This window comes from Amblyomma mixtum, chromosome 9 (assembly GCF_055824585.1).
Source record: "Amblyomma mixtum isolate Tamu chromosome 9, ASM5582458v1, whole genome shotgun sequence".
NCBI classification, from domain to species: Eukaryota; Metazoa; Arthropoda; class Arachnida; order Ixodida; family Ixodidae; genus Amblyomma; species Amblyomma mixtum.
Window position 1 is genome coordinate 110,913,614 of NC_143020.1, and position 71,449 is coordinate 110,985,062.

Here is a 71,449-nt window from a genome sequence, read left to right on the forward strand (position 1 = left end):
GCAACGAGCAGTTAAGATTGCCATTGAAAACCAATGTGGATTGTTTTTTTACCACAGCAAAAACATTAATAACAAAAATGAAATAATGCCGACGCCAGATCTGCGGATGTATCGGTTGCTATAGGGAAATCTCGCAGTATAATGAAAAAAAAATGCGTTCATTAATCCTTTTTTGTTGAAAAATCCTTTTGTCCAGAACTGCTGGCTATGAGTCAGAGGCATGATTTCATTGTATATCTGGCGTAACGTGGCGATCGTCATCCAGAGGAGTAAAACGCGATGACGACGCTGCAGAATTGAAGAGCGAACTTGTAGAAACGAAGTAAACTGGGCACAAAAGAAATCAAACTGGAAGAATATAACTAAACTCGCTCGTAAGAATTAAACTCGCTCTAACAGTCGACAGTTGTAAGCAACGATGTGGATTGGGTTTCCTACTACTTCCATTCACGCTTTCGAGCTAGATGTAAAAAAAAAAGTGGTATTTTTCTTCCAAGTCGGCTTTATCGTGTCTCTCATTGTACATCGCAGCCTGAGAATTGAAACGCGCGATGCGCACCCGTTCGGTGGAGGCGAAACTGAAAATGCGCCCGTACGCTATACCTGGTCAGTGTACGGCAAAGATATCCAGATGGTCGAATTTATTCTGGAGCCCTCCAGTGCGGCTTCTCTTTCTCTCTCTCACTCCCATCTTCCTCCCTTCCCACACGGCGCGTTTGAGGTGTCCACCCAAAAGTGATCCGCTGCCGCTCTTTCCCTACGCTAAAAAAAAAAAAAACATTTTTTCCCTTCAATATCCGTGGTAGAACAATGCATTGTTATTGTATTGGGGCTAGAGCACCATCTCGTGTATCAGTCAAGAGGTCTGGAAGCCGTGCACTTTAATGCACGTGGTAGAACAATGCATTGTAATTGTATTGGGGCTAGAGCACCATCTCGTGTATCAGTCAAGAGGTCTGGAAGCCGTGCACTTTAATGCGACCCGAAATGTCATACGTTACGATGGGGTCGGTCACTATGACGGCGCCGATCTGATCCAGGCTCTCGTAAATTGTGAACGAATTTTAAGCCAACTCGATCAGGAGCACTGAGAAAGCGTGAGTAGGCACGGCGCCTAGCACTGGCGCCTCGTACACTTTGCTCGTCTCGAGCGACTCCTTGACTTCGCGTTCTCTTCTTCCTTTTGCAGGTGTTCTGTTGGTGTGGTAAACAGAAACAAACCACGCGGCAAAGCTTCGCTGCCTTCGTCAGTCGTGAATATTCCATCCGGTAGCCGGACACAGCTAATTTTTTAACTGGTGGGACTGCCGAAATCTTTGGTATGCTACCGACTGGCTTTTTCTTCCCTTAAAAAAATTTCTTTAGGCAGTCTATAGACTGTCCATAGACCTCTGTTTATAAAGTCTATACACTCTCTATAGACAAACCCCAGAGAATAGTCTATAGGCAATACAAATCCTATAGACAGTTTATAGAAAATCTATAGATTTATGGCCATGCAATTTTAGTAGACCTTTGTCTATAGACAGTTTATAGACTATGAATAGACAAAAAGAAATGTCTATAGGAAGGCAATAGATCCAAAAAGCAGTCTATAGACTGTCTATATGTTTATAAGGGTTCGAACTGTCGACTTGCACGCAGATGCCTGTATCTATTTTTTCTCTCTCTCCCGCTGCCTCTTATATATATATAAAGTACAGCACAGGGGAACTCCTTTCTAACTCTTATGCTGATTTTAATTTGTTTTTTTTTTTTTCGGGGCAGCCTCGCGGGTGGTTTCGCTATGTTCTGACGCCGCTGGTGACGGTGGGGGTGGGTCGTTTGTGATCGAACTGCGAGGACAGAGAAAAAAATAAAACGACAGAATTATGCCCTAAATACAACAAGGTGTTTTGCAGTTTAGTCCTAACGACAAATTTTCCTGTAGTTTCTAGTATTTTTTGCGTTACTCTAGTATTTTTCTCTAGAAAGGACGGCAGGTTTTAACAGAAACTTCTGTCGTGGCGACGCAAATTTTTTCGGTTACTCCAAGTAGATGGCCAACAACACCACAAGAAATCTATTGCGATGACAGAAAGACTCCTGTTCTTTACCGATTGGTATGGGACCGCTATGTTCTGACGCCGCGGTTGGCGGTGAGGATGGGTCTTTATCGTATTTTGTACGCTCCAAGGGCTCAGTAGTTAATTTTACGTTTTCTTTTCCATGGCTTCGTCGCACACAGATCTCGCTGCACCGCCCTATAAAAAAAAATAGAGCTTGGAAGCCCTATAGCAACCTCAAGAGCGCCTGCAGACGTCCACGCTGCGAGTCAAGGTTTCAGCACCAAGCGGAAGAAGCGGAAGCTTCACACGGAGGGAAGTCGGCGCAGCGAAGTCTCGACGCGTAGCAGTGTCGGTGTCCCAGTAACATTAAGAAACCTCTTTCCAGTTGACTGCTCCAACGATCTGTTCTTCATGGACTCCCTATGTCCGGAATGTTACTGTGCGGTGTTGATCCCCAATTATGGCGTTTTGGTCGTCTTACTAATGTTCGCCATCACTGGATTTCTCATTTGCTTATACCATGTTGTTCGCCTTGTTGTCCTCATCTTTGTCTTGCTAAAGAAGAGCATTGAGCTTCGCATCGCTCGTTGTGACACTAAAGCGCGAAGCCCACTTGCTTGATTGCGGTCCTTGACGAGTACTAAGCTACTTAACTCCCGAGTTACTGTGCCCGATAGGAAAAAATATTACTTGCATATGTTGGGAACATTGGGAACAGCAGAGCGCATAGGATGTGTATGTATACAATTCATAATGTACAGAAAATATGTAGCTGATATTGTATACATACGTTGACAAGAATGGACCACAACTTTTCACTAACGTCGTGACATACAATGTTGCATAAACAGCCCTGCTCAACACGGCATGAAACACTCAACATACAGAACAATGGTGATGAAGGTATAAACGTACAATGAATGACTTTAAGAAAAAAAATCGTATTAGAAAAAGGTGTTTCATAAAAGGTGATCAACACATATTACACTGTAGCTATTAGAACAATTGCTTATGCGAACTTCCACTTGATGACTTGTGGATGAATACTAAAGAAATAAATCTCTGTACTCCCAATACGCACCAGGTCAGTGCCATTTTGAAAAAAGTAATTTAAGATTCTCGGTAATGTCTGTCGTAATAGGACTATTTTTGGGAAAAAATTTCATACAGTCACTCTTTGTCTTATATTTGAGATCCTGGCTTCTGCTTCATCGCCCTTGATTGAACATTCCAACCATTGTACGCAATATTTTTTCCATGTCAGTGTGTTTCTTCTGCAGCGCCAATCATGTATGCATTTCTTTGTGTGCTTCATCATTAAAAAACCGATATTCCAGTCAAACCTTAACTGCCTGCGTATTGCGTAACAGAAGTATGTGCAATTCGACCATGAAAAAAATAATGGACACGCCTCACTCGTAATGTAGTGGGTACTGACTAAATGTGAGAATCTGTATATGCTAAGAAAAGTCCCTCCATCTAATCTGGTACTTCCACGGCTTGGACAATCAACGAATTTCTCTAGAGGCAGCACTTCCCCCCTTGTACTAAGGTCTTGCAACGAGGCCTAAGAATCTGGTACCGTGACCTGAACCTACGCTATAGCCAGGAACGCTACCGAGGCGCTCTTAAAACGTTCATTAACCGCAGGCTTCAGTGCCGTACTGTAGCAAGGCGATGGAGGTTCTTCGTTTCGATAGAACAAAGGATGTAACAGTAAGAAGCCCCGAACAATAAACTGGACTGAGTTTTCCCTCTTTTCTCTATCGCCCCATTTCAACTCCACGGGAGTAGGGTAATGCCGGGTTACCCTCTCCACCTTTCCTTGTTTCTGTCTCACTTCCCCTCTAATCAGCATGGATCTTTATCCTGTCCGTAGAGATCGCAGTCCTGGTTACCACGGCTGTAAGGAAGAAGGCCGCGTTGTCCGCATCCTCGGTGTCGATCGAGAGTGTAAACGTAATCGCAGTGCGACTAATGGACGCTGAGGTAACATCAGGCGGCCATTGCTGTCCTCGGTTCATTCGAGACGACCAACGGGCACCGTATAAGATCAACATCTGGCAAGGCCAGTAGAAAATTGGAAATTCTTGTTTAGGTAGGCTAGGTTGAACGATTAGATATTAATAGGTAGAGCAATGTGCCCGGTTCTCCTCTCTACGCCCTGTTGTCTCGTCGTTCGATATTGCCCACCCAAGTTGGAATCGTACCAGCTAGCTCGGAACCATGTCATTCTCCTGTGAAAATTCTGAGGAGGGCGAAGTTTGCCCGGACCATGGATTCTAGCGAGTGACAAACACCCGGCAAACGTAAAGAACTTACAACCGATCTCTTTCGAACTTTTCTTAGTAGAGACAGTTGTCAAGTAGCCGTGTCACGTGACATGGCCGAGCGCTGATTCGTCAACGGAGTGCGTAGCGTCATAAGACCATGTGGCACAGACGAGCTCGCCGGTTCTCTGGTAGTTGAAGTGTGCGCTTGTCACGTAACCTATGCGTGAGTGGCGTAACCCGTGATACGTCATGTACTCTTCTCTCTACATGACGGATCTCAGCCAAGCTCACAAGTACAATTCATTGTACAAGACGGGCGTACAAAGCAGTCAAAGTATACGAAATATTGAAAAAGTCATACTTGGTATCCAACGTGCAACAATCGTAAGCGGCAGGATCAGTGTGAATCAGACATCAGTGAAGGCGTCACTAACTGCCACTACTTCGACCCTGCAAAGGGTGAAGAACGTAGCAGCTTTCATCGAGCCATGCCACACACAACTCTTAACACGTCCAGATGTCCCCCTTTAGCCGGGTACAACCCAAGAACAAAGCTTCTTGTGCACTTTAGAGGGAGCCCTCCGATTAATTGTTTCTGCGCATTGACAGTACTTCGCAACCAATCTCCTTGCATTGAGATCTACCTCCACGTCATGACAGCAAGCCGACGGCATTGGCTTAAGGCCTCCTTTCAGGAGCATTTGCGATCACATCTCTCGCACCTATCGACTCTGTGAGATGGCATGTTAGCAGGTACAATGCGGTTCTTCAGGACGTAATGAAAATCGGTAGATGCCATGGATGGAGAGCTTCCCTTGAGGACAATATATCCCTTCTTTATTGAGTTGCATCCGGTTATGGTTACATTTCCTACTGCTTACGCAAGGCTTCTCTTCCCTTTGAGCTGGCGGTGATGGAAACACTTGTGGGCGACCAACTCGAGGAGTAGCACGCAAAGTGCGGCTGCCAGCGAGCACAGCAAGACGAGGAAAGCAGCTCGCAGGTCTTCGAGGTGGAGCACTTCGTACTGGCCTGCCGCTGAGCGTCCGCCGCTTCCTCCGCTGTGATCTAGAAAGCAGGTGGCTGGCTTGCGGAATATTTCGTGCGGGAGCATGAAAGGCACGGCGGCTTCCTGAAGCCAGCGAATCCTACATGGCAAAGGAAGAGAAAAATACTTATTAATGCGATCGCATTTAGGTAGTCGCCATGCATTTTCCGGTTTCTCCGCAACTAAATTCCATGATTTGTCGAGAAAGGCCATGTGACATTGAACGTCATCACAACCTGCCCTGATGGGCCATCCTTATTGGTCGAGAGAGGGAGGTCAAGAGACGTGAAAGGTGGCAGGTGGCTTGAAAACGCAAAAAGGAAAAATAGGATACAAAGCAACAGAGATACCAAGAAACAGAGTGACAGATTATAGTTTGCATCTCTCCTGGAATGATAAAGAACGTTTTGTTAACAATCGTCGCTTCCCACCTGCGGTCCATGGCGATGACGAGGCGAGGGTCGAGACGCTTGTTCATGTACCAGCGGAAGTCGGCCGTCTCCAGACGCTGGCGCGACACGTGGAAGAAGGCCGGCTGCAGGGCATCGCAGAAGGGGGCCACGAACACCCGGTTGCCCATGGCGTCCATGATGATGATTGCTTCGCCGGCCACCACCTGACGCAGGGTGCGCTCCGAGTAGATCACGCTGTGCGGTAGCTCGCTGCGCATGCTCACGATGCGGTCGTGCAAGGCACGGTACGAGTCCAGACCCGACAGCTGCGCAATTGAAGAAGCGGCCAGGAGAGAAGTAATTACAGCATGGCTCTGAAGTCAGCTGAACAGCGTAAATGCGAAAGCCTTTTCCTTTCCTCTCTTTCTCCCTTCCTTTTTCATTTCTCATGACCTCCATGGGACTGGAACCCACGGCCTTTTGCGGTACTCGAACCCACTACCTCTGTGGGACCGAAACCCACGGCCTTTTTGATCTGGCTATCATTATCATCGCTATCAGTATTATCATCATCGCGATCACTATCGTTACCTATATCCATGACTATCATCATCATCGCTATCACCAACTATCACTATCACTATCAAATCTGGTGAACGAGGACCCCAGTGAAGTCACAGGGTACCAACTTCCGGTGATCCATTTTGCAGGCACTTCCGGCGTCCACATGCCTAGCCATCTAATGCTTTCGCATTAATAATGGCATCATCGAGGATGGCCAGTAGTGGGAATGAGAACATGACAAACTGTTGCATGGGTTTGTGGGTGTGTGTAGTAAAGCCTTTGTCGAAAGTTTAGAGCCCAGGGGGTTTGCTTCTAAGCACTATTGTGGCGCTCCTGTAGCACTAATGGAAGTCCTACGCATTGGAGAGAGCAGGACCAAAAAAAATTCGCTGTGGCTTAGCTTGGTTAAGCCCGGTAATTGCGAAAGCAATATCCGTACCTAAGCCATGGTACAGCTGGTAATGTAGCTGGTGGTGGTGCTTGTGGTTAGACTTATGGTGATGCATCGGTTATACAATCCAATCCCATCCAGTCCAATCCAATACATTCCATTCCAATCCAATCCAATTCAATCCACTCCTATTCAATTCAATCCAATGCAATCGAATCCAATCCAATGTAATCTAATCTAATGTAATCTAATCTAATCCAATCCAATTCAATCCAATCCAATCCAGTCCAATCCAATCCAATCCAATCCAGTCCAGTCCAGTCCAGCCCAATCCAATCTAATGTAATCCAATGTAATCCAATCTAATCCAAATAATGCAATCAAGGTCAAATGAAGGTCAATAGTGGTCACCGCCGCGGCGCGATGGTGGTCACCCTGGAAAGTGCAAGTAGTATTGCTGTCGCAATAAAATCTTACCTTCAGGAGACTTGGGACGCTGAGGTCGCATTACGAGCAAAGCAAAGCATCAAGGAGCAAACCCCCTGGGCTCTAAACTTTTGACAAAGACTGTACATCCGAGGCGCTATGCGCCAATTTAAGGGTGCACCAGAGGTAGATTGACTTGCACTGACCTACTTTGCGTCTAAATGTATGGAATAAGGCGAGCAGGCACTGAAGACAAGACACGTCAGATTCAAAATATAAAAGTGCGATGCATTTCATATATTACAAGTAATATCAAATTCACAAGGGCGGGACAACTGCTTCTCGAACGTTCTTCTGTTGGAGCGCTCTTGACAGATACGTGAACACCTGAGCATGCTTAGGAACAAGATTATGGCGCGAATAGGGACACAGCCCGAATACGAAGTACCAAAGCCACATGGAGCAGTTCTGTAGTTGCTGAAAAATAAGACATTTTCACTTTGTATTTGTCGTGGAGAGCACATGTAAGCATGCCATGCACTGCAAAAGTGGCCGTAGGACATTCCATAGCCCGGCTCTTAAAGGGTAGTAGCCGCGCAGCCTTGTCTTGTGCCCCCTTAGTTAGTGTGTGTGCACCTCTTTGGGCAAAATTTCTCTTCCTGAGATAACCTTATGGTTTGTGGAATGTAACCTCCAGAAGCTGCGTATGGGCCATGAGAGGCACCTTAACGGAAGGCTCCGGACTATTAGAACACCTGTGGTTGTTCAACGTGGACTGGCATCACACAACCAGCCGCGATGGCTTAGTGATTAGGGCGCTCGGCTACTCAGCCGGAGGAGCCGGGTACAATCCCGGCCGGGGAAGCCGCGTTTCTGTTCAGGCGAAATGCAAAAGGCGCCCGTGTGCAGTGCGATTTAAGGCCATGCTAATCAGGAACCCCAGGGGGTATGAATTCATCCTGAGCTGTTCACTACGGTGTCCTTCATAGCAGACGGGACGTCGACCCCCACAATTTACAAATTTTTGATGTCGTACAGCACCTAGTGTTGTTCGGAAACCTACAACTTACAATTTATTGACATCTCGCAGCACCCGAACATGTTTGACATTTCGCACCCAGTGAAAGGAGAGCACCGCGGTCCAAATTTTATCTAGCTTCCTTGGGCAGAACAGCTGAACGCAGTAATCACTTAGCCAAGCCATCGCAGCGTGTACGCTTATCCTGTGTCTGGCTGCACCTGTGCTCACGCAAAACGCCGAGAAAAAGGCCACCGTTCCTTATGCAGCTCGCGACGTGGTCTAAGGAATTACTTCATATCAAAAGAGATATTAGCCTCATACATAATGTAGCCCAAGAACCACGCTCACATTATGAAGGCACAAACACACACGGACAAATGCTGTGGGTGCGTGTGTATGTCTTTCTGATGTGAACATGGTTTTTGCGCTGCAGTTGTTCTTTAAGTATAGAGCCAACTCTCTCTAAATCCTCAAGAAGAACTCTAGTTTGGGCTAGTTGGTTCATGATTCAACAGGAAAATGGCGCAAAAGACGTGGACAAAAGAGACAAACACGACAGGACTAGCGCCAACTTACAACTGAATTTTATTTCGCACCAAACCCGCCTTTATGTAGGCCAACACGCCCTAACATCCGTGTAATCACGCACAGGCAGTAGAAAAGATCACAGTAAGATATCTAGCACATGAAGCGCAATAGCGACCAGTGGTCGCTATCTTTTCTTTTCTACTGCCTGTGCGTGATTACACGGATGTTAGGGCGTGTTGGCCTACATAAAGGCGGGTTTGGTGCGAAATAAAATTCAGTTGTAAGTTGGCGCTGGTCCTGTCGTGTTTGTCTCTTTTGTCCACGTCTTTTGCGCCATTTTCCTGTTGACTCTAAATCCTCCTTTCCTGATTGAATAGGATAGGAAAACTTTTAACATCCAACAGAAAGAGGGTAGCTAAAGGGCTACCCGCCTTGACAACGGCTGAAATGTTTTGACTCTCCGCGGCGGCTTCGGCCAGCCGGTCGGGTTGTAGTTGAGTCTCCAGGTTGGAGCTCAGTAGTAAGGCCTCCCATTAATCTTTCGACTTTATGTGCCGTCCCTCCCGAGGAGCATGAGGACGCTCCCATAGTATGTGATCCAGGGTGGCCCTAAGTTCGCAGTTTGCGCATTTTTCTGAAAAGTGCCCTAGGTACAGTCTTTGTCAAAAGTAACCAGGCTGCATGGTTTTGCTTCTCAGTCGTATATTTAAACTATTATGCTAGCCCTCGAGCTCTAAATCTCTTTATGGTAAGGAAAACACCTGTCCTCACCTTCAAAGAACTTTTCGACCTTAGGGAAAGCCGTAAAGACTATACCACACCAATGAGAAGCAAACCATGCAGCCTGGTTACTTTTGACAAAGGCTGTACATACGGTCTTAGCCCACCAGGACAGCGGAGAAGCACCCGTATATTAGCACATGTCTGCCCTGAAGAACACATGGGCCTCAACAGGAGCACTCTCATGGGAAGCGCAACAAAAATATACCTGCAATCTTTTGATCCCATGAGGAGACCCCCACTATTGTTACAAAGGTTGTTTCACGATAAAATATTGTTTCTTGGCTTAGGTCATTTGTATACGACAACCGCATAACCTTTGGTGCGCTCTACGCGCGCTTTAGAGAAGTGCATCGAGTACTGTACCAACAAGCTCTACAACAAGCCCTACCTTCAGCATGTTCATCAGGGGCGTGGCCGTCAACGTCACTGGGCGAATGGGGGGCCGCTTTTCCAGCATCTGCTCCAAGGTGTCGATGCGGGGCGCAGGAGATCGGATCAGCAGGGCAGCCTTAACCTGCGGCGGGAAAAAATAAGTGTGAAAACAGATATATACGGAGTCCTGGCTGCACGCGATTAGAAGGTACACGACGCCCCAAGCGGCACAGGTAATCGGCCCAGTGTTGTAAAAAGATGGCCTCTCCCTGGTCTTTTGTAAGCGCAGCCTTTGCAAATACGTTTCCAGTATTGGGTCGAGCCGATTAGCAGTGCCACTTGGGGCCGCTCGTTACCAGACTCCAGATTATTGCTCAGCGCATAGGGTCCAAGAACTGAGGACCATCACTGAGTATCATTGCAGTCTTCGGTGCATTCGTTTTACTTTTGCTCGCAATGTATTTCGTGAATTACCATATGATTAAAGGTTTTAAAGTAGCTATGTAACCGTTTTAAGGAGCACTTCAGGTAAGGAATGGAAAGGGCAGGCATCTGAAAAAAGGCCTCGTTGGTCTGACCTGCGGCAAGTTTTTCCGGAAATGAAAAGAGATATAAGAGATTCATTACTGGAGTGTAGATTTGTTAGGCATTCATTCCAGTTATGCGTAACGGCCCACCGTTATGCAGCAGTACTTAATTCTGTTGGCCCCGCCAAACGGAAACGGGCGCTTTATATGGAAAGGTCACAGCATATAGTGCGGCTGGGAGCGGTTGCCATTTTGATCCAAATTATTACCCAATATGCGTGCCGCTCTTTCCACCGCCCAATATCTTTCACCCTTTAAAGCCTTTTCTACACAGTTGTCTCCATTGCAAATTTAGAGTTCTTTTAGGGGCATGCAACAGGTGGCAGTGATGCTTTTTGTCTTGACTAATCTAACACACTTTATATTTTATTGGTTTATGGCGGCTTAATGGCCACCAGTGGCGACTAGTGGCGAAGCAAGGTTTTCTTGTGTATACTATAAGATTTATGCTGCGGGATTTGCTATAGAATGCTACCCACATCACTCCATTCACACGGGTACCTTCTTGGACACGTCTCCAAGAAGGCTCCAGAAATTTCGTCCACCTGGGGTTATTAACCTGCACTGACATCGCACAGTACATAGGTCTCTTAAAATAATATTCCTCACAGTGTTTATATTCTATCAGGAATATTGTCTTAACATTAAACAACAATACGCATAACAGTGATCTTCGTAGCATGTCCGCTGCCATTTTCATCCAGACGTTTTTTGGGAGCGTTTATAATACGCTTTATTCTGTGGTTTTAGCACGATGTGCTCCTTCTAAATAAACAGTATGGATCCTATTATCTGCTGCTTCGATGTTACGATTTACACTGATTCTGACACCTTGTACCCAATTTCCTGCATGTCCTTAGATTAACTATGGTCGATGTTTTCTCCTGGAAATGAGACAAATTACCTTACTTGTGGCTTGCATAGAATATCTGGACGGAAAAATTAAAATTCCTTAGAATAATCGCTCGCGGCGCCAGAAAGGGTTTAGGTTCTTAGAAAATAATCGGGAATAACCACAACGAAAGTAAAAAGAAAGAAACGAAGTAAATTTAAAGGTCATCTTAATTTATTAGGCAAGGGGGCATTTTCCACCGCCCAGATTCAAAGATCATGTTAATAAGCTCTATGTATCTATGAAAGAAATGAAATTCATTTAAATAAACAATTTATGCTTTTTGACATTTATAAATGCTTTAAGGCGTTGTATCTTCGCGTGTCACTCACCTGACCCGTGATGTACTGGCCGATGACGAATGTGGCGATCATCCAAGCAAGGAATAGAATCCGTGATGCCGTGGTCTTCAAGGGACTAGTGCTTGTGGCTGGGCACAGGAGCACAGCAATAAGGGGGTCCTTCATGGCAACATGCAGGTGCTGATCCCGATCACACAAACTAGGTACAGGATTACAAAGTTCCCAATGAGAAAAAGAACTGCCTATGTGCCACATGTGGAGGCTCGAAAATAGACGCAAACCAGAGATGAAAATATGATTGTCCGCTAAGAAACCTCATACATGGCAATGGCCACCAGTGGCGACTAGTGGCGAAGCAAGGTTTTCTTGTGTATACTATAAGATTTATGCTGCGGGATTTGCTATAGAATGCTACCCACATCACTCCATTCACACGGGTACCTTCTTGGACACGTCTCTTAACTGCTAGCGATGTGAAACCGCTTATGTTAAGCGGAGACTTGTGTCTCATTGTGAGGTGCTGCCGCGGCTGCCAAATGCTTCTTTTAAGACATTGTGTCACGAAGAAGAGAAGCAAACTTCATTTTCCCATTTTTCATGGTACGAAGCTAGTAATGGGGCGCTCTAGCTACTCTCATACCATATGTGCAGCCGGCCCGAACTCTAGTGGATGGACGAGCGGAGCAAAGAGTAATAAAAGAGGGCTTGATTCACAAAAACTGATTGATCTGGCTTTCATCGAAACCATTAGGTACCGATTTTGAAAAGCCAGCGACAGTCCAGAAAATATACTTGTTTGCCAGGAAAGCAAGGAATCTACCATTGCATGTCCGTCGTGCGCATTCTCTTATACACTTGGTGCTCAACATTACCAGCAGTCCGAACAAACGCTTCTGGTTCCTTTGTCTGCCGCCATGTGGCGCATGGCTTTGAAAATTAAAGAAAAGCGTCTTGACGTCATCCATGCCATCAGAAAGAGGATGAATGAGAGATGGGTGCAGAACGGAACGTGATAGACCGCAAGTCATAGCGGCATAGAACCGCGCCGTGACCTGCCACTTGATGGCTGACCGGAAACCGGATTCCATATTGTGGCTCTTCCGAAAAATCGTAGGGGGCTGTAACATGGGTGGCTGCCTCTACTGCAACCTTTCTGCGGTAATTTTCGACCTCAAAAGTCCATGACGGACTGAGTGTAGACCGAAACAGCATGCACAAAAGTAATTACTTTTCTCTTCGAATAAGTGACGTTGATTCGGGGCATTTACACTACGAACAGTGAAATGCACATTAGCCGCCCAAGGTTGATAGATATCGGTCCCCGGGTGCTGGCCTAAAAATATCGGCCCATATCCGGTATTGTCACTATAAGGTATTGCGAAGAGTGCATCAACTAGCACAATTACGTGCCCTAATTAGGTACTTACATTTCATGAGGAGAGACTCGGCGTAAATCCAGAACACCACTTTCACAGTAGACATCCATGATTGGTTTGCGCGAACGAGTGACCAGGCGGAGAGGAACACTAACACCGCCATGAACACAAAGAGCAGCGACATCGTCTATTTTTGCGGAAAGAAAAAAAGGAACAAAAGAATTACGAGGCATCAATGAAGCACCACAGTTCGCCTTAGCTAGCTCTGTTTCGTGAGTAATTTAGGTCCCTCTTCTTTTATTTCATTGTTGATAAAATAGAGAAAACAGGAGAGGTTAAGGTGATTGGTCAAGGCATTCTCCCAGGAAATTACAAAGCGAGAATGAGATCCCCAGCTGTTATGCCGAAAGCATAGGATCTGGCCTTAGTATGAGCACACTTTCATTTGATGCTCATCGTGTTCCTAGCCGTTAAGTTAACATTGCCTGCAGGAGTAGATGAGTTATAACTGAAAAAACCGAGCCGCTCGCTTTCGTAGACATGCTATATTCAGCTAACAGTTCTAACAGAAAATTTGCTGCAGTCATTTGCAAAACAAAGATGCTTTTTACCCCAGTCACTGACCATGTTTAGCATGCAACTGCACAGAAATACAGTGTACTGTGTGTGGTGGCTCTAGAGATCAGCTTATTGTTATTATACTTGAAAGCCTAACGTAATTAAGGTGATAGGTAAAAAATACATTTACTGAAGGAGGTCAAGGTGGAATTTCCTCCGAACTTAAAGGGCAACTCCAGGGGATTCTAGATGGTCACCGATGTCAATAAAATTTGTACTGTACATTATCCTCGAAATTAAAATTGTCTATGCGAATTTACATGGCTGAGAGCAGCTTAGTTTTTTTTCATTCATTTTATTTGTTTTTCACAAAATGACGTACACATTGTCAAAGGGGCCAAGAAGAAAAGCCGTTCCTTTACGGCCTGAAAAAAAAAAAAAAGATGACCTCCCCGCAAAAGAGTTTTAAATGTAGCCCCCCCCCTTCCCCCCGCTTTCCCATTTTATCGATTCATGCGGTCAAACAAGATATTTTACGACCAACTGTATAATATATGATGGCGTAAAACTTGGCACAGTTTAGGACGGTACAGAAGAAACGGCTACTCGTTGGCTGACAAGTTTCGTGGGTTCACAATTTGTCAGTTGTGGTTCCTGAAGTGAATGGTTTCCCTGGTGTTTTGTGGGGGAATTTACGCGAATTGAAAGGTAAAAACGTAGCGCAAAGAGACAAGGACACAGAAGGACAGACAACAAATATGAACCAACAAGCCCAAGCATATACCCTTACGCGAATCATTCAGAAAAGGCGAATGGAGTGCCTTCGCGGACAAACAAAGCGCTTCACAAAATGGGTTTATGCTCTTCGGCGTCTCAATTGATCCCCGACGAGTGCTATAAATGCAGCCTATTCCTCAAGGAGGACTTCTGTTTAGCGGAACTGTACTACAGGAGGTTGCGGAGGTCGGACGCTGTGCGCCGTAACTCATAAAGTCAACACACAATGTCTTTAAGCCGCTCATTTCTCTAGGAGGCAAATGCAAAGAACAATTAACTGGTTGTGAGTTTGGCAGATATTTGCAAGGTGTCCTATTTTAGGGAATTAACACTGCGTAAACTCCTTCAAGAAGTGAACAGGTACAAACATACTTGAGGATAAACTAGAGATTGCTCAATCGCGTTGAGGTTTATCATTGGACACTACATATGCCCGGGACACAACCGTCTTCAATGGAAATCAATTATGAAATATTATTAAATCGAATGCGGATTCTTGAGAAGTTCAGTCACCGTCATACTAAGGATAGCGTTGTTTAATTAAATATACCGCTTACACCTAAATGGTGGTGTGTGTAAACAGCGCAAGGAAACCTAGCGAAGAATTTCAAGAACTCAGTGCACTAGTGTTTGAGCCGTACTTAGATTGCTCACTCGACCGCCCATTGTTAAGATAGGCATGCAGGTTACCGATGTAACCTTTCTTAAACGGCAACATCAGGTCATTACGTGTCATGCAATTTCTTGTGCCCGGCCCTGGTATTTCTACAAGCCTTGAAGTTTTCTGTACAGGCTTATGGACCAGCTTCCCGCTGTTGCCCCTTCCTGATCTCCTCTTGCTCACTACAGTTGCATGGCATTTCACTCCTAAACCGCAAAGGCTTAGACAACACGGTTTAGACGGGAAAAACCACTACCTGCAGCTATCGCCGAGCATGCCTCCGATAAGGTCTTTCTCGTGGCGGCCGGTAAAAGATCCAAGCTGAATCGTTTATATTCAGGTTGTGTACACAGTCGTCTCTTGCACTGTCGGGGGCACGAAGAAAGAACTGTGGATATCAGCTCGCGGCCTTCCCTCTTGGTGTTCTCACTCCTATTCACATTCCTATTCCTATTCTTTCCTATTCATCTCCTATTAGCGCGGCCATTAGCGACGTCATAACTGGCGCAAAGGAGCCCACGGGGCCACGAGCGGAAGGTATGTTTTGGTTGAAAGTTTCTCCCCTATTTAAAATTATTATTTTCGTATTTTTAAAAATGAAGCGCGTATTCTTAGAAGAAAGCCTTCAAGGGTTTGCTTCATGATCGAATTGTTACAAGTAGCGGTGAATGGACATTAACTGTCTATGGTAAAAAACATAAATTGGAGGACGCTTATGCTTTGCCTTTAAGAGTAAAACGCTACAGCGTGTTGCAGTGCTGCCAGGGAGTCCACGGAATGCCACCGTCCGTTCGGCGCGACATCTTGCCCCTTGAACAAATAGAAAATTGCTTTTTTTAGGAAAGTAAATGACGCAGTAACAGCCTCAGTTATCTTGGTGGACATCCGAACCGCGCATGATACGATTTTTTTTTTACAAAGCCTCCGATTATAGGTCACCGAGTCCCCCGATTGTAGGTCACCGGTTCGAATCCCTCCCTCGAACTAGGCTCTAACTTAACTGGTAAATTTATGCTGCACAAAACGCCAAATTGTATGACAATATCCGGAACACTCTGCGGCGACTTCTACGCAACCCTGATTACTTCCGACTCGCGGTGCCGACTACTACTACGCCGACGTCTTTTCGACCGAACGACCTATATACGCTGTAGCGTGAAATCGTCGGAGTTGCACTTCAAGGCTCATCATGGTATCCTACAGGCAATGCGGCTTATATATTACTGTCCTCATATCAACTGTACTAGTAATATTTTGCGGCTTCAGAGGCTACGCTACAGAGTTAAGCCCCAAATCTTCAGGGGCTCTCATGTGTTCTACGGCAACAGTGCTCACCATCGGTGGGAAGGAGTCTGTGGAGGAAAAGCCGCCGGTGAGGTAGGGTCTGCGCATTGCGCTCAGGATGGGCACATCTACGTAGATGTGAGCCTCGGCAGCGTACAGGTAGCGCAGGTAGTCCACTTTCAAGGAGAACGGACCCACGGCCACATCCGCCTCCTGCGTGCAGGGTGTCGCTGTACAAAGCCTGGCGATAATACTGGTTGAATACCTATCGTCAGTGTGGTCACTGTCCACCGCACAAAGTCTACTGCAGGTGAAAGCCTTAATTCTGCTACTAGTCTATATTTAGTCATGTCCTTAGTAAGCCACGGCCACACCTTCACAGCTAATTTCCCAATCTCCCTTCCCCAGCCGACTCTTTCATTTTCAGCTACTCCTCCCTGTTTAGCTATCATGTCCTATTACCTTGTAGTACTTGTGCTAGACTCTACAAGTATTGGTTTGGTTTGGTTTATGTGGTTTAACATCCCAAAGCGACTCAGGTTATGAGGGAGGCCGTAGTGAAGGGCTCCGAAAATTTTGACGACCTGGCGTTCTTTGCCGTTCGCTGACACCGCACAGTACACGGGCCTCTAGAATTTCGCCTCCATCGAAATTCGACCTCCTCGGACGAGATCGAACCCGCGTCTTTTGGGTCAGTAGCCGAGCACCATTACCACTGAGCCCCCGCGGAGGCTTTCTACTGGTATCAGTTCAGTTATATTTACATGCGCCGCCATGGTGGCTAGACAGTGACAAGGGTAACGTTATAGCAAACAGTATGTTATAAGATTCAATAGTATATGAAATCCTAGCTGAAATTGAAACGAAAAAATGATCATGGGAGGAGCATTGGGGAGAGCAGGTAATCGACGGTTCCTCAAGAAACGTTGTCAACTGCAAGAGAAGAAAACCCAGCAGAAGGGCGGCAAAATGTTATGTGAGTTGATGAGATTTGAAAGTTTGCGATGATAGGGAGCCGCAGAGTGCAAAAGGAGAGGTTTGATTAAAGTTCGTTTGGAGAGTCCTTTGTCGTAAAGTGGGAGCAGATAGGCTGATGATGATAATGATAATTATGTGCTCTCTATGCTTAGTGATTGACGAGTTAAATCAATGTACAGCCAAGCAGGTGACGGAGCACAGTGAGGCACAATTAGCGCACAAACATAGTCCGGACAAATAGGAATTCACACCAAACGCCTGTGTGTAAAACGGGAAATTGACCTAAAGGTACAGGCTGAGCATGTTTCGACCTATGACTTATGAAGACCGATGAAGAAGGACGGCACTCGCGCGGCAGTCCTTCATCAACGGCAACATGCGTTTGTGTGTGTCGCTTCCTGGTTACCCTGTATCCATTCGTGCTCTGGTAATCTGTCAAGAATTAGGCTCCACGGCATAGAGAGAAAGAAACAGAATGCGGCACGAACATTTCTCTGCAGCATTCCCAGGGCACCGGTGAAGTTGCCATCGTCCATGAGGTTCCCCCAGTACGCGTCAACGGTGTCGAGCACATCGTAGCTGCATCATTCGAAGCATCGATTGGTACAAAGCAGCAAACATTTTCTATTCCTCCACGCAAATCATGTGCACTTGCGCGGATGGACATTCAACAGAGCTTGATCGTTGGGGCTCATATATGAGTGCGTTAGCGTAGAGAGACGATTATCCTCGGAGCCCGATGAACCGACTCGAATTTAGAGTGTTACAATTAACAAAGATGCAACTTTTTTTAAGTATTTCAATAATGATTGCGTTTTGCGCTGTCATGGTGTCAAGTGCTAAAATATTTTAAGGCAAGAAAAAATCTATTTTTTCGGATTTATACTGCTAAATCTACACATACCAAACGCTGTACGCTACAACAGTTTAAGCACCCAATGCAAATTCTAGTGCGTGTGCAGGCTTTTTAAGCATGAAATGCTTTTAGCTCCCGTTGTCGGCATTGTGGTGACGTCACGCCGAGACCGAGAGCCATCATCCGGGCACTGAAATCCACTCATCCGGGCACTGAATTCCACTCATCCGGGCTCTGAAACGAGAACATCCGGGCACCGTACGAGACTTAACGAGATTCAACGAGACTCTCTAAGCCCTCCTACGGGACCGACATACAAGCGCCGGTTGCTCTCCAAACGAGTCACAAAAAATAACTGCTGCCAGTGTATTCTCAATGTTTATCCAGATATCAGTCGAGCTGTGCATTTGATAATGCACGTAATTATAATTTCCGATTTCTAATAACGCGTGGAAAAAGCACATCCATGCCACAATACACTTCGTTGTCATACGTGATCTTTTAGGGGCTTTGAGAGAAGGCCGTTTAGAGAAAGAGGGGAGCTCCAGGACGAGAAAAGCTTTCGGCGGAAAACTTTCGCTCCCTCCCCAAGGATGGCGCTGAGGTCCCACACTCACGCATGTAAAAGACCGGCCGCTTGGCCTTCAAGCCCTTTCCCCCTCTGGCAGGCAAATGTATACACGCTCGCGGAGTATTCGAACGCGCTGCATATACTTTCTTGTCAGGCCTGCGTCTCGTCGTGTCCGCGTACGCTTCTGCATCGTCCTGGATTTCAATGCCGCCACCGTCACAGCTGCTTAAGCCGAGCAATGGAGCCTGTGTTAGGCCCGTAAACATTTCATGCTTACTCTACTCTCGGTTACGGGAGAGGCGCAATTTTTTCTATGAGACGCATAAAAATCATGAGGAAATTTCATGCAATCGACATCAATCTTTTATTACGGCTCCAAAAGGTGATTTTGTTTCGTTCATGCTAACTCTGCAGAAGTTCCGCCGTTTCCAAGTGGCAGAGCTCCGTTTGCTATCGAAGCAGTTGTCAAGTTACTGCGTCCACCCACATTGTTTTTATCGTGTGCACGTGAAACCATTTTCATACAACACAAAGCAATGTACTGTTGACGAAAACATAGCCTAATGCGTCTCAGATAATTCTATGAAAAACATCCAAACGCAAGAAAAATACGTTTTCTAATTGTTATGCTCCCACATGGTGCGGCGTTCTAACCATGAGCGAATGTTTTGACGCATTATCTTTTCAGCTTTATCAGTGTGCAACTGCTCACTTCCTCAATATTGATTTGAAAGGACTTCTACCGAACTTCAGCAATCTTTTTAAGTTAGCGATCATGAATCTTAGCACGTGCCCAATCAAAACGTCTTCTTACCTGATGTTCAGAGAGGCTGTAATGTTTCCGAAGAGTGATCCCGTCAGGCCGTAGACTTGCCTCTTGCCATCTTTCATCACTCCCATCGTGTATGGAAAGTAGTCGAACTTGGACCAAATCGCGATATTAAAAAAAAAATCACCGACTGTACATCGCCCGGAGATATTCAGGTACGAACGCACAGTGCAGTTATTAGTTCGTTTTCGTCCGCCCAAAAAAGTTGCCTGTAATTTGATTGCAAAATGAAGAGTTGAACATTCCGATGCAAGAATCATTTTAAGGTATTTTTGTTCACAAATATTACTATGATGCGTAAAAGTGTTTTTCATTTTGCTTTTGACGTCCAATATGCTTACTTTTTAATAAGATGGCAGAATAATTTAATGATTTCAACATGTTAAAGCATCTCCAATGCACTTAGAAAAACATGTGAAAAGAATTTTTTTTCTAGCCCGGAAGCAAAGTACACGACATGTACGTTTCTAACAAAGAGCGCCATTTTCATATCTCAAAAGAAAAAAAAGGCGCAAATTGACAGGGAACTATGGAAGAAACCGACACTGCCACGGCATTGTTCTACGGTGCATTTTTTTTTTTACAAAGTTTAACAAAGAACGTAACAGTTTATCAACACATGACTTCCTGGCCATAAAACACAGAAAAAAAAAATGCTTTTTTCGCCTTCCTCCCTCCTCTCGCCGCTTTATGTACGCTCATAGGTTTGGGCTCCTCCAATGGCCTTACTCACTCGGCCCCATCTCCGGACTACGGACGCATGCACAAGTTCGCCGACGGTGCGTAACTTACTGACGCGTCGGCGCCATGCGAACGAATCCGAAAGAATCTGACCAATGGCCGTTTTTTTTTAACCAGCGTACGCAGATGTATGACACGGAGAAACGTGCGAGTTTGAAAAAATCGCCGGATATTATTTTTTCACATATTCATGACAGCACAATCTACTAAACAACTTTATTTATTATGCTCGAAGGGTGATGATGCTAGTGAATTTTTATGGCACGAGAGAATCTAAGGGAAAAGAGCGCCATGGCACAAGCTTTTTGTTCTACTCAGGGTGGGATCAAAGACCCATCTTTCCACAAGCCTTTCAACCTGATTAAGCCGAGTACCAGACCAGGGGAAGCTTGTACCCCTTCTATCCTCGGTGGGCACCCAGCGGCACTGGGGATCGAACCTCGCACCTCCTGCATGCAAGGCAGATGCTCAAATGACTAGGCCACCGCTGCAGGCATGCTCGAAGGGTGCTGCCACAGGTTGTGCGCCACTGAATGCTCACCCAGAGGTCGATATTACTGCGTGATAATTGCAGATAATATTTCATAACTCCAGCACCAATCCCACTGTACTGCACGCGGTGGTATATCACAGCTACAGTCGCCAAAAGTACAGAGCCGGCAAGGTTTTCATTTGCGAGACGCGGCGTGATTCTTAACACATAGGCAACGCCTCAAATATCTTGAACGTGAGAGAAGCCTTACTCCTCATGCCTCCGAAACTTGTTTACACAGGCACTACGAAAGCTCCACTACACGGTTTTGAGACAAATGCATTGGACTGTTTACTTTTCACAAAATCTATACGTTATACCACCTGTTGGCTGTGATTGACCATGATAGCTTTGCGTGCCACTTAATGTAATAGCTTGTCAAAATAATATAAACGAACGAGCAGTTTGTAATAAGGATAAGTCCTGAGATATCGACGCTGTAGCGTCCAACATTTTTATGGACATAACCATAGTCATCCACAGAGGCAGTTCAGCATAGCATCGTTCTCTTCAAAAGCCACTCTCTAGCAGGGTTTATCAACACTCTGGCCCGAAACCTCCTATCGCACCCTTCATCCCAACTTCTCTCCTATTTCTCTTCCTTGCATTTTGCCAATGGAAACCAAATTTTGGACTAGAAGACCAGACTAAAAGTTCAGCCTTCGCACTATGCACTTAGAGACACTTACCGGACCTTTGACAACCTTAAGGACAAGGTTTCCGAAATCTTCCTTGGCCATTGCACTCTTCTCCCGAGTGGTAAAGTAACTTTAAGCACGCAGATGACTGTCTGGGGTCCTGTGAAAACTTAAGACTCGCTTGGCCGTCTCCCGCCTGTCCGTCGCGAGTATCAACGCAAAGCAAAGGAGTGAATTCGTTTTCCAGCCGGCGCTTTTATACCTGTAATGGGACAGAAGCGTTCATCCTAAAAACCATCCAGCCGACCTCCTCCAGCAAGGTTCAAGCCTTTCGCGCTGGCCTCTCCAATTCGTTTCAGTTGATTATCGCCCAATCTTTCAAGGTCTCGACGACTTCGAAGAACATGTAAACTAATTCAAGTGCGAACTCTGCAACAACACAGCACGATCATATCATGTTTCTGTGAGTCTCATGTGCTATTCCGAAAAAAAGCCATTTAAGTTCTGTGCTCAGATGATTTTGTACGGCCAACTCGCTGTATACTCTGACATGTTGTTCGTATCAATACGGGCATTGCAGCTAGGATTGTTCGACCTCCTTTAAGTCTGTCTCGCTTCACAGGGTAGGTGCAAAAGTTTCTTAGGCCGTCCGCTTCGAGGCTGACAAGCATCTGTAATGTCCCACTCTGTTCGTGTCGAAAGCCTTGAACGTACGAGGCATCAGACGTGAGAAGCTGTTGCAATCGATTCGAAGCCTTGCTTTCCCAGCCGCTGCCAGCATATCCAGTCAACAATTTGTCCGAGGGCATGCCTCTCCATTTATACCTGCGATCGATGTACCCGGTGCCATGTCTACACAGCAGTTGTGTGCGAAACGATGTTCGACACACACTTTCGTTATAGACCAGTCTTGCCTCTTATTGTCACAATTGAAATCTGGCTTGTTTGCTCAAGTACGTTATATAGTGGAGCAGCTAAAGGTTCGAGCTGATCGAACCTGTGGCAGCACAGGTAGTAGCAGAGAGCTAGCGCCTGTCCGAACGGCTTTATTATGCGTCCATTCTTTTGTTCGCCCATGTAGTTGTTGCTAAATCAGTTTGCCGTGCAGGTACAGATCATAGGTTCAGCTATGAAATAAACTTCATGTCCGTAATAAAGAAACGAATTTTCCATTTGTTGTGCTTCGAAGAGAACAAAAGGTGATAGGAACTGAAGAGAAGTCCTCAGGCGCATATTTTTCAACCATACTTGCACAAAAACTACTCTTTTCAGGATTAGATGTTTCATTCAATATTTCTTTTAACTGCGCGTGCAAGCAGGGCAGCGATATCACACAAAGGGAGCAGATTAGATGATCACTAACCAGTAGACAAGTAACGCTGGTCGAATGAGCAGCGCCATATAGCCTGTGAGAATTGCCGCAAAAAGAACATTGCCCAGCTGGCTTGTGTTCAACACGAGACTTGAATTAAAAAAAAAATCACGATGAGCAATTCGCAACGGTTGGTTTTGCATAAATGTTGCATAAAAGTTTGACAGAGAGCGTGAGGGCAACGGTCGCCATTAAGTCTCCTAATTGCCTAAAATAAATTGAAGACTTGGAGAGAGAACGGAAGAAACTTGTGAGGCAGAACCCTATCAAAGAGTTAGCGCTAAGTAGAGGAATTCAGGATTTAGTTGCAGAACCGATATTGGGCTTTAATCGAGGACGACGACATTAATGTTGAAGGAATGGACGACAATCTCAGGGCTATCGTTACAGAGTGCGCAGTGGAAGTGCTTGGTAGGATAGTTAGACTAGAGACCGGCATGTTCACGCAGGAGACGAAAGGTATGATTATGAAACGCCAAAGCATGAAAGACTCTAACCGCAGAGACAGAACTTAACTGGCTGACCTGTCAAAGCTAATCAGTAAGCTCATAACCGGCATAAGGAAGTGTAACCAGCATAAGGAAGTGTAATATGGAGAGAGCCGCGCAAGCCGCAAGTAACTGAGATAGACTAAAAGTGGTTAAGGCGAAGAAAAACATCACATGCATGCGGTAAGAAAGAAGGTTGACAACGTCAGCAGAATCTGTTTTCTACACGTTACAGAAAATAACAAATTGATTGCAATTACAATTGCTTCATCGGAAATGTAACTAATTATAGTGGAAAAATCGTGGCCCCTGAAAAGAAACTGAGCGATTACAGGAAACTAATTAATTACCACTGCCATAATTTGCCTTCCAACTTTATGGCCGTAAGACAAATTTACTGAAACTAAAATGAACTACTACGGCTTAACAGCGTCATATTTTGTTACATGTTAATTTTCAAGGGGAGTTGTTTTTCGAAGTAGCAGCTGCAAATTGTCCCACTTTTTCTTGTGAAGAGATCAGCAGCTGCACTGAACACTGTCAATTTATTCGTTACTGGTGAGGCGATAGAACGATTGAATGATGTCATGAAACAGTAATGCTGGGAACATTAAAAAATAACGCTTTGATATCGTCTGTGGCGTAAGAAAGAAGGAGAACGTCAGAATGCTGCAAAACAGAACGTGATATGTTGATATGCTTAGTGACACAGCCGGGCGCTCTCTCGAATTGCTGGTAATGGATCCGCTAGGGGTGCTGAGGATGCAGGCTTTGCGCGCACACACAGGTCAATGCTTTTTTCGCTGAAAGAGCAGAGTACTGCTAGTTCAGCAAAGCAGCTTCATGGGACCGCCATTCTATGCTGTTTTTATTTTTTGTCAAGGATTTTTTCTGTATGTTGTGCTCGACCATAATTTACTTTCACGCCATTTTTTTGCAGGCAGTTTAGTTTTTGCGCCAATCCAACCGTGCCACGAGCGGCGTTTCAGGTGCGGTTTCCTTCAGCGTGGAACGTGCGAGCTCAAGAAGTAAAGAAGAAGGAGAGCATGCCTGATTTCAAACATTCTCCTATTTTACTTAGCTTTTTTCCCGCACTCATACCTCCTTGGCATTCACCACTGTACCTTGGCCAATCCCCCCCTGTGGGTCCAACGAAAAACGGCGTTGTACCGCTTGAGTGCACTGGATTGGCAGCTGTTGGGTTGCGGCTAAGTTCCAGGCGGTGCTGAGTTATTCCTCGAATTTCTGCTTGATTTCTTGTGTTCTCTTACTATTTTCCAGGGTGACTGAACGCGGGAACGTGGACTGATGTCCACAAACTCTCCAGGCCAGGGGAACTACCCCTGGTCAGCTTGTCTCTCCCCAGACGAGCTGCCTGTTGATTGTTTCTTCCGTGGCGGAGTAAGCAGTATACCGGTTGCTCTCGTCCCCGCGGATGAGGGCTCCATCAAGATGAATAACCCCGAGGCTGTTCAGGCTGCTCTTAAATCTACCACCACCCATTACATGAGGATCACTGACGTCCGGCAGTTCGGCCGTGGAGGGATCGTTTGCAGATCGCCAGACCAGGCACGCGTAACCGACCTACTCAAGTGTTCGTCGTTTGCCAATCACCCGGTGTGCGCATTCATACCTCCTCATCTGGCGTGTTCGAAAGGGCTAGTCCGTGGCGTAGACCCACGGCTAAGCGCGTCTGAGACATTAGAAAAGCTCACTTCGGCTGGCGTGATCGCCATTCACCGATGCAGTCGTGTGGTGGATGGAACAAAGATACCGACGGAGACTGTTATTGCTACATTTGCGGGGCTGTCCTGTCCATCTGAAGTTAAGGTGTGGCCTTTGGTTTTCCGTGTGGATCAATTTACATCTCGGCCCCTTCAGGGTCGTAATTGCTGGAGGTTTGGCCCCAGCGCCAAGGCCTGTAAATCGAGTTTTCGTTGCTGTGGGTGTGGAGAGAGCCACGACCCCACTGGGTGTTCTTCTCAACACGAGAAATGCTGTCTGTGTGGCGATGGACACTCAGCAAGCCATTCCGAATGCCCAGCGCGGGCTGAGGAAGTTCAAGTACTAGAGTTGATTGACAAGCGCAGGTGCTCAAGACGTGAGGCAGTTGCAGTCATCAAAGGCAGGACATCTGGCTATGCAAGTGTGGCAGCGCGGCATGCAACCGTTGTGGATTCCTCCTTGTCGCAAGCGATTGCGGCGGCGGTGGAGAAAGCAATGGCAAGTGCCATGGATCGCATAGTTGAAAATCTGTCCGCGTGCATTTCGCAGGTCATGGCATCCCAAATGTCCACTTTATTGCAAGCTTCTATTTCCCCTCTTTGTGGCACAATCACTTCTCCATTGGTTGCACCTCCCCAACCTTCTGTGCCCGTGACTTCCAATCCACTGAGTCAGACTCAATCACAGCCTTCGTCTATCCCTACAACCAGTTATTCACATCACAGTGAGACAGAAATCTCATCTGAAGAGTGCGTTGATATGGAGACTGAGATGCGTGCTCAAAAGCGCAGTGCGTCTCCATTAGGTGGTGCTGGTCCGTCTTGCTCTCAGTCGAAGAATAAAAAGGATCACCCTAGATCTGCATCCAAAGGCAGCATTTTGGATCAGGCGGTCTCCGCTGCGGCGCTTTCGGCGACATAGGGTCGTTGAAGGTGTTGCAGTGGAACTGCCGGTCTATTCTTTCTGCTTCAACAGATTTAGTTTCTTTAATCAGTAAATTAAGTCCAGATTTAATTGCTCTTCAGGAAACATGGCTCACTAAAGATTCTAGGTACAATTTACAAAATTATCGTTCTTTCAGGCTTGACCGGCCCTCAAGAGGTGGTGGGTTGCTATTGTTCGTATCCTCAAACTTTTGCCACAGGGCAACTGTGTCATTTCAATATATGGACAGGCAGTGCGAAATTCAGGCACTTGATCTCAATATTCCTGGATATCAGCCACTCACTCTGGCTAATGTATATTTTCCGACAGATGTGCATGACGTTCGGCCTCTTGACTCGTTTTTATCTAGTTGCAGGAAACAGGTTTTAATTGTTGGAGACTTCAACTCGCATCATGTTTCGTGGGGGTTTCGAACAGATCGCTGCGGTACGCTCTTATGGGACTGGGCTTGTGTAAATAACCTCTTCTGTTTAAATTCGGGTCTCCCCACATTTCTCCGTGGTCAGTCTCGCTCAGCGTTAGACGTCATTTTCTTCCCTCGGAATAACTGCGTCCTCTTGGGCGCCAGTTGACTGCGCCTCCAATAGTGATCACCTTCCGATCAGCTTCCAAGTTATGTGCCAGTTGACCTCTCCTAACAGCACACGGCGCACATTCATAAATTACGACCGTTTTAAAAATGCCCTCAAAGCAGACCTTCAGGAATTATCTCATTCCAACAGTGGAGATAATGCCATCCGCATTCGTTCAATTTTGGATGGAGCTCGTAAAAAATCGGAGTTCTTGGTTCAGGCACATAAGGGAACATCGTCGTGCCTTTGGTGGAACGCAGAGTGCGCTCGAGATTATAGGCGCCGAAAGGCTGCTTGGAAGAAACTTCTCCACAATCAGTGTCCCAAAAACTGGATCGATTATAAGTTCGTTGCAGCTACGTTTAAGCGCACCGTATCTCGTGCAAAGGAGTTGCACGATACTGAACGCTACGAATTCCTTTCAAAATCTGGTAATAGGCGCGCTTTATTCAATTACCTAAAATCCAGGAAACTAATCTCGTCCACCATGAACGCTGTCTCCCTAGTTCAGTCACCGGCTGAACTTGCACAGTCCCTGGAAGAGATAGGCAGAGGTCTTGAGCGCCAGTTTACGGCTATTCTTCCTTCTCCTCAGAGATTTCTTGCCACTTTGGACGATTTCGAGGAGGTCACCCTCTCTGAGCTCTCGAACACTGTATCCCGCCTTCCACCCGCGGCCCCTGGCCCTGAGGGTGTGACTTCTTCTATGATTAAAATTTTGTTCGAGGAATCTCCCACCGACTTACTGGCACTTATAAATTACTCTCTTAAGGGGCCATGGATTCCAAATGAGTGGCGTCTAGCAAAGATTATCCCGTTGCTTAAGAAGCAGGGAGATAGTTATGTGTTAGACAATATAAGGCCAATTTCTTTAACTTCGAATCTCGTTAAGTTAATTGAGAGGGTGTTGCATGGTAGAATAATGTCTGTTATTTCAGAGACTGGGTTGTTGAACCCTTGCCAGATTGGTTTCAGACCAGGATGCTCTATATGGTGTCCCCATACCCATCTGGAGAGCCGCATACAGTTAGCTCGTCGCCGAAACCAATACGCAGCGCTTGTTACTTTAGATGTATCTAAAGCTTATGACAGCGTTGAGCACAGGACGCTCTTGCAAAGACTACAGGCAGTAGGACTTCCGAGATACTTTGTGGCTTGGGTTGCTGAATTCCTTGCTGACAGGGAATTTTACTGCTTCCAGAACGGTGTTTCATCAAGCAAATTTCGACAAGCGAGAGGAGTGCCCCAAGGGGCGGTCCTCTCCCCTGTACTTTTCAACATCTTACTCAGCGGTATTCCCTGCAGTCCTCAGGTGTCCACCTATGTGTATGCTGATGACATCGCCTTTTTTGCTTCAGAGAACGACATTTCCTCTTTGTACCAGTCCTTACAGTCCTACCTGAATGTCCTAGACCAATGGTTAGGAGCCGCCGCGGTGGCTCTGTGGTTACGGTCCTCGGCTGCTGACCCGAAAGACGCGGGTTCGATCCCGGCTACGGCGGTTGAATTTCTTTGGAGGAGAAATTCTAGAGGCCCGTGTACTGTGCGTTGTCAGTGCACGTTAAAGAACCCCAGGTGGTCGAAATTTCTGGAGCCCTCCACTACGGCGTCTCTCATGGCCTTAGTCGCTTTGGGACGTTAAATCCCATAAACCAACCAACCAACCAACCAATGGTTAGGAGACATTAATCTGTCCCTTAATGTCGATAAATGTGCTTTATTGGTTTTTCCGCTCTCTCGTCCAGTTAATATCTCTATTGTTTACCGGAACCATGTAATTCCTCAAGTGCAAAGTGTCAAATACCTCGGAGTAGTTTATGATCCTTCTCTTTCCTGGGGGGCCCATATCGAGCAGACCACTGCGAAAGGAGTCCGAGCAGTCGGTATGCTGCGCAGGCCGAGCAGTGTTCGTTCTGGCATGAGAAGGAACTCACTTCTTATGATTTATAGAATGTACGTCCGTCCAGTCTTAGAGTTCGGCTGTGTTTTATTCTCTGGTGCGGCAGCGTATAAACTTCGCCCCTTGATTCTCTTGGAGCAGGAGGCGTTGCGCCTTTGTTTGGGCCTTCCAAAATTTGTGGCGAATCCCGTTTTGTACCTGGAAGCGCGTATTCCATCATTGACTTCTAGATTTCGGCTCTTAACGGTGAAAACGTTCGTAAGAATGTGCGATTCTTCGCTTCATGCCTCCAATTTGATCTTCCTTCGTCAGCCTCGGCCATTTTTCAACGAATCCTGGTCTCGTTTCCGTACCCCTCAGATATGTTTTGTGCAATCCCTCCTTGACCTCTTAAACGTCCGCATTTCGGACATCCGTCCGGTATGCGCCAAATCTTCTTCTATTCAGATTTTCTTCGATGACATCTTTCCAAAACATGCAAAGTTAATGCCTTTTCATTTGCTCAGCGGTTTATTGCACGATTACCTGCTGTGCTTTAAATCTCATGTGCTCATAGCGACAGACGCCTCACAGTGTGAAGAAAAGGCCGGTGTTGGCATTTTCTCCATCTCCCTTGACTGGTCATTCTCACTCCGCCTTCCCGATTACACCCCTATTTATTTGGCCGAATTTCTAGCAGTAGTCTTAGCGTTGCGCAAATTAAACAGCTCCTTGTCTTCTGTCATAATTATGACAGATTCATTATCGTTGTGTTCCTCTCTCACCGCGCCTACAACATCTCAGGCACTTCGGTTACTCAAATGCTTGGTTCCACCCCACGTGTGTTCATTACGGTTGGTCTGGGTGCCTGGGCACAGAGGAATCTATTTGAATGAGGTTGCCGATACCCTGGCGAAGGCATCTCTTCAAGGCCCAGTCGTATCTGTGCTTCCACCCAGCGCATATATTACGGAGGCCACGTTTCGCGGGTATCTACTCTTGAAAGAATTCGCAGCATCAGCTCTGACCTCCTCTCCCGAATTCCGGCATCTCCTGTACCCGTGGTGCAGTAAAGGATGGCGATCACGCAAGCTTGAGGTTTCCTTCACGCGTCTGCGTTGTCGCGTGCCTCACTTAAACTTCTACCTTTATAGATCTGGTCTGGCGGTCTCCCCATTGTGCCCGTTCTGCGGAGAACCCGAAACGATTGATCATTTCTTGTTGACCTGCCGCCGTTTCTCCTCTTTACGGAGCCGCCTGCTGGAGCTTCCGTTACGACAGCTTGGTCGAAGTCTGTCAGCCGGGGTTGCTCTGTCTCTTGGGGCTTCCTCCCTTGGGCACAGCAACTGGAATGTGCTCTCCGCCATGCAAAACTTCCTTACAGACACTAAACGGCTGCCGTCTTAAGCTCTGCTCTTTCTCATGATCAATAGTTCTCTGGAACGAAAGCTTTCTGAAACGTGGAATATTTAGCCCCGTTCCCTATTTCAGTCACCGATCTCACAGCATTTGTTTAGCCTATTTCAATTACACATCTGAGATCCTTTCATTTATTTCCTAATTGCTATTATTATCATAATTATTTTATTTTTCCCCACCATTATTTTCTTGTTCAACATTTTGTGCACCTATCAGTTGCCGCCTGTGTCTTGGCCAATCCCCCGCAGTGGGTACGCGCCATTATCTAGAGGACAACAACAAGAACAACAACGAAGGAAGCATTCCAGCGGGGACAACTCCAGTCTCCTGGTCAGCGCCATGCTCAACATGCTGAACTTCCTCCGGTTCCGCTTCGGCGCCGTCGGATTGCAGCCGAGCGAGGCTTCGACTGCGCCGATGCCTTCGGCTACGGCAACTTCCAGAGGGGTACGCTGTTCTTCGCCATACTCTCCGTGTGGGTCATGCACTCGAACACGCTCGCCTTCCCGCTCATCGCCAGCGAGATAGACCACTGGTGTGCGAAGCCGGCGGACGTCAATCTCTCGATGGCGGCCTGGAAGGAGACTGCCATCCCCGTCGACGACAACGGGCGCCGAAGCCACTGCACCGTCTACGCGAATCCGAGCGACCCCAACAACACCGAGGTCGTCTGGTGCGACCAATGGAACTACGACGAAGAGGTCGCCCACACCACTATCGTAAGCCTCTGGAACCTGGTGTGCCACCGACGTTGGCTCATTGCCATGGCCAACGCCGTCTACATAGCCGGTGCCTTGGGGTTCCTGGTCGCGTGTGGGTTTGCCACGGACGTCGTCGGCCGGAGACCAATCATCCTGAGCGCAACCTGCGTGCTGATGGTGGCGGCGCTCGGAGGCTGCTTCGCCAACACGTACCTCGTATACCTGTGCAGCCGGTTCGTCATCTCTGGCACCTCGAGTGCGCTCGGCATAGTGGCCTGCGTCCTGGTGACCGAGGTGTCGACCAACCAGCACCGGGCCGTGCACGTGACACTCTCCGGAATGCCGGGTCTTTTGCTCGGCGAGGCCTGCTTCGCAGCTCTTCACCAGGTGCGCCTCAACTAGATCCTGCTGCAGCTTGACACGATAGCTGGAACCCACTCTGCTTGCATGGAACCGCACGGCACACAACGCAAAATTGGGCAATACCGCTGCATTAAATTGTGTTTTACATCTAACTACCCGCATGTTGATCCGTGTCTGTGCAAAAAAAAAACCTAATTATATCGCTCGTGCCGTTGAATGAGTTTTGCAAAGTGTCATTGTTACGTCGTGGAGCGAGATACAGAAGCTCCAGTCGGACGCCGTTCCGCGGCTGTTGAACAGAGTGCGGACTTGATTTTTAAGCTTAAAATCGGGCTCTCGGCCAATATCACATAGCAGGTACTTTGAAATAGCAGGTACTTTGCCGAGAGACATCAGCTCACAACGAGACGAGATGGTCGCCCGGCTAAACTGGATCAAGATAAAAAAAAAGCGTTCTTCACGATTGAAATCAAGTGATTGTTCCAGGAGTTATCTAATATACCGGCAAGTATATATTTTCGCGCGCTTCAGTAATTACGTGACGCTACTATTACCTTGCTAAATACGGCATTACCCGCTTAAGTGTGGTACCACTCGCTGTAGCGCTAGTTGTTTCATGCTATTAACTTGAACGCCACGAAGGATCCAATCACAAGAAATATAAAGCGGGAGAAAGGTACTCTTTCTGTTATCCTTGTATTTCCTCTGATCGCGCCCTTCGCACCGTTCAAATTTATAGCTTAGGTGTGAATAGGAAAGTTGTCGAGCGCCACGGAAATCGTCCGGCCAAGGTGTGTCCGACGAGGCATCCTTAGCGTAGTAAAACTGACCGCCCACAAATATACAACATGCAGAATCTAGAAAAAAAAATAAAGCAGCGGACAGCGAACAGCCATGAGCATGAAAAATTTTAGGGGGGCCGCTATAGTTCATGGGTTAACGCCCATATATAACGAATTGATGATTTTGTACTGTACATTCATAGATCGAGGGGTGTCCTCATACAATTTCTGGCGCAGTGGTTAAGCGATGCGCCACCGTCCTGCGTTGGCAGGTGCTGCCGCCGGCGGGCGTTGTGCGACTCAGGTTGATCTTCCGAGCTACCTCTCGCGGTCACAACCTGCCACGGTAGGCAGTTTGCTCACAATTCGGTGAGCAGATTGTTCAGTTAAGTTCGGTTTAATTTCTTTCAGGACACATAAAGATATTACATAAGGGGTGAGGCAACGGATATATCACGAAGTTCAATCTACCATCAGCTGCTCTATTTCTTGGTAAAATCTTGATGGACAGGTGATAGACAGGTGGCGACGCCACAAGGGCACATGATCTAGGTGGCCTTGTAAGTTGCTTCTCTGTGGATTTGTCGTTGGTTTTTCACTCCCTGTCAAGGGCGCCGACGCCTACGCCGGCTTTTCTTCGGCATGGCCTCCTTGACGTTCATCGTCATCATCATCATCAGCCTGACCACGCCCACTGCAGCGCAAAGGCCTCTCCCATGTCTCTACAATTAACCCTGTCCTTCGCCAGCCGCGGCCGCCGTATTCCCGCAAATTTCTTAATCTCATCCACCCACCTAATTTTCTGCCGCCCCCCTGCTACGCTTGCCTTCTCTTGGAATCTACTCTGTTACCCTTAAAGACAAGCGGTTATCTTGCCTTCGCATTACATGCCCTGCCCAAGCCCACATCTTCCTCTTGATTTCAACTAGGATGTCCTTAACACGCGTTTGTTCTCTCACCCACTCCGCCCGCTTCCTATCTCTTAACGTTGCACCTATCATTTTTCTTTCCATAGCTCGCTGCGTTGTCCTTAACTTAAGCTGAACCCTCTTTGTTAGCCTCCACGTTACGTAACCGCAGTGGCGTGATCGCACCGCGCGGCTGGCGTGGGGCCAGGGTTTGCGAACACGTCATCCACTTTTGTTATCTGCGAGCTTGTAACCGACGCGCCGAGCGTTGTCGTCTGCCTTTCCGGTGGCGCATCACTTGTGCTAATGCTTTTTGCTCACGGGTGCACTCTGCGCATCGAAATGCACAGCGCCCACAGTGCTCTCATTTTACGCGATATGATAAAGCGCTGCCATCTCCGAGCCTTCTTTGCTGCTCACCACAGAGCTTCCCGTTTCTCTTGGTTATGAGATAAACGTCAGAGGCTGCTGAAAACGCGGTTTTTCAGCGCACCGTCAGCAGCCCATCGTTCTGCTTTGCATGTCCAGATTTTAGGTCATGCTTTATAATCTGACGACCCAGTTACTTAGCAAGGGTACGCATCAGCAAACAGCAAACAAGTAAGGTGTTCTCCGTTCCCTTTGATCCCCAACTATCCCAATCGTAATCTGTGAATATCTTCTCCAAATACGCGGTGAATAGTATTCAAGAGATCGTGTCACACTGCCTGACATCTTTCTTGATTGGGCTTTTAATGGGGTGCATTTGGAAGTCTTATCACGGAAAAAATACGGCGGGCTTGGTCATAAAATTTCCTTATTCGTGGAGACAGTGATCAAGCCACAGGATCATGCGACCTGGCCGAGGGCTGATTGGTCAACGGTGCACGTGACGTCATAAGATCATGTGACACGGACGAGCTTGTGGGTTGTCTTGTAGTAACATATGCGTCAGTGGAGTGATTCTTGAGAGCCATGCGATCTTCTCTCTGATTGGCGGATAGTAGCCGAGCTCAGAAGTACAATTTATTGTACAAGATGGGCGTACAAAGGACTCAAGAATTGCGGAATATTGACAAAGTCATACTCGGCATCCAGCCTGCAACACTCGTAGGTGGCCGGATCAGTGTGAATCAGGCTGCAGTGAAGGCGTAATTTTTAATTGCCACTTCTTTGGCACTGCGAAGGGCGAAGATCGGGCAAGCTTTCCCCTAGCCATGTCGCACACAACTCCTAGCTCGTCCAGATGTCCCCCTTTAGTAGGATGCAACCCAAGAACAAACTGCTTGTGCTCTTCAGAGGAAGCCCTCTTATCAATGGTTTTTACGCATTGAGAGTACTTCGCGACCAATCTCCTTGCATTGAGATCTACATCGACGCCATGACAGCAAGCCGACGGAACTGGCTTAAGGCCTCCTCGGGTCGTTATGAAAATTGGCAGATGCCATTGATGGAGAGCTTCCCTTGAGGACAATATGTCCTATCTTTATTGAGTTCCATCCGGCTATGGTTACATTTACTGCCGCTTAAGCAAGGCCTCTCTTCCCTCTGAGCTGGCGGCGATGGAAGCACTTGTGGGAGACCAACTCGAAGAGGAGCACACAAAGTGCGGCTGCCAGCGAGCACAGCAAGACGAGGAAAGCAGCTCGCAGGTCTTCGAGGTGGAGCACTTCGTACTGGCCTGCCGCCGAGCGTCCGCCGCTTCCTCCGCTGTGATCGAGGAAGCAGGTGGCTGGCTTGCGGAATATTTCGTGCGGGAGCATGAAGGGCACGGCGGCTTCCTGTAGCCAGCGGATCCTAACCGAGAAGGGAAAAGACAAATAGTTCTTAATGTGATCGCATTTAGATCGTCGTCATGCATTTTCCGGTCTCTCCACAACTAAATTCCCTGATTGGTCGAGAGAGGCCATGTGACGTTGTGACGTCATCACAACCTGCCCTGATGGGCCATCCTTATTGGTCGAGAGAGGTCAAGGGACGTGGAAGGTAGCAGGAAGGCCCCCCGAAAAATTTGGCGGCTGGCCAACCGCAGAAAATGAATTAAGGGGGAGTTGTGGGGATTAGTGCTGGATTAAGGTGAAATAGCCGGTCGAATTAGAATACTGCCATAGGAAAATCCAGTGGAAGGTACTGGAACATCCAAGAAGGTGATGACTCATTCATAACGATGACTCATGTATAATTGTATAATGATGCTTTTTTTTTCTCAGGTGTATTATGCTGGTATGATGTGATGGGGATATCTTATGGTTGTGTAAAATGGGACTTTGACGTAGAATGCGACCAACTACTTTTTCTTTTCAGACAAGAAGGTCTTGATTCACTTGCTATGTGTGTATGTTCTCGTGACTAGGCTGCTATATAAGTAAATGTGCAACTGCTGTATGCCTTGTAAATGGGGGCATCGAACCACGTCAAGTGATATGTTTTCACTTTTGTTCGAGTCTCTTTCCGCCTCGACGGAATAAAGTTCAATTTCAATTTCAATATCATATAAGGCCAATGAAACTCGTTCGAAGCGGAGTTTTGCTGAAAAAAATTGGAAAAACGTGACACACTAATTGCAGACACAATAGCAGGCAACCTAAAGGCTATCATATTTTCTTTTTTAAGGATGTGGTTCAGGAAGCACCTATGTTTTAATGTAGATAACGAGAAAAGCATTCAGTTTCGTGAATTTAGGTTTAATTTACTGCAGCGAGACCCGCATATTAACTGTGAAGATTTCGTAGCCAGCGCGTATAGTATCTTTGCAGACAGCACAAAAGCTTTTGCCACGATTAAACATTCCATTCCTTTCCCCCAGTATTCCAGTGTGGGAATATTCGGCTCCCCAATATTGCTTTAGGTGTTCTGTCCCACCCAAAGGCCATTAGCCAAGAAGCACCACAAGGTTTCAATTAATGTGCGCGGCTTTTCCTAATACTGTATCGATGATTAGCCAGATTGTCCTACCTAATTTAAATGTGTTCTGTACGCTGATGACACGACGGTATGCATTTATCACAGACATTTTAATCACCTGATTGCTGCTTTTGACAAAAATAGTTACAATAGCGACAAAGTACCGGGATTATTAGGGTACGAAAGCTGCAGTACTATTTTTTGCTATGCACACCAGAACCACCCCGTTAAGTAGAAAGTTGGCACGAAAGTTTGTACAACAAGGGCAAAAATATGCGATGCACGAAGTTGGTTGCTTAGTTGGCCTCAAATAAAATGGCACATACCCACTACGGGGGAATGGCCAAGACACAGGCAGTGAACTGATGGAAAGAGGAGCATTTATAGAGGAAAGGAAGTAGTAATAAGGTTTAGGCTGACAGATTGGACGACGAAACGACAGGGGACCTGTTAGCTGGGAGATCCAAGACAGGACGATGGCTTTATGTGCAAATTCGAATGCAACGCGTGTAATGGTTCAATTTTGCACTGACTGAAAGAGATAAAATAATAAAATACATTTTTGAAAATCAGAAGACTAAAAATAAATAAAAAGTTAAATTAAATTAAAATTAGCATGGGAGTCGCTGCGTTTCTAGAAGAAAATTTTGAACAGCAAAGCACGCGCTCCTGTTGCTTTGTCCAAGCGAAGAAGCGTCAAAGGAAAGAACAACCGCAGTGGACACAGGCAGACCCAGCTGGCGAAACGGAATTTCTATTAGGCGCCTCCTCAAAGAAGAGAAGCGGTGGCAGAACAGCATCTGAGGTTCGGCACAAAATGGGCACAGTGGAGAAAGCGCCAGACCAGATCTAAGGTAGAAATTTAGCAGAGAAACTCGCCATCGCGAACGCGTGAGCCAGACCAGATCTAAGGTAGAAATTTAGCAGAGAAACTCGCCATCGCGAACGCGTGAAAGAGACCTCCAGTCTGCGCGAGCACCAGTGTTTCCTACTCCAAGGATGCAGAAGATGTTGATATTCGGGAGATTAAGTAAGCGCCAAGGCTGAAAATTCCTGAAATAATGTGTAACTGCGAACCCTCACCGCAGCTTTATATGCGCAGGTTGGCAGGACAGCAATTATTGGGCCGCAGAGAGAGGCCCTTGCTAAGGAATCGGCAACCACATTTAACTGAATGCCCATGTGCCGCGGTACCCAAAGCAACAGCACCGAATTTATATGGAGCGGGATCAGCTGTTTAAAGAGGTATAATACCCGAGACTCAGTGGGTGATGATAATGTAGAGCTCTCGGCCGCGCTGAATTTAAAGCTGATAGCGAACTTTCCAGATAAAACGTGAAAAGTAACTAGAACATTCTGGAACAACGTAGAATCGGCTCCGCCTGGATGCAATCAGTCGTAATAAATCTGATCGCTTCTTGCATCACGCACAAAGTGATAAAACGGCGTTCCGGCAGCTTTAAAGAATGAACAAATAAACGCTACGAAGATTCGCGGCAATATCGTACGTATTTAAGCGCAGGATCTGAGTAAAGTGTGAAAACGTAGAATGGAAAAGAGAATGTAGTAGTAGTAGAAGACCTTTATTCGGCCAAAATTTACAGGCTGAGCATGTCGACATCCTGGGTAACCAGAAGTCGCTGTTCTTCCTCCCCTTCAGCGCCAAGCCAGTCGAGCCAGGTGGTGATGGATAAAGAAGGTGGGGGGTAGGAACCCCACTGCTGAGCAGCCGGGCAATAGAAGAGGCAATGGGCCACGTCCGCATAGATACAGGGGCAGTTGGGACAGGAAGGGTCCACTCAATCACTCACGGTGCCGGAGGCTCGCCTTCTTCAGCACATTCAAATGAATGCACTCATCACCCCGTCTCGCCTCTTTCTCTACCACTATCGAAAAGAGGATATTTATTGGTTTATTGGGGTTTTAACGTCTTAAAGCGACTCAGGCTATGAGGGACGCCGTAGTGAAGGGCTCCGGAAATTTCGACCACCTGGGGTTCTTTAACGTGCACTGACATCGCGCAGTACGCAGGCCTCTAGAATTTCGCCTCCATGGAAATTCAGCCGCCGCGGCCCGGATCGAACCCGCGTCTTTCGGGCCAGCAGCCGAGTGTCGTAACCACTCAGCCACCGCGGCGGGGCGGAAAAAGAGGATATAAAGATGATATATAGAAAAAGAGGATATATGCTTTATATCCTTTCGAAAAGAGGATACAAAGCAACAGCGGTATTAAGAAACGGAGTAAGCAACAGCGGTACTAAGAAACGGAGTAAGCCGCCGTGGTGGCTCAGTGGCTATGGTGCTCGGCTGCTGGCCCGAAAGACGCGGGTTCGATCCCGGCCGCGGCGGTTGAATTTCTTTGGAGGAGAAATTCGAGGCCCGTGTACTGTGCGATGTCAGTGCACGTTAAAGAAGCCCAGGTGGTCGAAATTTCCGGAGCCCTCCACTACGGCGTCTCTCATAGCCTTAGTCGCTTTGGGACGTTAAACCCCATAAACCATAAACCAACCATGAGAAACGGAGTGGCGCGTAATAGGTTTCACCTCTCCTGAAATGATAAAATAATATTTGGCTGACGTTTGTCGCCTCCCACCTGCGGTCCATGGCGACGACGAGGCGAGGGTCGAGGCGCTTGTTCATGTACCAGCGGAAGTCGGCCGTCTCCACTCGCTGGCTTGACACATGGAAGAAGGCCGGCTGCAGGGCATCGCAGAAGGGGGCCACGGACACCCGGTTACCAGTGGCGTCCATGATGATGATTGCCTCGCCGGCCACCACCTGACGCAGGATACGCTCCGAGTAGACTGCGCTCTGCGGTAGCTCGCCGCGCATGCTCACGATGCGGTCATGCAGGGCACGGTACGAGTCCAGGCCGGAAAGCTGCGCAATCGAAGAAGCGGGAAGGAGAGGAAAAATTACAGCATCGCTCTTAAGTCTGCTGAAGAGCGTGAATGCGAAACCCTTTCCCTTTCCTCTCTCCCTCCCATTTTTCATTCCCCACTGTCTTTTGCAGGACTCCACCCCACGACCTTTTGAGATAGCTATCATTATCATCGCCATCACCGACTATCAGTGTTGCTGTCATCATCATCAGTATCGTCATCGCTATCGTTACTTATCATCATGACTATCATCATAATTGATGAACAAGGACCCCAGTGACGACACAGGGGACCAAGTTCCGGCGACAAATTTTGCGAGAACTTCCTGCATCAACATAGCCATCTAATGTTTTCGCGTTAATAATTATATCATCGAGGACGGCCAGTAGTGGAATGAGAACGTGACAATTTGCTACATTGTTTGTGGGTGTGTGTACTTCCACGGTGTTATGTGCATATTCAAGGGTGTACTCATCGCAAGAAAGAGACATTTGACCCGGACAGGCACACAAGCACACACTCACTAAGGGGGTACAAGACAAGGCTGCCGGGGTGCCACCATTTACGAGCCGTGCTATAGATTGTCCTACGCCCATCTTGCAATGCATATCATTATCACATGAGCTCTCCGCAAATATCTTATTTTCCAGCAAATACAGAATTGCTCCTAGTGGCTTTGGTATTTCGTATTCTGTGTGCGTCTCTATTCGGACCAGAATCATCTTCGTAAGTACGCTCAGACGTTCGCATATCTGTCTACAACGCTGGAATGGCAGAATGGTGGTGACAAGGTTGTCGCACATTTCTAAATTTTATATTGCTTGTAATGCATGAAATGCACCGAACTTTTAGATTTTTACTTTCTCGTATCTTTTTTTTCAGTGCCCGCTCGTTTTAGTCCGTGCATTAAAATGCAGTGGCGGAAACCTGCGAAAGTCCGTCCACCTTTGCTCGGCACGCATGCTTATACTGGTACGGTATATGTGGGTTGTAACACCCCGTAGCTGCACATGGGCCGTAAGACACGCTCTAACGGAACTCTCCGGACTGTTAGAGCTCCTGTGGTTCATAACGTTCATTTACTTCACAAAACACGCCGCGGCGGCTTAGTGGCTAGAGCGTTGAGTTACCCAACAGCCGGACTGGGTTAGAATCCCGTCCGCGACATCCGCATGTCTGTTGAGGCGAAATGCAAAAGGCGCCTGTGTGCAGTGCGATTTAAGCACATGTTAAGGAACCCCTGGTAGTCTAAACTCATCCGGAGCGCTTCACTACGGTGTCCTTAATAGCCCACGGGACGTCGACCCAAACAATTTAGAAATATTTGACGTCGTACAGTACCCAGTGTTGTTCCAAAACCTGCAATTTACAGTTTCTTGACATCTCACAGCGGCCGTACATGTTTGGCATTTGGCCCCCAGTGAAAAAAGACCACCGCGGCCAAAATTCCATCCAGCTTCCTTGAGCAAAGCAGCTCAGCCGATTGACCACTGAGCCACTGCAACGTGTACCTTATGCTATCCTGGGCCTGGGTGCATGTGTGCTCACGTATCACACCGAGAAAAGGGCCAACGTTCCTTATGAAGGTCGCGAAGCGGTATATAGGCTTCTTTTTTATCAACACGGGTATTAGCCTCAGAAATAACTGCAGCCCAAGAACCACGTTCAAATCATGAAGGCACAAACACACGAACAAACGCTGCTTTGTGTGTGCGTGCATTTGGCTTCCTAGTGTGAACATCGTTTCTGCGCTGCAGTTATTTTTGAAGTATGAAACAAACTCTCTCGAAAGCTCCCTTTACTGAAGGTCTGAGCTCACAAGGAGACTAGAGAAACTCCCATGTATTTGCACATGTCCGCCCTGAAGAACACGTGGGTTTCAATGGAAGCTCTGTCATGAGAAGCGCAACGAAAATATACTTTCCACCTTTGGATGACATGAGAAGTCCATCAATATCGTTATAAAAGATGTTTCATGATAAAGTATTGTTTCTTGGCTTAGGCCATTTTGTATACGACATCCGCGTAACATTTGGTGCGCTCTACGCACGCTTTAGAGAAGTGCATCGAGTACTAGTTAGGTCTGCAACAAGCCCTACCTTCAGCATGTTCATCAGGGGCGTGGCCGTCAATGTGACTGGGCGGATGGGGGGCCGCTTTTCCAGCATCTGCTCCAGGGTGTCGATGCGGGGCGCAGGCGAGCGGATCAGCAGGGCAGCCTTAACCTGTGCCAGACAAAAATAAGTGTGAGAACAGATTTACTTAAATGAAGTCCTGGCTGCACGCGATCAGAAGATATGCGACGCCGCCGCTCAGTATTGCAAATGGATGTTTTAACTCTGGTCCTTTGTAAGACCGGCCTCTGTTGAACTGTTTTAAGCAGCACTTTAGGTAACGAAACGAAAGGGCACCCATCTGAAAAAAGAAACTCATTTTCCGACCTGGGACGAATTTTTCCAAAAATTAAAATAGATGTTAAGATTTTTTATTGGGGCGAAGATTTGTCAGGTATTCTTTCCTGTTATGTGTTAATGGCCTCTGTTATGCGGAAGAACTTCTTGCTGTTGGCCTCGCGAGATCAGACCAGGCAGTTTATATGGAAAGCTCACAGCACAGAGTGCGGCAGTGTGCGGTTGTCATTTTGATCCTGATGACCACCCAATGCGCATGCCTCTGTTTCGGCCGCCCAATTTATTTCATCCTTTAAAGCGCTTTATATACAGTTACCTCCATTGAAAATTTTGAAGTTTTTTTTTAGGGACACGCAACAGGTGGAAGTAATGTTTTCGTTCCTGCTGAATGTAACACCCTTCATATATTATTGGTTTATTGGGGTTTAACATCCTAAAGCGACTCAGGCTATGAGGGACGCCGTAGTGGAGGGCTCCGGAAATTTCGACCACCCGGGGTTCTTTAACCTGTTCTGACATAGTACAGTACACGGGTCTCTTAAAATAATATTCCTAACAATATTTTTATTCTATGAGAAATATTATCTTAACATTAAATAATACTCCTCATAGCAGTGATAGTGATAGTATATCCGCTGCCGTTTCCCTCCAGACATGTTTTGTGAGCGTTTATAATATCGCTTTATTCTGTGATTTTAGCGTGATGTCAACAATATGTATCCTCTGATATGCTGCTTCTATGTTACAGTTTACACTGATTGTGACCCCTTGTACCCAATTTCCTACATGTCCAAAAATTAACTATGGTCGATGTTTTCTCCTGGAAACCAGACAAATTGTCTTACTTGTGGCTTCCATAGACTGTCTGGACGGAAAAATTAAAATTTCTTAGAGTAATCGCACACAGCGCCAGGAAGGGTTTAGGTCCTTAGCAAAAAATCGGGAAAAACCGCAACGTAATTAAAAAGAATGAAACGATGGGAATTAAAAGGCCATTTCAATTTATTAGGCAAAGGCGCATTTGCCACCGCCATGATTCAAAGAGCATGTTAATAAGATATATGTATCTATGAAAGAAATTCATTCAACTAAACAGTTTACGTTTCTACGTGAAATAATTAATGGTTTAAGGTGTTGGATGTTTGCGTGTCGCTCACCTGACCCGTGATGTACTGCCCGATGACAAATGTGGCGATCATCCAGGCAAGGAATAGAATCCGCGATGCCGTCGTCTTCAAAAGACTAGTGCTTGTAGCTGGGCGCAGGCGCAGAGCAAGAATGGAGGTTCTTCATGGGAACATGCACGTACCGAGCCCGATCCCACAAACAAGGTAGAGGATTACAAAATTCCCGAGGAGGATAAGTACTGCCTCTAATTCCCACTATGTGGAGGCTCAGAAACAGGGATGAAGCTATGATTTTCCGCTAAGAAACCTCATTCACGACAATGGTCCCACTATGTGGAGGCTCAGAAACAGGGATGAAGCTATGATTTTCCGCTAAGAAACCTCATTCACGACAATGGCCGCCCGTGGCGACTAGTGGCGAAGCAAGATTTCCTTTGTATGCTGTGAGATTTATGCTACGGGATTTGCTATAGAATGCCACCCACATCACTCCATTCAAACGGATACCTTCTTGGACGCGTCTCTTACTTAACTGCTAGCGATGTGGCATGTTATGTTAAGCGATGGCTTGTATCGTATCGCAAGGTGTGCCATGGCTGCCAAATGCTTAAGACATCATGTCACGAAGAAAAAGAGAAGCAAAGCTGTTGCCTATTATGACACGATGCTAGTAATGGGGTATTCTCCTTCTCTCATAACACATGGCGGCAGGCACGAACTCTAGTGGATGGACGAGCGAAACGAAGAGTAATAAAAGAGGGCATGATTCGCCAAAACTGATTGACCTGGCCTTCATCGAAACCAAAGAGGCATTGATTTTGAAAAGCCGGTGACAGTCGGGAGCGAACACTTCGTGCCCGGGAAAGCAGCGAATCTACCACTGCACGCATGTCGTGCGCATTCCCTTATGCGATTGGCGCTCAACATTACCGGCAATCCGGACAAACGCTTCTGGTTTTCTTGGCTACCACCATGTGGCGCATGGCTTTGGACATTAAAAAATAACGTCTTGATATCATCCATGACGTGAGAAAGAAAATAACATATGGCTGCGGAACAGAACATGATAGGCCGCAAGGCATAGCGGCATAGAATCGCACCGTGACCTCTCAATTGACGGCGGACCGGAAATCGGTTTGTATATTATGGCTTCTTCGAACAATCCAAGGGGCTGTAACATGAGTGGCTGCCTTTGTTGTCACTTTTCTGCGGTAATTTTCGATGTTAGCAGTGCATGACTTAGTGTAGACCAGAAGATTATGCACAAAAGTAACTACTTTTTTCTTCGAACAGGTGATGCTGATTCGAGGAATTTAATCTACGCAGAATAAAATGTGGATTAGCCACTCAAGGCCGATAGACATTGGTCAGTGGGTATTAGGCCTAAAGACATTGTCCTACGTCCCATCTCATACCACCAAAAAGATTTGAGAACGCAAACTAACTAGCACAATTACGGGTCCTAATTGAGTACTTACATTTCATGAGGAGAGACTCGGCGTAAATCCAGAACACCACTTTCACGGCAGACATCCATGAGTGGTTTGTGTGAACGAGTAACCAGGCGGAGAGGAACACCAGCACCACCATGGACGCGAACAGTAGCGACATCGTCTATTTTTTCGGCAAGAAAAAACCACCGAAAATGTTAACAGGCATCAGTGAAGTACAACAGTTCGCCTCCGCGCCTAAGTTCCTCTTTTTTATTTTCTTTTATTGTTGCTAAAAGAGAGGAAACAGCAGTGGCTAATGTGATTGGTCACGGCGCACTCCCAGAAAATTACAAATTACTCCCCGCCATAGGGCAGGGCCATAGGGCCCTGCCCTATGGATGAGCACACACTTCCATTTGATGCTCATAATTTTCCTTATCGTTATATTGTCTGCAGGAGTAGATGAGTTCCAACTGAAAAAGAGTTGGCACGTATCTAAAAGCTTCAGCAGTTCAGCTGCTCGATTTCGTAGACATGCTATATTGATTAAACAGTTCTATAGCAGCAATTTCGCTGCAGTTATCTACAAAACAGATACTTTTATCGTATTCACTGATAGTCCTTCTTTTTTAAGGCTTAATATACAAGAGCAGCATTTGCGGTAGCGACAAACGAGAAGGTACTATTGTACATTGAGATTAAGAACCGCAATCCTTAACAGGTTGACGATGACACCAGCAATAGAGACTAGTCAAGGCATGAATTAAAACCGCTCTGGTGGAAGCATTGCAAGGACGGCGTAAAAGTACGTAGCAACAAAAAAGTTATTTTATCTACGATGCGAAAGCATTTCTTAAGCATGCAACTACAGAGAAAGACAGCATGCTGTGTTTGGTGCCTCTAGTGATCAAATGATTACTATTATACTTAAGGCTCACGTAGTTCAGGCGATATGCAAAATACATATACTGAAAGAGGTCACGCTGGAATTGCTGCCGACCTTAAAGGGCCACTCCGGGGGGGTTTAGATGCTGACCGATGTTAATAAGTTTTGCACAGTACATTATCCTGAGAATGAAGATTGCCTGTGAGAAATCCCACGGCTGAGAACAGTTTAGTTTTCTGCGTGTTCTCATAAGAAAGCATTCAGGAGTTTGTTGTATGAGGAAACAGTTACAAGTAGCAGCGAGCAGCCATTAACTGACTGTGGTCAAAAAATGGCCGCAGTTACCCTTTAACGCACATCCTGGTACCCTACGGACAATGCGGAAAGATATAGTTACTTATTACTATCATGTAATAGAAAACAGACGCGTGAAATGTTTTTCTCATCCCAGTTTTTGTGCAGCTAATGATATTCACTGTATTTTCATTGCCTTTCAATCTTTCCTACTGTATGCTTTCTTGCAGTGTTTTGATGTGTTTGGAATGTGTTTCGATCAGTCAATTTCTGTGAAAGTGTAACTGCACATTTGTTCAGAATTTTCTGTTGGCTATATGCTGCTGCCTTGTACAGGCATCAGGCACCCTCTAGCTGCCAATGGCAGCTTTTTTGCCTCATGAGCCCCAACGAGTGTTTGGAAATAATGTTTTGAATTGAATTGAATTATGCGAGCTATACTAATAATATTTGCTGCTCTTTGGGCTGCACTATAAAGTCAAGTCTCAAATCTTCGGCGGCCCTGATGTATATGTTCTTGGGCAGCAGTGCTCACCATGGGTGGGAAAGAGTCCGTGGAGGAGAAGCCGCCGGTGAGGTAGGGTCTGCGCATCGCGCTCAGCATGGGCACGTCTTCGTAGATGTGCGCCTCGGCAGCGTACAGGTAGCGCAGGTAGTCCACTTTCAAGGAGAACGGACCCACGGCCACATCAGCCTCCTGCATGCAGGGTGTCGCTGTACAGAACCTGGCGATAATACTGGTTGAATACGTATCGTCAATGTCATTACTGTACAAAGCACAAAGTCCACTGCAGGTGAAAGCCTTAATTCTCCCATTGATCTGTGCTTATTCGTAATCTTAGTAAACCACGGCCACGCCATCTAAGCTAATTTACTAATCTTCCTTCCCTTGCCGACTCTTTCATTCTCAGCTACTCCTCTTTGTTTCCTGTGCTAGTACCTTGTAGTATTGCAGTACGTATCTACTATCAATTCATTTACATCAACAAACGGCGTTTTTTTTCAGTTCTCTTCATTACGCGTACCCAGATATTTTGGAAGAGCGCAGTTTTCAGCAGGAAATTGTTTATTATCGCAATTTTTTCGTATATCGTAAGATTGCTATAAAAATCATTATATCCACAGATCTTCCTTCGGCAGGCATGCATTTTTTTTCCTATTAACATCCTTGCTGCCGTCAAAAATGTCCCCCCGTTGATTTTTTGTGGCAGTCTTAACTACTCTATCCGAGCGATGGACAGACTTTAAAGGCAAGATTTTGAAGCGCATCGGAAGGGTGGACAATTACCTTAAATTATTCCAAAACAGTCACATGCAATAATGCACAGTAGCCTCACAATTGAAATTGATGTACAAGAATCCTGTATTTGTGTTGATTTTAAACTAACTTTTCTCGTCCTCAAATAAAACGTCATTAACGTTCTCATCGCTATTCTCTTCTTCCCTTCGTGGCTTCTTCTGTTTCCCGCGAAAACGTTTACGTCGTTATGAGGATATAGACTTTAAGGAAGAGTTTTAAGCTTTTACCCTAAAGAGAATGCCCTCAGAGTGCGAGATACACTTTGAAAGAAAACAAGGTGAGGTGCATCCGTGAAGAGTCTCCCATGTAGCAGCTGGCGTAAAATAAAATTAAATTATTCTGGTGCATCTACCGTTGCGACACTTTCGTCCTGGTGGGGAAGGTAGGGGGGGAGGGGGGGGGGGGAGGAAAGGGGCAGATGATCATGGTTTTATGTTGTCAAGGTTAAAATCACAAAAAAATGCTTGTATCTTGTCGCTGCTAAATTAAGGGCTTAAATTCAGGGCAAACTAGCGATATACTGAAAAAGAAAGTGATAAGGGAAACACTCAAAGAGAGGAATAACAAACAGTACGTTATAAGAGTGAATACTTAATGAAATCCTAGCCGAAATCGAAACGAGAAAATGACCATGAGCGGGACAACGGGGAGAATAGGCAACCGATGGTTCCTCAGGAAGCGTTGTGAACTACAGGAGAAGAAAACTCAGCAGATGGGCGGCAAAGTGTTATGTGAATTGATGAGATTAGAAAGTTTACGATTATAGGGAGCCACAGAATGCAAAAAGAGAGGGTTGATTAATGCTCATTCGGAGAACCCCTTGTCGTGAAGTGGGAGCAGCTACGCTGATGATGATAATGATAATTATGTGCCGTTTATGCTTAATCATTCAGTTGTACTCGACGAGTTTAATCAGCGCACAGCCAAGCAGGTGATGGAACCCAGTGAGGCATTAATAGCGCGCAATTATACGCCTGACAATTAGGAATTCGCACCAAACGCTTGTGTGTAAAACGGGAAGTTGAACTATCGGTACTGGCTGAGCAGGTTTCGACCGCTGACTGATGAAAGCCGATGAAGAAGGTTGACACATGCGCGGCCATCCTTCATCATCGGCCTTAGTACGCTTGTGCTCGAAACATGCGTTTGTGTGTGTCGCTTGTTGTTTACCTTATATCCTTGCGTGCTCTGTTAATCTCTCAGGAATTAATCTCCGCGGCATAGAGAGAGAGAAAAAGAGGGCTGCACGTACGTTTCTCTGTAGCATTCCAAGGGCACCGGTGAAGTTGCCATCGTCCATCAGGTTTCCCCAGTACGAGTCAGCGGTGTCGAGCAGATCGTAGCTGCATCATTCGAAACATCGATTGATCCAGAGCAGCAAACATCCCCTATTTCTCCACGCAAACCACATGCACTTGCGCAGATTGACAATCGAAAGAGCTTGATCGTTGGGTCTCCTATATGACTGCGTTAGCGTAGAGAGACGATTACGTACAGAGCCCGATGAACCGACTCGAATTAGTGTGACACACTTATCAAAGATACAACTTTTTTTAAGTATTTAAATAATGATAACATATTGCGCCCTTAAGTTTTCGAGCACAGAAATATTTTGAGGCCGGAAGAATTCTATTTTTACGTATTTATAGACCTAAAACTACATATACCAAAACGCTGTATGCTGCAACAGTTTAAGCACCCGATGCAAATAACAATGATCTTTAATTTTTTTTTATAGGGCGTGTCAACGCTTTTTGTAGAAGACGCATAAAAATCGTGCTGAAATTTCATGTAACAAACATCCATCTTTCCAAAGCGTCATTTTTGTTTCGTTCATGCTAACTCTGCAAAAGTTCGGCTATTTTCAAGTGACAAAGCTCCGTTTGCTATCGAAGCAGATGCCATGTTGCTGCGTCAGCCCACATTCTTTCTATTATGAGCACGGGAAACCAGTTCAATTAACACAAAGCAATGGGCAGTTGACAAAAACGTAACCTGCTGCGGTGTCAGACAGTATTAAAAAAAGATTCAAACCCGGGCAAAATACCTTTTCTGTTTCCCTTTCTATGCACCCCAAGGTGGGGTGTTATAAACAAAAGCGAATGTTTTGACGCATTATGTTTACCGCTTTATCAATGTGCAACTGCTTACTTTCGCGATATTCATTTCGAAGGATGTTTTTAATTAAACAGTCATGATTTTGAGCAGGCCCCCAATCAAAACATCTTCTTACCTGATGTTCAAAGAGGCTGTGATGTTTCCGAAGAGTGATCCCGTCAGGCCGTAGACTTGCCTCTTGCCGTCTCTCATCACTCCCATAGTGTAGGGGAAGTAGTCGAACTGGGAGCGCATCAGCATATATATATATATATATATATATATATATATATATAAGGGATAACAAAATCTTCAAGGCAACTGATTAAAAATATAATAAGTTGGGGAAGTCACATTGAAAAACTTAACAGATTTATTCAACGTTTCGACCAGGGACTGGTCTTTTTCAAGATTCTTGAAAAAGACCAGTCCCTGGTCGAAACGTTGAATAAATCTGTTAAGTTTTTCAATGTGACTTCCCCAACTTATTATATATATATATATATATATATATATATAGCGAAGTATACGCTTCGTTAAAGGAAACATATTTATTAAACTCGACGTTTCGATCGGAAGACCGATCTTCTTCGGGAGTCCTGAAGAAGATCGGTCTTCCGATCGAAACGTCGAGTTTAATAAATATGTTTCCTTTAACGAAGCGTATACTTCGCTATATATTCTTATAAGCAGTCTAGTACTTCACGCTTTCGCAACCTATATATATATATATATATATATATATATATATATATATATATATATATATATATATATATATATATATATATATATATACGAGGGGGTACCCAAAAGAAACCGGACTTATTTTTGTTTGAACTTATTTGTTCACATCTTAAGCACAGACCTTCAATCTCCTTCAAAGTATTCCCCACTTGCAATGATACGCTTGTCGAATCTTACATTCCATTTTTCAAAACATTGTTTAAATTCATTTTTTGTGATGCTTGACAGTGCCTCCGTCGTTTTTTTCTTCATCTCAGCCACATCAGCGAAACGCTTTCCATTCACCTATTTTTTCATTCTAGGAAAGAAAGAAAGTAGCACGGGGCAAGGTCGGGAGAGTATGAGGGTTGAGGAATAGGGGTCATGCCATTTTTGGTCCAAAATTGTCGTAGAGACTGGGCTGTGTGAGCAGGGCCATTGCCATGATGGAAAAACCAGTCACCCGGCCGCCACAAATCTGGCCGCTTCCACCGCACACTGTTGCCCAACCTTTTCAAAAAATCCAAGAAGAAAGCCTGGCTAACTGTCTGACACTGCGGAACAAATTCTCAATGGACGACTCCTCTCACGTCGAAAAAACAAATCAGCATTGTTTTGAGGTTTGGTTTCACCTGACGAGCTTTCTTGAGGCGAGGTGAATTTGAAGTTTTCCATTGGCATGATTGTTGCTTTCATTCAGGATTCGATTCAGGAACACTTGAGTTGTCCCCATAGCATCGTCCTTGTACGTCTTTGTTAATATTTCAAGAGTTTCCATTCAGCTTTTTCTGAGCAAAAATCAGAATTTCACCGGCGCACGCTGTTCACGAAAATCAGCCATTGCAAAAACGACATTCACACAAAACAGTCGTCACTATAAAACTCTGCCTAAACTAGTCTGACCTCCTTCAACGACGGCACTCGGCTTACTGACTCTGGAATGTTCGTTCTATGCGCTTAGTGGCAAAACGCGGTACCACAGAAGCTTTGCCGACCAAAAAATTTAGTCCGGTTTCTTTTGGGTACCCCCTCGTATATACATACACCAGGTGTCCCAGCTAAATGTAACCAAGCTTTTAAAAAACACGGGATGCCCTAGCCGTCTGAAACCAACTGAGGGTTCTTTAGAGGCGCGTGACCTAGTCTGCAGTATTTTTTTCGTTTTTAAAGGTTAAATAATTAATTAAGTTTAATTACCTAATTTTTTAATTATTGACTTGATGAACAAAGTGCCAAAGGAAAAGTTGTAGATCGCTTTGAAAAACAGTTGACTGAAACATTGGCAGCAACGTACTATTTGCGTAGATTAGTTTTTTTACCGGCCTTTAACCGTAATTCGTACAATAAAAAAAAGCTTTAAACGTGACAACCGTGCCACTTCAAAGTACCAAGATGCACCTTAGAGAATAAAATCCTGTTTTCCTAAAGACTTCTCCTCGATGAGACTTTGGGTGCACATTGGGGCAGAAATGCGAGTGAGCAGCTGGTCACGTCATAACTTTCTTTTAAGGCCGATAAATGAAGCTACGTAAATGGTACCCTGATGGAAACAGCGCTACTAGCGGTTTTTCGAGGCGATCTAAAACATTTTCATTGACTCTTTTTTCCTGAAGTCAGTAATTAAAAAGTTAGGTAATTGACCTTAACTGATTAATTAACTTTGAAGAATGAAATAAATACTCGAGACTCGGCCATGCGACTCTGAACAACCTTTAGTTGGTTTCACTGGACTAGGACACTTCGTCTTTTTTAAAAGTTTGGTGACATTTAGCTGGGACACCTGGTATACATGTGTGTGTGTATATATATATATATATATATATATATATATATATATATATATATCACCGACTGTACATCGCCCGGAGATATTCACATAGGCGTGAACTGTGCACTTAGTCTTTTTCGTGCGCGCAAAAAGAAAAAATGATTGTAATTGCATTGAACAGTCACGATTTTAACGTTCACATGCATGTATATTTCATGGGTATTTTTGTGCAACAAATGTTACTGTGACGCATAAAACAGTTTTCGCATTGTTTTGAGGTCCAATGCGCTTTTTTTGTTGAAATGTTCGACTCATATAATGATTCCAACAAGTTAAAACTCTGCACCCGATGCACTCAGAAAAACATGTGAACAGAATTGGTGGCTGGCTCAGAATCAACAAACACGATGAGTTTGTGACACAAACTATTGTTTTTTTTACCTAAAATAGAAAAAACTTGCGCAGGCACAAGAGGAACGATGGAAGAAACGGACACTGCAACGGCAATTTTCAAAAGTCTACTTTCTTTTACAGAATTTAACAGAACGTAACTTTTTATCAGCGCATTATACTTCCGGTGCATAAAACGCCTGTTTTCCAGTCTATATTTTTAACCTGTCATACATGAATATCAAAAAGGAGAAAATTAACTTATTTATCTTCCACAAATGAAATGCATGCGATCGTCTTTGTAATAATTTTAGGGCTGTCAGATACCTTAAATAACTGTGCTATATCCAGCAACTCAAAAACGACGTTCTATTGACATCATAATGCATGCACATTTCTTTCAAGCTTTTCACAGTAGGTATAGTTTATTTTAAGCTATTCACATTAGGTATAGTTTCTTTTAAGCTTTTCACATTAGTTCTTCAGGCTACGCGCTCGCTCAGAGAGTGTCGCCTATTCTCTTTGAAGAGCGAACAAATTAACATGTTTTAAGATGGGAAGGTCGTATGCACTTAAACTTACTGTTAAAAAAATGTGTTCATATAGCTAAGACTGCGAACTGTTGGCGCTCGTTCTCATATCAGTCACTATGAAGAAGCATGATAGTAGAAAAACCACTGCACTTTGGCGTGAAAACGAGATCCAGTACTTTTTTTGGCGGGACGCCGCTGCAGCTCGCAGCCTTTTATTTATCCCATGAATCATGCCGCAAAACGTAAAAGTCGGAATAACTTTTTAGGAGACCTCGCAACGTCATTCAGTACCGCAGCGCTATGCCTGGAATGCCAGAGGACGCCGCTTCATGAATATACTCAGCAACAATTTTTGTATCAGTTTTATAGAAGTGGAGTTACTTTTGCTAAAATTTGAATTTCAGCGCTTTAGTGCCGTGCCTTTCTTCCTTCCCTTACCTTAACATGATAGCTTTGCATGCTCATTAATACAATAGCTTCAAAAAATATTAACGAACGAGCTGTTGTTATACAAAGGTTAAGTGCTTAGTTATCAACGCTATAGCAACCCCCATTTTTCGTGGGCGTAACCATAGTCGTCAACAGCGGCAGTTCAGCATAGCGTCGTTCTTTTAAGAAGCCTCTCTCAAGCATGTCTTATTATTGTTGTAGTTGTTGTTGCCATTATTTTCAGGTATACATCAACAAAAACATTACTCTTGCCCGAAAACTCCGATCGCATCATTCATCCCAACTTCTATCCTTGCATTCTAACAATGACGACGTAATTTCGGACTAAAACATCAGACTGAAATTTCAGTTTCTTATACTTCGCACTTAGAGACACTTACCGGACCTTTGACAACTTTAAGGACAAGGTTTCCGAAATCTTCCTTGGCCATTGCACTCTTTTTCCGAGTGGTAAAGTAATTGTAAGAACGCACACGACCGTCTAGGGTTTTGTGAAAACTGAAGACTCGCTCGGCCTTCTACCGCCTGTCCGTCGCGAGTATCAACGCGCAGTAATAAGTGAATTTGTTTTTCAGGCGACATTTTTATATCTGTAATGGGACTGAACGTCTATCCTGAAATCCACCCAGCCGACCTCCAGTAACAAAGTTCAAGCCTTTCGGGCTGGCCTCTTTAGTTCATTCCAGTTCATTATCGTCTGATCTTTCATTGTCTGGACGACATCGAAGAATATATAAACCTTGCGAAAAGTCGGAAAGCGATTGTTCTTTCGGAAACCATATTGTACGGAGGAACCGGCGGTCTAATAGGTGAACCGTGACAATGAAACAGATACGGTCGTACAAAATCTAGCACGCACAGCTTAAGTGCGAACGGGGAAAGTAAACTCATTCAAGTGCGAACTCCGCAGCAACACAGCACGATCAGATCGCGTTTTTCTGAGTCCCATACTGCTATTCGAAAAAAAAAAAAGCCATTTAAGTTCTGTACTGAGATGATTTTGTACGGTCAACTAGCTGTACTCTGACATAGAGTTCGTATCAATACCTGCATTGCAGCTTGGATTGTTCGACTTTTTTCGAGTCTGTCTCGCTTCACAGATCAGGTGTAAAAGTTTCTTTGACCGCTCCGAGAGTGACAAGCATCTATAATGTCCCAATCGGTTCGATTTGAACGTCGAGGTTGTCCGTGACATGAGACGTGAGAAGCAATTGCAATCGATTCGGAGTCTTGCTTTCCCAGCCGCTGCCACTATATCTAATCAACAATATATTCGAGGGCTGCCTGTCCATTTATACACGCGATCGATGTACACGGTGCCATGTCTACACAGTAGTTGTGTGCGGAACGATGTTCGACACACACTTTCGTCATAAACCAGCTTTTCTTGTTATTGTCAGAATTGAAATCTCGCTTGCTTGCTCAAGTACGTTATAATATAGAGCGCCTAAAGGTTCCAGCTGATCGAACCTGTAGCAGCACCTGTAGTATCAGTGAGCTAGCGCCTGACCGAACGGCTATCTTGAGTCCATTCCCTTGTACACCTATGTACTTGTTACTAAATCGGTTTACCATGCATGCAGAACTCATAGATTCCACTATGAAGCGAACTTTATGTCCGTAATGAAGAAACACATTTTTCATTTGCAGTGCTTCGAAAATGAAAAAAAGATGGTAGAAATTGGAAAGAACTCCTCAGAAAAGAAACAACGCGCATATTTTTCATAATGATTGGACAAGAATTACTCTTTGCAGGATGAGATGTTTCATTTAATATTTCTTGTAACTGTGAGTGCAAACGGCAGCATTATCACACAGAGGGAGCAGATTGGATCATTACTAACCAGTAGACAAGTAACGCTTGCCGAATGAGCAGTGCCATGCAACATTAAAAAAATACTGCATAAAGAACATTGCCCAGCTGGCTTGTGATCAAGTGAGGTTTGAATTATTCAAAGGATCACGATGAGCCATTCGCAACGCTCGGTTTTTCGTAAAAAATGTGTGACCAGTTTGAAAGAGAGCATGAGAGCAACGGTCGCCATTAAATCTCTAATTGCCTAAAACAAATTGAAGACTTCGAGAGTAAACAGAAGAAACTAGTAAGGCAGAACCCCATCAACCAGTTAGCGGTAAGTAGAGGAATTCAGGATTTCGTTGCAGAACCGATATTCGTCTTTAACCGAGGACGAAGACCTTAATGTTGAAGCACTGAACGACAATCTGAGAGCTGAGAGAACTCCACTACTTTGAGGTACCGACCTCCTCCTTTATTTCTTTTCCATCTCTTAAGGCATCGGTGACATTAAATGGTGTGCTGAAAGTCTGAAAGAATGTGTTTATTGGCTGAAAGACTGCGAAGGAGGTACAAAGAGGTATCAGATCAATCGTGACAGGAACTCACAAACTCAGGTACAAAGACGATTAATTTTATTTTTATGGCGCAAAGGCAGCTTTAGCCAAAGAGCGCCATGACAGGATGTGGTGTTAAAGACCCATTTCCCAAGCATTTCATGCAATATAAGCCGAGCACCAGGCCAGGAAGAAGCTTGTACTCACAGTACCTCTGGTGGGTACCAAAGGCACACGGGATCGAACCTGGCACCTCCCGCATATGGGACGGATGCTCAAGCCACTCGGCCACCGCTGCAGTAAACTCAGATACGACCTCACAAAGATTAACGCGTAGCGTTCGCGTGTGCAAGACAAAGAAACGTGCCGAAGTAACGACTCCGTAACCGCTGATACCTCTCTGCTCGTGTTTATCACAAACTCAAAGCCATGCCATAATACGACTCATTACTACGACGATATGTGTGTGTAATCAATACATGGTTTACATTTTAATACTCCGTTCGTTTTCTTTTTCATTACGGGGTATCGCGTCGCAAAACACATTGAGCGCGTCTTTGATTCAATTGAGTTGAGTAGTAGTAGTAGTAGTAGTAGTAGTAGTAGTAGTAGTAGTAGTAGTAGTAGTAGTAGTAGTAGTAAAAGACTTTTATTCGACCATAATTTATAGGCCGAGCATGTCGACCGCCTGGGCGACCAGAAGCCGCTGTTCTTCTTCCCCTTCAGCGCCAAGCCAGTCGAGCCAGGTGGTGATGGATAGAGAGGGTGGGGGGAAGGAACGCGACTGCTGAGCAGCCGGGCAATAGAAGAGGCAATGGGCGAGGTCCGCATAGATACAGGGGCAGTTGGGACAGGAAGGGTCCGATCGATAGCGATAGAGGGAGAGGCGGGACGGGGTGATAACTGCATTCACCTGAATGTGCCGAAGGAGGCGAGACTCCGGCACCGTGAGTGATGGATGAGGGGGAGGGTAAAGGTGAGATGACAAAAACCTGTAACGTCTCCTCCTTTTATCAATTTCACATGTAGGGGTACGCCTAGAAACCCAGCAAGGAAGACGTAAGGATTATTTAGAATGGAGTTCAATGCATAATCAGCCGCTCCTACAAGGTGATAAAGATTGCATAAAAAGTGATACGACTGTCAGTGCGCGTTCACTTATACCATGGAAAGAAGCCTGTTCAGTCAGACCCAAATATGCGCCTGAAAAGCATTCGAAGGTATTTTTGCTAACGAGACTGTCTCAACTAGGAAGTGCTGGAAACTTTGAGAAGTATTTTAAGTACGTAAAATGATCATACGTGCGGACACCGAGAGTCTAGCTAGGCCGTTAAACGCAGAATGAGTTTCGTTGCTGGGATCGAATCTCTTGTTTCTGGGCCATTTTCTTTTCTTTTCATGCAGTACATAAAGAAAAAAATCGTTTCAAGTAAGTACAGATTTTTGTTGCATTCAAAAGGCAGTGTTGTGGTTCAGTTCGCTCGAACATGAAGCACTACCGCTGCGGGCAGGTACCCGCGTGAGGGCAAATGCCTTGGCTATACCCTTCTCAAACTCCTTTTGTGTATAGAAAAGTAGCAGGTGGCAAATAAATAGAAGTTGACTTGGGGTCCCTTGTCTCGTAGAGAAAGAAGAAATTTGTTTCCTTGTTTGCTTATTTCCTTTGTTTGTTTGCACGTTATCGATGAAATTCGTAATCATCGCGGAAGGACACACAAATATTCAGCGATCAATGTCAATTCAGAAACGGATATTACGATGATGGCGACTTGTCGCCACACGAGAAAAACAAGACTACGAACTATTAACTGCATTACTCGTGGAATAATATCTGATAATTACTTTTTTTTTGTTCATGAATTAGAAGAACTTGGTCCTCTAGCAAAATGTTGTAATTTTATTCGCCTTTTCGGCTGGCAAGGTGATCAATATAGTAGAGGTAGCAAAAAATCATGACCATTATATCTTCGGACCGTTCATACGGTCGCATGCCGACAGAAAGATACTTCTCGAAGGTATCCACAGGGCTTTATTCATGGACTTTCAAGAAGGGCATTTACTTCCGCACATGGCACTGGCACATTCTTTGGTCATATATTACGCTTGCGAGTTAAATTTTATTCAAAAAACAACATTATTGTCTTCGCCCGTTTCGGAAGGTTCAGTGCCATCTGTGCAGGTTGCTTTATATGGCTTGTATATTTTAGTCGAGTTGCAACGGTTCAGGAAGAAAGCCTGGCAGCTACTGGGCGGATCCGGGTTCTTCGGCCTGCCCCGAAAGTACATTTGGCAGGTTCGGATCTCTGAAAGATAATTTATGTGATTATATGGAAGTGTCCGGGCTAAAAAAGCGGTATCCTATTTCGACAACTAAACCGGGTGTGTCTGAGCGCCGTCCAAAAATTTCGAATCAGTAAAGCGATCTAAAATAAATACATGAAGAAATGCATAAATATCCCTAGTTAATCAGACAACAGAATGGAATTTAAACCACACAAATAATTATTTTCTATGGCTGCCAAACGACATGCAGTTCGTCTTCTTCGGGCGCAACGCTTCGCTGGCTTTACCTTTTTTCAATACCTTTTTGAGAAAGAGCACCCTGAGCGCCTCTCTTTTCTTTTTTTTCTTTTGTATTCAAACCACCGATGATCCCTAGACATTAGTTTATGTAGGACTAATCACCATAGATGAGACGCGAGCTGTTGGTTTAAAGCTCAAAGCAACCTAGATATGAAACTTAAGAAACGAGTCGAATGTACAACTTTCTTTATGAGACCGGTTTCAAAATTCAGAGTAGTCTACAGCTCTCATAAATTATGGCATCTGGACGTCACCTAATTACCTTACTTTAGAGCAACTGGAGAGCCAGGGTGAATTCAAATGAACCCTTCCGGGCGAGGAACTTCTTTATCAGAAAACCGTAGCGACCTGCACTTCTTCAGCAAAGAAATTCATTGCGCATGGGGCAGGCCTATGCCCTGCAGAGGGCGCAGTCAGGCTGATGATGATGATGATGATGGTCGAAGACCGTTTCGCATAACTACTGTGGCAGTTGCCCAATAATCAATTCTTGTTTGAGTGGTGACCGACAAGGCCGCGACCCTCTTGTATGTAGTCAGTGTGCCACCAAAGTTTCTGTATACAGGAACGACTCAGGTTTTTAGGCGCGATCGCCTTCGCCTTATTGACCAGATGAAGAATATCTGAGCTTTACCATTATCCAGCTTGGCTCTAAGCTCTTGAATGGTAAACACCATGCAGGGACCATTCCCAGGGTCCTGATATTGAAGCGTCCATAGCTGGGGCAAATTAGGGACTGCAAAAAAAAAAAAGACGAACCCAACTACAGCTTTAAGAAAGGGATGTACACGAAGCACCATCGCAAATACGTTAATATTAAAGGATGCTCTACGGGCCAGTTTGGCTAACAATTCAAGCTGCAGGCCATGGTTTTTGTACTGCATGAATCATTAAACGAAATGAAAATTTTCATGCGACGATCGGTAAGAAACGTGAAGTGAGTTATCGAGGTTTTTATGAGTTGGTTCTTTGCTACTTAATGTGACAAATTATTTAATCTGCCCTAGTGGTCAGCGACATTGCATTGTATAGCGGGCTGCAGCCGAGCATGCGTTTGCATGACGGAAGTAATCATAAGTAAAGCGGACCACTGTAGTCTAAGTATGTGAAATTGAGAATTACTTTATTCACAGCCACTTTTCCAATATACTGAAGGTGTGCTTTATAACAGCGATGCCTAATCTATGGAGACTGAATAAGGGCCCTTTATTCACAAGCATGAAATGTACCCGAGCTTTCATGCTTGGCGCTTCGTTTCCTCGACTCCTAGTTAATAGCATCTTTTCTACTACCACGGACTAGGACCTTTGACAATAAATGTGTTTCACCATCAACACCACCTCTTACTAGATATCTGTATTGAAGTTAGCCTTGTGAAAGCGGTGTTCATTTCTTCACAACTTGTTTGTATTGAGCTATGGTTGCGCGTTCCCCGTAGCGTACGTTTTTTTTTATGGTTTTGGGCACCTCTTCCTTTTTTTTCCAAGAAAACATCGTTTGAATTTAGTGCTAAAAATTTCAGTTTTTATTGTCTCTAATACATGTTGGGGCGACAGCGTAGCCTGATTACGTGTCTCTGACTAAAACTACACATCCACCACCGCTATTCCGAGAAACTAGAAGAGCAGTGGCGAATCATATTATGAAGCGTTTGTACTAGCGTAGCGTAAAGGAACTGCTGAGGGTGAGCAGCTTATACGTCGCCAATCCACCGCAGAGAGTATCTGAAACCCATGTACGCTAGATTTGGTTTGACGTCCCAAAGCCTCATATAGCCTATGAAAGGCACTGTAGTGGAGGGTTCCGGATAAAATCTGACCCCGACGGTTCTTTAGCGCGCACTGACATCGTACAGTAAACGGATGTTTTTGCATTTCGCCTCCATAAAAATGCAACCGCCGCAGCCGGCATGCATCGGAAACTGAAGGCTACCACAGAGTATAGGTCGTATAGGTAAATATGGTGACTACCGCATATGCATGCTTTTGTTTCGCAATAAATCAGATATTACTTCGTACCGTCGAAGTTGATCACTATCATGGACTTGCTGTCATTAAAGAAGATTCCCTTGTAGGTGACAGTGACGCTGAAAAAGCAGCAAAAAAAAACCCATGATTAATTCGAAAAAAAAAAAACAGCCCATGCGAGGCTCCTCCATCCTAGGCGCTGCGTTCAGCGCCACAAGGGGCTAGTTTTGCGTCCCGAAGGGGATAGTACTTCATAGGGAAAAATCACAAATAGGCCTTCAAAGAGTTTTATGCCTTCACAGTGCATCTATAATGCCGTACTTTCGTGAAGGAAAGCTGACTACACTCTAGAATAGATTCTGAACATCAGAAGCGTAATTTCAATCGCGATGTATTCTTAAAACACCTCGATACAGGCACGCGTCGATGAGGTTGCGGGCTCTACCTTGAGGACCCAGCCCTCATGCCTGGCGTCATCACAACGCACAGGGTCCTGAAACCGGACAAGTTTGTCATGCACGATTTGGCACATCAAGTCAGCCATGGACACAGGAGCAGCGACGTCAACAATGGCGATGTAGGTGACTTTGGCCAGCCGCCCAAATTTCGGTATGATACGACGAAGCTTCAAGGCCTCGAACGCCCTGCAGTGCCTGATGACGTCTGCAGTAGAGTTCAAAGATTCTTTGCTGATGAGGAAGCTACAGATACCTTCAGCTGTCCCGTGAAGCAATTGTCCTACCTTATAATTTCCAGACATCCGTGGATTCCCTACCCTGCACAGCATTACGATGTCTTCGATGTACAGGGTCAATCACACTTGGAACACGGCTCCGCGCGGCGGCGCTCATGCGGAGCTCTACTGAGACCAAGCTGGTGGCAAACCCGTGCGAAGGTGCAGATGACACGAAGCACCACGTCGACGTCATTCTTCTAGTGCGTCTCTCTGCGTATATTCATGATCGGGTTAGGTGCAATGGCACTCCGCAGGTACGCGGCCACGCGGAGCCGTGTACCCACTACGTGTGATTTACCCTGTACATGTTGCATGTCTCACCAAGGAACTGAGCCCGTTGAAGCACGGTTCACCCTGCGCGCTTTTTTCCTCAGGAAGTCAACCTAGACGAGTCAACTAGGAGGGAAAAGAGAGATCTAATGGTTTCTATACAAACGTCCACATGGCCTAGCTAACTTGCAAATCACATTGGAATGCAAATCTTTAAAGAGGCCACAGAACGGCTCCGACCCATCAACAGTTTTCTCCGTAAACAATGTCGTGCTAACCATGTAATACGCTTACTTTTGTCTGATAGTTTAGCTATCAGGCATTAATAAAAGCTGATGAAGGTTTCTGCTGTTCATGGACACCATAATCGCAATCAGTAAGTTCTTTGTAATTTGTTACACGGCTTTTGAATTTGATGTGATATGATATATGCTTAAATTTATTTCATAAGCAATAAATTTTCTCTTCCAAACGCAGCAGGTATCACGCCCCAACTCTTTTTCAGTTGTCTCTACTGTTAAGTTTTGCCGGGCTAGTAGCGTGTTCCACCAGGCATCGGGTCCAGGAGCACCGCCGCAGTGCCGAAGGAGGAAGGAACGTGGGCCGGAGACGGGGAGTAGGGGAAGTGAAGGAAAAACTGTATTTACATATTTACATGAATATTTACAAAAATGACAAACAAGGTAAAAACTGAGAAGTCTCAGGGAAACGTTGAGGGAATCGCTCAGGGAGTCGCTCCGGGAATGGCTGCTCGATGAACGTGTCGAGCGCTTTAAATAGACCCTCCCGAGATCTTCCCGCCTTTTCCGACCAATCGTAGGGACTTCGTCCGGGTGCTCCAAGGTCGTTCACCGCTTCGTCGTCTTCCTCGGCTGAGGCCCCTGCATACTCGGAAGTGGCCCGTCAGGCCAGGTGGATTCCATATCTTGTTTCGAGGAAACGCCAAGGGCGAACACCTGCAGCGTCCTCACCTCGCTTCATCCGCTGAGGCACTTGAATACTCGTAACTGTCCAGAAGAGCGTGTTGTGGGGCTAGTCGTTTCCGGCCAGGTGGATTCCATATCTTGTTCCAAGGAAATGCCCCAAAGGCGAACACCTGCTGCGGCGTCACCCCGCTGTTGGCAAAAGAGCGAGGTGCGGTTGAATGGCAGACGCTCGTCTCCACAGGTGGCAGCAGGCGCTGAGTCATGTCACCCTGGCAGATGCACACACAAAGTCGCAGCGTCAATACTGCTGCGTTGGGGGCCGCTTAAGGGGAACTCCGGAAAACACGTCGTGGCAGTTAGGCAGAAGTGGTGGTACGAGGAATCCAGGAGTCGAATGCGTCCCTCGTGTTCGGTTCCACCTGTCAGAAGGTTGCATGGGAGCGCGTGCATGAAGAAAGACCCCTTTCGCAGAATCACGCACTGCATCTGGGCATGGCCTAAGTGGAGACAGGTGTGACGGGAACACACAAAGAGAGTTAGGGGGGAGGGGGTAGAAACACAACACTACCCACTCCAGCTTAACTAGTACAGTGGTTTTGTGAACAGCAAAAAAAAATGTGAACGTACGTTTCATATTCGAGCTTCACGAGTATGCTTTGCCTAAAATAGTATTCTGTTTTCGAAATGTTAAACATGTTGTTACGAATGCAGGTCTCCTCCTCGAAGAAGATCTTATTTTTATACCGCGAATAGAAGCCATTTATGTAGGTTTGTTGAAGCAACCAGAGTGTCTCACTTGTGTTGACTGCCTGCATTGAAAACAAGAACAAATGAAGAAATTAAACGCCCGCACGTTACCGCCATTTATAATAAAAAGTTAGAAATTGTGCCCAGAACTGCATTCACAGCATCTTGGACGAGTATACGCTCGTAAAAATCATCCTCATCCCTTTCAGCCTTAGAAACCAAGGGCTGACGCATTCAAATGTTCCTGTCTCATTGGTACTGTTTTTGAACGGAATAGTTTCGATGTCCAGGATCTCACAGGGTGTCAGTAAGCTAAATCTTTTCAGCAGAGGTTCGAAATGGTATTCATGCAATATGTGTGGTCTTCATTTCCAGCTCTACAACGGTACACAAGGACGTAGCAGTATTTAAAATAATAAAAGCAAGAAAGAAATTGAGACAGCCGCGGCAACCTGTTTTTATCTTGCAGTACTAACATTCCCTTTTGCTACATGATATTTACCTTGAGACAATGTCACATCAAATGACCACCATAAATAGTTTAGACAAATTTATTTTTTCGGTGAAGCTTCCGAATCTAAATTTATCTTCAAAAAAAGTAAAAAAAAAAGTCGAGCTTACCCGTATGATATCGAGGTTCTCGCCATTGTCTGTTATCTCGTTCCCGTTTCCCATATGAGAGCATGCTGGGATAAGCATAAAGATCCACACCGCCTTCAAACGGCTCATCGTAGCGAAGGAGGACTTCTAAAAGAAGTCGAGGCTTCTGCTAAAAGGTGACTCTTTTTATAGAGCCATAAGGCTGCATGACATTTCATGTATGTGCATGGCTGTCAGCGTATACGCAGTACCGTTAATACGGACCACGTCATTGTCATGAGCAGTAAGCTTTTCTCCCGAAGTCTCATCAATCTAAACACTTGCAAGAGTTGAGCAGGCAATGAACTTCGTTTAAGCTACAAGAAAACAAGGGTTAGTGCGTCCGAATCGTTTTCTGTGCACTCAACGGAAAAACGGATTTTTTTTTGCAATTAAAACGCCTATCAATCGTCGCAAACAAATCAGCCAGTAACTAATGGCGCCGCCGTGGTGGCTCAGTGGTTATGGTGCTCGGCTGCTGACTCGAAAGACGCGGGTTCAATCCCAGCCGCGGCGGTTGAATTTTTTTGGAGGAGAAATTCTAGAGGCCCGTGTACTGTGCGATGTCAGTGCACGTTAAAGAACCCCAGTTGGTCGAAGTTTCCGGAGCCCTCCACTACGGCGTCTCTCATAGCCTTAGTCGCTTTGGGACGTTAAACCCCATAAACCATCTAACCAGTAACTAAAAAATAGTACAGATATCAGACGAGCACTTCATTTTTTTTTCTACTGGAGATATTGACACATTATCAACAGCATCACCATCATCAGCCTTACTACGCCCACTGCAGGGCAAAGGCCTCTCCCATGCCTTTCCAGTTAACCCTGTCCTTCGCCAGTTGCGGCCAACGTATATGACATATTGAACACAAAAATTATTTCACAGGAAATTACTTGTTGCTCCTCTCAATCTGCTACATTAACGCGCCTGGCGCACACCAGCTGCAAGAATAAAAATAGTAAGTTTCTCAAGTTCTTTTATTGACTGCGACCCATCCCACTCACGTAACGTGAGGAGGCCCAATGAGAAGACTCGCAAAAATCCCCACTGCGTCCGCGCAGGGAGGATAAAAACCAGTGATAAGCTGTCACCTTAATCGGTTGCAAGTGGCAGTTTTGATAACAATTTGCAAATAAATGCGGTCTAGGCAGAGCGCTGCACCACTGCGTCAGGACGGGTATGGGGCCTCCCAAGGATCCATGAATATAAAGCTCCGGTTAGCGACGTAATGCTTTTTTTAAAAGCCGCGATCTTAACGATGTTCCATGGACTTCCATGGACTTATACAGCAGTACAAGCGACGTGGTTGGTTGGGTGAATAGATTCGTTAGTACGGACGTTTCTAGTTTGTGGCGTTTAGATTACGTTATGTTTTAAAAACACATATCGTTGCTAGAATGTATACCCCTGAGGCTAGTGCAGTGTGGAACAGTGAATGCGATGCGCAATGGTCGAACCAGCTGTAAGTAGCGGGCTAGTTAAGCCTGTTTTACACCGCATTTAATAACATTCGTTTTGGGTGCACTAATATCAAATAGTTGGCTTAAATGATGACGACTGAACCGCTTTTCGACTAGGAAGAGACAGCGCTCACACACGCTCGATTCAGGGTTGGGATGCGGCTGTACTTGAGCGACTATGCTGCTGGCATGCCCTTGTGAGCTGTCTAGTGAGAGAAGCTACTTCTAGAACACACTATGATGCACTAGCATAAAATAAGTACTTCTAGCCATCGCATATCCATCCGGGCATTTGAGCGATAAACCGACTCCAGAAGTTCAAGTACAGGAAAACGAGTCTAATTGTTGATTTGTTCACCCATAAGTCCTGCGACAACGAGTAAACCCTGAAAATCTACCCACAATCAAGAGCATGCTTGCGGCAGATCGAAGCGGCCGGCGCGCTCTTGACGAATGTCGTTTTGCTATTTGCACGGCTACAAACCTCATCTTTCGCCACTTTTCACAGTTCGAAAGAAATATATTCACACTATTTCTGTAAATATTCTCTTCGCATCTTATAAGAAATGAGTTGAAAAAATTTCGGTTTCGGAGTCCGTTGCACATATTGCATGGACGTTTATGGGGCATTAGTCAGAAAGTTGTTACTGCACGTGGGTGATGCTTATCCTCAGGTAGACGAGTCACTTTTATGCGAAGCATATTACTAGAGCTACACTACAGCCCATCGAGCGCGGCGGTGGAGCTACCATTGACCTTTAGCGTGACCACGTGACACCACGTGACAACATGACGTCACAGCAGAGGAGAGATGGGCTGCCGGCTCGCGCGGTCGGCCGCGGCGGTGGAGGCTCCACATCAGAGGCGCTGCAGCTGACCACGTGACGCTACAGCAGCGGTATAAAGATGAGCTTGCCTCGCTCTCCGGGCACTTACGAGGCGGCCAGGTGTTGGGATGCCGCCTAGAAGCAGGGCTGATTTGAACGAGAAGCGAAAGCTTCAGCGTGCCACAGAGACCGATGAAGAGCGGGGTGAACGTCAACCAAGGAAAGCCATGTATTACCATCCATCCTAGCTACCAGCCTAGTATTACCAGCCTAGCCATCAATATGCTTCGCATCTGACTAGGCTTAACCTTAGCTAAGCCTCAGCCATTTTTTATCCCTGAGAATGTACAGAAGGGGGCACCGTATGCCTAAATGAGGGATTCAGGAGTCTCTTCTTTGCCATATCCGCGCCTTCGCTAAGGTGCAGTTCCGCCGATGTTTCGTAATACTTATTGACTAACCAGCTGTTTGGCGCCTTGAAAGCGAACAAACAAGTCAACCGCGGCCTTGAAGCATGTGTTGCAGTGTAGCAGAAAAGTGGCAGGGTTTTAACGTAGTTAAGCCGAGTGGACGAGAAGTGCGAAAGCAAGGGCCCTTGAGTGTTACAAGTTCGCCCTCAAAGTCACCCTCCCTTTCGCTACGGCTGGCGCGACGCTCTTCCGAACTAACACGAGTAACTCCGAGGCTTCACACAAGATTCTTGGTTGTAATCGTGTTAAGTATGGCTTTCGAACTACAATATTTTACTGCGGCATTTCTGTGTAGTGCAGTACTTCTGATGCGAGCTCTAAAAGAAAACCCACAGAAAATTGCAGTAGCTAAGCACTTGTGCGGCCTCCGGCATAGAATAAAATTCCAGTGTTGGGAGCGGCGTTTATGTTTTCTGCCATGAGTAAGCGCTATTATATGAGCACATTTGCACTTGATTTAAAACAAGATGGAGTCTGATAAAGAAACATGCTTCTTAATGAGACAGACTATCCTTAATAGTGCCTGGGGTGCCCCACAGTACGTGCTTTTTATATCTTCGGCGTTGCTGGTGCTACCTGTATTAGACATTGCTGAAGGTAATATAAACACTACTTTCTGGCATAATAAAGGGTGCAAAGATTGGAGACATGCTTATACTTCCCCTTAAGAATATGACAGGATAGCGCTAATGAGTTATTGACGACTTATGCGGAATTTGTCGTCCTCCAGTTTGGCTTCCCGGATGCCAGGCGTACCTGGCGTACCAAGCCAGTTCTCGATAGCGTTGTTGTTGTCTTCAAGAAGATAAAGGCGCTTCCCCACTGCGGGGGCTTTGCCAAGACAAATTCAGCGACTGAGCTCCTTCACAGCCACACCAAACCAAAGAGGGGGACGAAAGCACAGCCGGGCCTCTTGCCCTCATGTGGAGCGCATAAGTTAGAATAGGTTAGCGTGTATGTCCGCGTGTAGCAATCACGTCGTACTCCAGCCACACTGAAGGATTCGACTCTAAATACATATTGATTTAATGTTTTGAAATGGCCAGCTACACATAACTGATGCATGTAATTAGATTGGAATGAAAATCGCGACCGAAGGAATTTGGCGTCCTCATTCTCATGCAAGTCGCATGTTTACTCTGCGCGCCAGGCGATTATTGAACACAAAACTGCACAACATTACTTTTCGAGCTATCTAAAGAAAACGTATTTCTTGCATTTTACAACACTCACGTTAGCACTAGAAAAATGTTAACAATTTTGCGGGCTGTTGCAAGTTTACTCTCGATATCAGTAGCACGCGGGCCCCGCCGTGTGATTTGTTGATATTCGTTACTCTCACGCCATCTGCTTGGGTATAGTTGTACCGTTCTTTGTACACATTCCGCACATTCGCGATGGCTCCTCCTGTTAAGCCGAGGCTTTCGCTTTGTGGCTATTAGCAACATCGCGTTATTCAGAAATGACGTCCTACTGAGCCGCGTATTTTGTTTGTAATTACACATTTATCGAATTGGTGCTCGAAATGTATCGACTTCGGTGTCGACGGAAGCGCTTTACTTGCAAAATCGACCGATGATGGCGGCCCCTGTACTCCGATTTTTCTTCGTTTCTGGATTATGAAATCCCCACTTTCGGTAACAGTGGTTTCATAGTCGTCAGAATGCCGTAGATACATGCGTTCACGTGGGCGGGTAGAGAATGCTGTGTGCGCAATAAAATGCTGGATGCAAGAAAATCACAGACAAGCCAAAGCAAGATAGTATGGCAGCTAGTGACGCAGGAAGGCGCTCATGTATTATTCAAAATATTCCCCGAAGCAACCAGGAGATATTTGTTTGAAAACGGAACAAAAAAGAAATCGATCCGAAGAGAATGTTATTGTGTACGACGACAAGAAATATCGCAAGAGTCAGAACTTGGCATCATTCGCTCTCCTGCTGTGTAGAAGCGGGGAGGTATGTCGAATTATGTATAAATAAAAATCGGTTTTTCATATTTCTGTTCTTCTGCCTTAACACGCAGCACGCAAACAATTTTGGCTGCCACCCTCGCCACTTAGTATAGTGGACAATGGAGAGGGAACGGTAAAGAGGTATTAGACAATGACGAGGAAGTAATATTTTAAATTTGAGCCTGTGTTTACGTATTACAGACCTATAATTCCCTGAGGTAGGAATACTTGTACAGGCGCGGCCATTAGTAAACGGAGCACGCTATTGCGTTCGAAGTGCAATCACGCCTTCTCCATTGGTAATGAAGAAGCGTTGTTTGTCAACAAGAAAGCCCACCAACCTCCTCTACCAGCATGCGCGTACCACTGCTGGAAATTTCAATTAAGTGATGCGTGAAAAAAATTAGAAGTCATTTGCGTGCTCCGTTTACTTTTGTCCGCGCCTGTACTTTGAGAGATTTGAGATTGCAGGTTTAGTCGCAGATCGCAGATCGAAGATTGCTCAATTAATTAAATAAAATATAACAATAGAAGGCCGGTAATGAAGGAAAGCGTGACTTGAAGAATGGCACCGAACGACAGCATTAAAAACAGTCACCATCAGAATTGAGATATGAATAAAATTATAAGATATTGTCATGGTGTTCCGGAAGTTCATAATTTGACTATGATAGCGCAAGATGATGGCGAGGCCTTCTCTTCAGCTTGAGTCAGCAAGGTGGGGAAGAGGCAGAAGGAAGGGAAAGATACCCAAGAACACTGACTTGAAAGCGCTTACTATTTCAGGCACCCGCTCTCAATAACAAAAGAACTATAGCGCAACCAAGAAGAACACAAGAAAAGACCACATAAGGCGCGATAAACATCATGAGATGAAGCTTAGCGCTAGTCCTGTGTGGTCCTTTCTTGTGTTCGTCTTGGTTGCGCTATAATTCTTTTGTTACAACAGGCACCATTTTGACCAACAAGATGCTCTTAATACCAGGCACCTATACCAGGAAAGAAATCGTTTCTAAACAGCCAAGATAAGGGATCAATATATCGCAAGACACGACAGCCACAAGATAAAGGGAATCATTCTCTCGGAATCAACAACAACTGCAAGGCATTATTATTACTGTTATGATTATTAAGAGAAAGCGCATTTTATGTAAGCAGGACGCGTTGAGTTACACCTGCCCACTGCGTTTGCAAACACGCTTTATTGCGATTTCGACTCGGCGCAAGTCAGGGGCTGAAGCGGTGAACAAAGTTTAGTGCCATATAAACCACCGTGGGAAGGGTGAGCGCTCAGTTTTCCTCAATCTCACTGTGGACAACTCATGCCATTTGGAGTATTTCCAAGAAAGCGAGCAGCATTTAAGACACGTAGGAATTATTTCGTGATGTCGCGAGGGGTTGACAGCGCGCAGGCAGCATGACCAGGGAAGGCTGCAAAAAAAAATTATTCAGGAAACCTTGTTTCCTCGTTGTACAGACTACCTGCCTCTCCTGCTTACTAACGAATGCAGTAAAGGAAGCCAAAAGAGGCATTAGTGCCAGAATTACTGTCATTACTGGCAGAGGACACAGCAAGAGACGTCTTTCATATTGTCTTGTGTGTATATATATATATATATATATATATAGCGAAGTATACGCTTCGTTAAAGGAAACATATTTATTCAACTCGACGTTTCGATCGGAAGACCGATCCTAAAGAAGATTGGTCTTCCGATCGAAACGTCGAGTCGAATAAATATGGTTCCTTTAACTAAGCGTATACTTCGCTATATATTCTTGTAAGCAGTCAAGTACTTCATGCTTTCGCAACATATATATATATATATATATATATATATATATATATATATATATATATATATATATATATATATATATAAATGCTGAGGTTTCCAACGACCAAAATGCTTTCGTGTAATCAATGAAGACTATATATAGAGGATGGTTATATTATGCGCATTTCCCTACCGCCTGATTAATAGCGTGGATAAGGTCTATTGTCGAGTGCACTTTACGAGAGCCTGCCGGTTGAGTGAAATATAAGGCTGTCCTGATTCTATTTGCGATAACCTTATTAAATACCTTGCAGGTTGCGGCCAGTAAGCAGATCTGTCCGTAATTTTCAAGTACTTGACTATGCTTTCTTGTGGATTAAGATTATGCCTACGTTATTCCAAGCTCCTGGTACGCTCGACGTCTTAAGGCATTGCGTTTACATGGTGGTTAGTTTTTCTAGCACAATATCCCCTCCGTCCTTCAACAGATTTGTTGTTGCCTGATCCTCATCATCTGGTTTATTTCTTCGCATTTCTCGAAGGGCTTCCTTTCCTTCCTCTTTTTTTTACCTGTGGGATATCCCATCGCTGTGCGTTACTACCTCTCTCAGTAACATTTCGATTACGCTGGTTTATTGTATAAATTTGTGTAGAAATTTTCGGCTACTTCAGATATCTTATCTATATTTATAAAATACAGTCGAATTATACCCCTAGGTGCATAATCAGCCCATTGCTTTCATTCCAGAAAGGTTACAGTGATACTAGCAGCAATGGTCTTCTGAAGGAAATGAACACTGCCGCCTTGGCTCAAACCAGCAACGTCTTCGAAGCGGCTGCGATTACAAGCACAGCATAAGATTATTTATAGCACGCCTTCTCTGGCTTCTTGCTACGCAGAAGCGGCTGCGGTTACAAGAACAGAATAAAATTATTCATGAGACATCTTCTCTGGCTGCTTGCTGCGAGGTCTGACGCAGTGGGTTGCCTTATGGCATTCTTGTGGGAACGGATGATCCTGTCGGCATTCTAGCATGCTGTGCCGCCATCTGCTTCTGGTATGCAACTCTTATTGTGCTGCCTAAATATATGCTGCCTAAAAATTGGCTCGCTTTGAACTTGTAGCCACCCAGTGTTCGCTAGGAGACACATTCCGCTAATGTTAAAAATAGAGATGAGGACAACTTTTTACGTCAAGGCAACATGATGTGAAACGAAGAGATAGCGACTTTGATGAGGAGTTGAATGAACTTGGTGTAGCAAACCCTAACTTGCTTCGAAACTTTGTTTTTTGACGCAATAATGCGGAGACTAGATGAAAAGGATGCCCTTTCGATAGGTAGTGCTCCGATGTCCTTGATGCGAATCACAGAGACGACTGAACAGGCACCAAAAGAAATAAAATAAGATTGATAAAAAAACTCTTGCTGACGTCTGTTTAAAAAAAAAGTGGGAGTTGGCACGAAATATGGGAACCATATGTGAGTCAAGCTGGGCTACGCTGATCTCTTTGTTTGAAACATCTTCGATAGACAAGTTCTGAACATATTGTGTGCAAAACATATCGGGAACTATCCATACCCAACAATTCTGTACAAAAAACATTTTTTAGCGGGAAGCCGTTTGCGAACGCAATTTTTTTATGTAGTGTACGATTTTGCTATAACAATCATTATATCAGCAGATCATCCGACGGAGTGCCGAATTTTTTTTTCAATTAACTTTTTTGCTATCGGTGGAAACCCTCTAAAAGAAATATTTTGGTACATATCAGAAAAGTGGACTAACGGCCCAATATTTCTATAACAGTAACGTACAATTTTTCAATTTCAAAACTTTTTTGTGAGAACGTTCGACGTGTGTGTAAAGCTGTGTGTCACTAATCGCTTTTTTCGAAACATCTTCCACAAAACAGCTTATGAACATATTGTGAGCAAGACATATGGGGAACCATCTGAGTCAAGTTATGCTGCATTGAACGCTTCGTTTGCAACATCTTCGATAAAGAGTTTCTGAATATAATTTGTTGCAAAAACTGTTCATAACCTTTTCTGTATGGTTGCTTGGGTGGGCATACGCGGCTTTTCATTGTTGCTTATGAGCATCTTTCATCAACCCACGCCACTTGTGTCCTCGTTGCGCAGCCTAATCTGCACACGTTGCCCTGTCCAAGTTACGCCCACTGCCCGGTCTATACTCTGCACACTCTCCGCGCAGCTGTCGCGCACTACACAAGAAATTGGTAAATTGGTGTTTGAGGAAAATAAATGGCGCAGTATCTGTCTCTGTGGACACCTGAACCACGCCGTAAGGAAAGGGAGGAAGCTGGGAGTGAAAGAAGAAAGCAAGAAAGAGGTGCCGTATAGTGGAGGTCTCCGCAATACATGAGAAGCTAGCGCGATTCGGGGAAACACGAAGCGGATTAAGGGCATCCTTTGAGGGAATGTCCGCCTTTCACAGCACACATTCAAGGCGGCATTTTGAAGTGATAGCTTCGAAATGACGCAACGTACAGCCTTTGTCGAAAATTTGGAGCCCAGGGGGTTTGCTTCTGAGGCACACTGTCTGGTTCGTAATGCATCTCCAGTGCTCCAAATTTGCTGAAGGTAAGAAGGTTTCTGGTCCTGCCTCCTCCAATGGGCAGGACTACTACAAATGTTACAGGAGTCCCACTGCGAGGCTTACAAGCAAACCCCCTGGGCTCTAAACTTTTGAGAAAGACTGTACCTGTTCAGACTCTTCTCTAAAGCACTTGCCAGCTGTTTACAAACGGCCACCCCCATAGGTGGACATTAGAACGAGAAACAAAATGAGGGAGTTATACTTGCGAAGTGTTTCCGCGGGTTTCGCTCCCGGTCGCCCCGTACTTCAAGCCTGGTGTGACTAGCACGCGCATGCGTCACAGACGGGACACTGAATGACTTGTCCCTTGCTGTATCCTCTGCAAGGAAGGAAGGGAAAACTTTATTTTCACTAA

The 71,449-nt window shown here is 45.4% G+C and overlaps 3 protein-coding genes and 1 pseudogene across 3 annotated transcripts; 1 reads left to right on the plus strand and 3 right to left on the minus strand.

The window, feature by feature from the left end:
* Positions 1-4,728: 4,728 nt before the first annotated feature.
* On the minus strand, positions 4,729-21,530 carry LOC149330707 (uncharacterized). The gene is made up of 10 exons (XM_089559479.1): positions 21,480-21,530; positions 19,503-19,609; positions 17,750-17,840; positions 16,335-16,496; positions 13,055-13,190; positions 11,658-11,755; positions 9,863-9,988; positions 5,801-6,087; positions 5,203-5,469; positions 4,729-4,771 (listed from the first exon to the last, which is right to left on the minus strand). Exons 1-10 carry the CDS (start codon positions 21,528-21,530, stop codon positions 4,729-4,731), a joined length of 1,368 nt encoding a protein of 455 aa, XP_089415605.1.
* Positions 21,531-23,237: 1,707 nt separating this feature from the next.
* Positions 23,238-32,047, plus strand: LOC149330708 (solute carrier family 22 member 6-like; annotated as a pseudogene).
* Positions 32,048-34,087: 2,040 nt separating this feature from the next.
* On the minus strand, positions 34,088-52,193 carry LOC149330709 (uncharacterized). Its single transcript, XM_089559481.1, has 9 exons — positions 52,143-52,193; positions 48,032-48,138; positions 47,051-47,141; positions 45,034-45,195; positions 43,364-43,499; positions 41,916-42,013; positions 40,447-40,572; positions 38,059-38,345; positions 34,088-34,358 (listed from the first exon to the last, which is right to left on the minus strand). Exons 1-9 carry the CDS (start codon positions 52,191-52,193, stop codon positions 34,088-34,090), a joined length of 1,329 nt encoding a protein of 442 aa, XP_089415607.1.
* A 4,042-nt stretch (positions 52,194-56,235) lies between these two features.
* Positions 56,236-62,072, minus strand: LOC149330710 (uncharacterized). The gene is made up of 5 exons (XM_089561377.1): positions 61,965-62,072; positions 61,224-61,405; positions 58,716-58,783; positions 57,332-57,433; positions 56,236-56,417 (listed from the first exon to the last, which is right to left on the minus strand). Exons 1-5 carry the CDS (start codon positions 62,070-62,072, stop codon positions 56,236-56,238), a joined length of 642 nt encoding a protein of 213 aa, XP_089417503.1.
* Between the last annotated feature and the right edge of the window lie 9,377 nt (positions 62,073-71,449).

What these genes read in the sequence shown, in the direction of transcription:
- LOC149330707 (XM_089559479.1), bottom strand. Translation starts at nt 21,530, where the DNA reads ATGGCCAAGGAAGATTTCGGAAACCTTGTCCTTAAGGTTGTCAAAGGT. An exon ending in CCCTGATGAACATGCTGAAG is followed by an intron (nt 6,088 to 9,862) that starts GTAGGGCTTGTT and finishes TCAATTGCGCAG; the next exon opens with CTGTCGGGTCTGGACTCGTA. An exon ending in AAAGGGAAGAGAAGCCTTGC is followed by an intron (nt 4,772 to 5,202) that starts GTAAGCAGTAGG and finishes CACCCTTTGCAG; the next exon opens with GGTCGAAGTAGTGGCAGTTA.
- LOC149330709 (XM_089559481.1), bottom strand. Translation starts at nt 52,193, where the DNA reads ATGGCCAAGGAAGATTTCGGAAACCTTGTCCTTAAAGTTGTCAAAGGT. An exon ending in TTGGAATGCTACAGAGAAAC is followed by an intron (nt 45,196 to 47,050) that starts GTACGTGCAGCC and finishes CCCTGCATGCAG; the next exon opens with GAGGCTGATGTGGCCGTGGG. An exon ending in GTCGTCGCCATGGACCGCAG is followed by an intron (nt 34,359 to 38,058) that starts GTGGGAGGCGAC and finishes CTTCTCGGTTAG; the next exon opens with GATCCGCTGGCTACAGGAAG.
- LOC149330710 (XM_089561377.1), bottom strand. Translation starts at nt 62,072, where the DNA reads ATGAGCCGTTTGAAGGCGGTGTGGATCTTTATGCTTATCCCAGCATGC. An exon ending in GATAGTGATCAACTTCGACG is followed by an intron (nt 57,434 to 58,715) that starts GTACGAAGTAAT and finishes TTTTTTTTGCAG; the next exon opens with TCCCTAATTTGCCCCAGCTA. An exon ending in TAGAGCCAAGCTGGATAATG is followed by an intron (nt 56,418 to 57,331) that starts GTAAAGCTCAGA and finishes ATTATCTTTCAG; the next exon opens with AGATCCGAACCTGCCAAATG.